Source organism: Myodes glareolus, chromosome X, assembly GCF_982192425.1.
Source record: "Myodes glareolus chromosome X, mMyoGla1.1, whole genome shotgun sequence".
Classification (NCBI taxonomy): Eukaryota; Metazoa; Chordata; class Mammalia; order Rodentia; family Cricetidae; genus Myodes; species Myodes glareolus.
Genome location: NC_142053.1, coordinates 15146775 through 15218863, shown reverse-complemented (window position 1 = coordinate 15218863; position 72089 = coordinate 15146775). Strand labels below are relative to the sequence as shown.

Genomic DNA, 72089 nt, shown 5'->3' with positions numbered 1-72089 from the left:
TATTGTGTCCCATAAGTTTGGGCATGATGTCTATTAATTTTAATTCAATTATAGAAAGTCTTTAGTTTCTTTCTTAATTTCTTTATTGACTCCTTTTTGGTTCAGTAGTGAGTGATTCAGTTTTCATGACTTTGAAAGATTTTGGTCATTGTCGATATTCAATTTTAATATAAGGTGGCCAGATAGGATACAGGGTATTATTTTAATTTTCTTATGTATGTTGAGAATTTCTCTGTGTTGAGTATGTGTTCAATTTTGGAGAAAGTTCCATGAGGTTCTGAGAAGAAGGTCCATTCTTTTGCATTTGGGGGAAATGTTCCATAGGTATCTTTTAGGTCCATTTGGTTTAAAATATCAGTTAGTTCTAGCATTTCTTTGTTTAGTTTTTCTTTGGATGGCCTGACTATTTTTGTCTAGAGTGGAGCATTCAAATATCCCACTATCAGTGTGTGAGGGGGGTCAATATGTGATTTAAGAGGTAGTAGTGTTTCTTTTACAAACTTGGGTGCCCATATATTTGGTCCCTAGGTGTTACATACTCCTAGTGGATTTTTCTTCTGACACACAAACTAGAATTATCGAAAAGAGGAAACCTCAATTGAGAAAGATAATTTGCCTCAATAAGATAGGACTGTATGGAATTTTCTTAATTAGTGATTTATGAGCTCCATCCACTGTGGGTGGTTCCATCCCTTAGCTGGTGGTCCTGGGTTCTATAGGAAAGCAGACTGAGTAAGGCACAGAAAGCAAGCCAGTAAGTAGCATCCCTTCTTGGCCTCTGCATCAGCTCCTGCCTCCAGGTTCCTGCCATATTTGAGCTCTTGTTCTGATTTCCTTTGATTAACTGAAATATGCAAGTATAAGCCAAATAATCCTTTCATCCCAAACTTGCTTTTTGGTTATGGTGGTTCATTGCAGCAATAAAAATGTTAAATAAGGTAAGTATGTAGTGTCCTGCCTTATCTCTTCTCATTGGTTTTGGTTTGAAGTATATTTTTGTCAGATATTAAAATTACTTCTTAAGTCTAATTGCTTGGATTGTCTTTTTCCATCATTTTACTTTGAAGTTTTACCTATCCTTGATGTAGGGGTGTGTTAATTGGATACAGCAGAAAGATGGGCCCTATTTTGGGGTCAATTTTTTTTGTCTACATCTTTTTATTGGGGGAATCCATTGATGTTGAGAGACATCGATGAGCAGCATTTGTTGATTACTGTTTTATTGTTGTTGTTGTTGTGGTGGTGGTGGTGGTGGTAGTGCATTGTATGTGTTTGTTTCCCCTATTTTGATTGTCTAATCTGGAATTATTTATTCCTTGTATTTTCTTGGGTGTTGTTAACCTTCTTAGAGTGGAGTTTTCCTTCTAGAGCAATGGTCTCAGCCTTCCTAACTCTGTGGTCCTTTACTACAGTTCATGTTGTGGTAATCCACAGTCATAAAATTAATGTTACTTCATAATTATAACGTTGCTACTATTATAAATAAAAATGTAAATATTTTGCAGATAGAGGTTTGCTAAAGGTGTCCTGACCCACAGGTTGAAAGGCACCATTCAGACTTCTATAGTGCTAGATTTGTAGATGTTGCTCGAATTTTGTTTTTGTCATAGAATCTCTTATTTATCCATCTATTGTACATGAAAGTTTTTCTGGATACAGTATTGTGGGCTGGCATCTGTAGTCTCTTAGAGTTTGTAGAAATTTTGTTCAGGCCCTTCCAGCTTTTAAAGTCTCTACTGGGAAGTCAGGGGTTATTCTAATAGGTCATCTGCCTTTACCTGTTACTTGGTCTTTTCCCCTTGCAGCCTTTAACATTCTTTGTTTTGTAGATTAGTATTTTAATTATTATGTACTGAGGGGAATTTCTTTTCTAACCCAATGTATTTTTTGGTATACTTTCTGTACCTTGATAGGTATCTCTTTCTTTAGGTTAGGAAAAATTTCCTCTATGATTTTGTTGAAAATATTTTCTGTGCCTTTGACCTGGGTTTCTTCTCTTTTATTGCTCTCTCTCTCTCTCTCTCTCTCTCTCTCATTTTTGTGAGACAGGGTTTCTCCGTGTAGCCCTGACTGTCCTGGAACTCACTCTGTAGACCAGACTAGATTTGAACTCACAGAGATCTACCTGTCTCTGTCTCCCAAGTGCTGGAATTAAAGGTGTGCGCCACCATTGCAGGCTCTTTACTGCTATTATTCATAGAGTTGATCTTTACAGAGTGTCCCAGATTTTTGGATGTTTTGTGTCAAGACCTTTTTAGATTTAACATTTTCCTTGTCCTTGCCGGGTGGTGGTGGTCTATGCTTTTAATCCCAGCACTTGGGAGGCAGAGACAGGTGGATCTCTATGAATTCAAAGCTAGCCATGTCTACATAGTGAGTTCCAGGACAGGCTTCAAAGCTACACAGATAAATCTAACCAAAAGCAACACATCTTTACACCATTAAACAAATGTTCCAGAGCATAAGCAAATGTAACACACTTTAAAATAACATTCTACAATAGATTACCAGGGACTGCATGGTGGAATTGTGCACTGGCATAAAATGATAAGTAGAGGTGTGACGCGCTTCCTGACCAGCAGGAATGGACGATCACAAAATCAAGAATCCTTCTCAATCACAATTTATTAGAGCTCCTTGATTGAAAGGGGGAATAGGGAACAGGGATGAGAGAGAGAGAGCGAAAAATCCAAAGACAGCCGCTTTTCTAGGGTGAGAGGCTCGAATGCTGATTGGTTGATGCCATTCTACTAGGACCCAAGGCCACGGGACAGGTCAGGAGACCGAGTCTCTTGAAATGCAAAACAAGGCTCCGAGCACACCGGCCTAAGGCGGCAACATCAAAGGATATGTATACCTCCAGGCTGTAGGACTATCTTGCCAAGGTGACATCCTGGCGGCTCCCTACAGCGAGGGAATGAAGGATGGAAGAAAAAAAATCTGTGTGATCCCCTGGGAATGGCTGCAGGGAGATGGGCTGTAGGTAAGGGCTCTGCTAAAGAGCTAGGAGTGAGATTCAAGGATTGGATTTGGAGGAGTAGAGGAAGAGATGAATATCTGCAGTTACCCTTTCTGTTTTCCTGTCCAGAGTGCTCGTCTGATTAATTTTATGTCAATTGGACAGAAGATCAAGTAGTCTGAGAGGAGGGAATCTCAACTGAAACAATGTTTCCATAAGATCAGGCTGCAAGCAGAGAAGCTTGTAGGGCATCTTCTTAATTAGTTATTAATGGGGGATGGCCCAGACCAATGTGGGTGGGAACACTCCTTCACTTGGTGGTTCTGTGTTCTGTAAGAAAAACAGTCTGAGCAAGTCAGGAGATATTGGAGAAGGGACCACTTGTTTGTTCCTGGCTGCCCAGTCCTGAAATAATTACATAGAAACTGTATTAATTAAATCACTGCTTGACCCATTAGCTCTAGTTTCTTATTTGCTAACTCTTATATTAATTTAACCCATTTCTGTCATGTCTGTTTTGTCAGCAATGAAGACGCAACATCAGACTCTTCTTAACTGCAGTTTTATTCAGAATCTTCTCACCCTATCACTATCTCTCGTTACCTCTTGCTCCTTCTCAACCTCTCGCCCCGGGGAAAAGCCAGTCTGCAGCTTAAATAACCTCTGGGTAGCCAACCCCAGCAAGCCACGTGGGAGATGCAAATAGGTCCAGAAACGCGGAAGCAAGCCAGATCTTAGCATTAGCCATATATGGAGTTGTTACACATCTGAGAGCATTCACCATTGGAAAGGTGGAAGGTGGGAATCAGCGCCACCTGTAAGGCATGGCATCACGCGGCTCTCTACACATTTCTATTAATCTGTGTATCATCACGTGACAGTGGCTTACTGGCTAAAGTTCCCAGAGTCTGTCTCTGGTGGCTCCATCTCTTCTCTCTGACTCCTCCCTTCTTTCTCCCAGCACACAGCCTAGCTTTCTCTGCCTAGTTTTGTTCTTCCCTGACATAGGCTCAAAGCAGTTCTTTATTTGTTAACCAATAAAAGCAACACATAGACAGAAGGATCTCCCACACCAGGGAAGATCAAGCCAGAAAGTAGCACTCCTCTGTGGCCTCTGCATTAACTCCTGTATACAGGTTCCCACCCAGTTTGAGTTCCTGCCTTGGCTTCTCTCATTGGACTGTGACTTGTGATATTTAAGCTAAATAAGCCCTTTCCTTCTTAAGTTGCTTTTGGTCTTGGTGTTTCATCACAGCAATATTAGCCATAACTAAGACAGGAATCTTTGGCTCTCAGAGGAAGGAGAAGGATACTTGTTTAATGCTTGAGAAGCTTGGTATAGGTCTTCAGATACCTCTTTTTAAAAGACAGAATCTCTAACATAGGCTGGCTGCTTACTATGTAGCTGAAGATGATCTTGAACTTTTAATCCTCATTCTTCCATCTCATAAGTACTGGGATTCTGAGCATATACTATCATGATAGGCTGTCTATGCAGTGCTGGTAATCAAACAAGGGGCTTTGTGCATGCTAAACACTCTCAACTAGCTCTTTTTGAGTACAGTCTACAGCTGCTTTTAGTATAGATGTTGTCAGACCTCTGAGACTATGTACAATAAAATAAAAGTTGGATCATATTACTCCTGTACAACAAAGGTATACAACAAAATGGAAGTTTAGAAAAAATATAGGTGCTAGAGAGATGGTTCAGTTGTTAACAGCACTGACTACTCATCTAGAGAACCTGGGTTGGATTCTTAGCACCTATGTTGTGTCAGACAACAACCTGTTACCCCAATCTCAAGGGATATGACATCTATTTCTGGCCTCTCTGGGCCCCAAGCATGCATGTGGTACACAGATAAACAAGAAAACAAAACACCCACTTGCATAAAATAATAATAATTAATTTAAAAATAGAAAAAACCCAAAACAACAAAATCTGACATATATCTAGGACCTATAACACGAATAATAAAAACTCAGAGACAGATATTTGCATTCAAGATGAAAGATCAGAGAAGCGAAACAATCAACTACTAGAGAGCTCTTACCTCTATGAAATTTTCAGACTGAAAAGAGAGTGAGTTCCTGTCTCATCCCAGCTTATATTCCTCTCTAGTGCTGGGATTAAAGTCAAGCACCACCACTGCTGACTTCTATGGCTAACTAGTGTGGCTGCTGAGATTATCAGTGTGTGCAGCCACTGCCTGGCTAAGTAGTGTGACTAGCTTTGCACAATAATCTTCAGGCAAGATTTATTTACTAAAACACAAAATATCACTCTAAGGATCCATGGGATGTAATGGTCTCAGAAAATACTTTTCTTCTTCTTTTAGTTCAACAGCCAGTGCCTAGTTAATGAACAAGAAAGGTATTCTTTGGAGAACTGGCTATAAAATGTCAGTGTTTTGAGCTTGCAGAGAACCATCCATCTCCGATTTAAACTTTTATTATTTTGGTTTCTGATAACCATGCTGAAAACGAAAATAGCTTGAGCCAAAATGTAGTGCTCTAGACTGGTTTGCTGGTAACCCAGCACATGAATCCTATTATAGAGTTCTTCCCTTTTACCTCTAAGTTTCTTTAATATTCCCTTAACATTTCTTATATTATCGAGACCAGTAGTGAAAATGGTGTGGGAGAATTATCTGTATTCTGTCAATCATGTATTTTAATAAAATGCTGATTGGCCAGGCAGGAAGTATAGGCAGGAAAACCAGACAGAAAGTAGAGGTGATGCAATGAGAACAGGAGAATTCTGGGAAGCAGGAAGCTTCCTCTGCCACTCCTGCCCAGACCACCGGAGAGGAAAGATGTAAGCTGCCCCGCTGAGAAAGGTACTGAGCCATGTGGCTAATGTAGATAAGGATAATGGGGTAACATAAGTTATAAGAGCTAATAAGTAGCCTCACCTAATGGGCCAATCAGTTGTATAACTTATAAACATCTCTGTGTGATTGATTTTCTCTGGGACTTGCCAGTTGTGGGGTACCAGGAGGGACAGGTACCCCAACAAACCGGCCCTCATGTTACATATGGTGCCCAACGTGGATAACTGAATCCACAGAAAGCTTGAGAAAGGTTGGGAAAGAATAGAGTGCAGCATGTTTTCTTGGTAGCAGCAATTTCTCAGGTCTGCACCGCTTGCTAGAGGCAAGCAAATGCTTTCATCTAAGAGAGGCTTCCTGACTCAGCTTTAGCTACAAAACCCTGCAGCTCTTTTAAGAAGTCCTGCCATGAAACACTTAAACGGTGTTGATGAAAAGCTGAATGCATGCTTTTCGGTTGTCAGCCATAGCAGAAAAAAAGCTGTGCCATTTTAAAATGCCGGCTTTCTTGGCCATCCTGCCAGGGCAAACTCTGACTCTTTTGGTCAGGCAGCCCGACTGAGTGTGGTCTGTGAGCAGAATGCTGCAGCTTGCTTGCTGTCAGGGACCTTGAAACGCCATAGAGTTGTGGCAGTGAACACAGCTCTGGCTGGTATCTCAGCTATGAGGCTGAAAAGCTAAGGAATGGGCTGGATCCAGCCGACAAAGCCATGACTTCAATCCTCTCCTTAAAGGCTCATGTGGTCAGAAAAAAGGGAGAGATATAAAGTAAAGAGAGATTCAAAGATGAAGAAAACCTCTAAATGGTTTACTATGTGTTAAAAATATATGCAGGATAAAAGTTAAAATTCTTAAAGTGAAAAAGGAAGAAAGAAAGTACTTGGGTGTGGTGGCACATACCTTTAATCCCAATGCCTGGGAGGCAGAGACAGAAGGATCTCTGTGAGTTCAAGGACAGCCTGGTCTACAGTGTTATTCTAGGACAAAGATATACAGAGATCCTGTCTCAAAAAGAAAAAGTAAAAATAAAAGAAATAGAGGTTAAAATAAAGCTGCATAAAGATGGAAAATACACAGAGAATCTTGATACTGTATGCTATTATGCTCTCTTTGAATTGTTTGAATGCTGAGGAAGGAGCAACAGCTGCTAAAAGATATTTGTTTATAAATGCTGCTGAACTAACCCAAGATAGTTATTTTGAAAATACCTTGGCTTCAAAACTGAAGTCAAAAAGCATGTTACTCTGGAGAAGAGATTTTGCTTTTGTTTCCACAGAAAATGAGAGGCTGTGGATTCATTCTGAGTTAAGAAAAATCAGGTTCGAAAAAGGAAGACCACCTGAGAAATCTCCGATAGGAACAGATGGCCCAGATGGCAGAGTTCTACATCCAGAACAGATTTGAGATTGCTGCCTGAGATGATCAAGACTCACAGGATACTCCAGTCAGGACTTGATTATAACTCTAAATTTTCTTTAGGTCCCCATAAGATCATCAGTGCCCCCAACCAGCAGGAAGTAGCCTGAAATATTACGCCCACATTCCCAACAAATGGACTATGGGTATTTTCCTTTGTTTTGTTTTTTTTTTTAATAAAAGAGGGAAATGGTGCGGGAGAATTATCTGTATTCTGTCAATCATGTATTTTAATAAAATGCTGATTGGCCAGGCAGGAAGTATAGGCAGGAAAACCAGACAGAAAGTAGAGGTGATGCAATGAGAACAGGAGAATTCTGGGAAGCAGGAAGCTTCCTCTGCCACTCCTGCCCAGACCACCGGAGAGGAAAGATGTAAGCTGCCCTGCTGAGAAAGGCACTGAGCCATGCGGCTAATGTAGATAAGGATAATGGGGTAACATAAGTTATAAGAACTAATAAGTAGCCTCACCTAATGGGCCAATCAGTTTATAATCTTATGGAATCCCGTCTGTGATTTTCTTTGGGGTTTGCCAGTTGTGGGGTACTGGGTGGGACAGAAACCCCAACAATCCGGCCCTCATGTTACATGAAAACCTATTTTATTTTAATTTTTTTAATTTTAATTTTTTATTGAGCTCTACATTTTTTCTGCTCCCCTCCCTGCCTCTCCCCTCCCCTTCAACCCTCCCTCAAGGTCCCCATGCTCCCAATTTACTCAGGAGATCTTGTCTTTTTAAAAAAAGAAAACAAACTATCTTTTTTCATTTTACATACCCAATCCCAGTTTCCACTCCCTCTCCTCCTCTCATTCCCTCCACTTACCCCCTACCCCACCCCCATCCAATCCTCAGAGAAGGTAAGGCACATTGCTTTGAGGAAGGACCAAGGCCCTAACTACCATATCTAGGCTGAGCAAGGTATCCATCCAAAGAGAATGGGTTCCAAAAAGCCAGTACAAGCAGGAGGGATAAATCCTGGTGCCACTATCAGTGGCCCCGCAGTCTGCCCCAGTCATACAACTGTCACCCACTTTCAGAGGCACTAATTTGGTACTATACTTGTTCCTTCTCAGTCCAGCTGGTGTTGGTGAGCTCCCATTATCTCAGGTAGACTGTTTCAGTGTGTGAACCCCTCATGGTCTTGACCTCTTTGCTCATATTCTCACTACTCCCACTCTTCAGCTGGACCTTGGGAGCTTAGTCCAGTGCTCTACTGCGGTTCTCTGCCTTGGTTCTATGGTGACATTTAAGATACTCATTAATCTGACTACAGGGAAAGGCCAGTTCAACACCCTCTCCTCTATTCCTTAGGGTTTTATCTGGGGTCATCCTTGTGGAGTCCTAGGAATTTCTCTAGAGTCATGTTTCTTGCTAACCCCATAATGGCTCCCTCAATCAAAATATCTCTTTCCTTGCTCTCATCTCTGTTCTTCCTCCATCTCGACTATCCCATTCCCTCAAGTTCTCCTCCCCCTCCACTTTTCCCCTCCTCCTCTCCTCCCACCTTCCCTGCTCCCCCCATACCCGTGCTCCCATTTTTGTTCAGGAAATCTCTATTTCTCCTTCCTATGGGGATCTATATATGTTTTTCTTAGGGTTCACCTTGTTACTTAGCTTCTCTAGGGCCGTGGACTACAGTCTTGTAATCCTTTGCTTTACATCTAGTATCCACTTATGAGTGAGTACATACCATGTTCATTATTCTGGGTCTGGGTTACCTCACTCAGGATGTTTTTTTTTCCCTAGGTCCATCCATTTGCATGCAAATTTCAAGATGTCATTGGTTTTTACTGCTGAATAGTACTCCATTGCGTAAATGTGCCACATTTTCTTTATCCATTCTTCAGTTGAGGGGCATCTAGGTTGTTTTCAGGTTCTGGGTATTAAAAATAATTCTGCTATGACTATAGTTGAACAAATGCCCTTGTAGTATGATTGAGCATACTTTGGGTATATGCCCAAGAGTGGTATTGCTGGGTCCTGAGGTAGGTTGATTCCCAATTTTCTGAGAAACTGCCATACTGATTTCCAGAGTTATAGTACAAGTTTGCATTCCCACCAGCAATGAAGGGGTGCTCCTGTTATGGTTAATTGTCACTTTAAGAGACAAGCCACACCCACTCCCAGCGACCCCTGCCCTCCTCTCACCACATTGATTCTCACTGTTCCCCTTTTGGCGCATGCTCCCTTCTCTGTTTCTCTTCTTTTCTCTTTCTTCCCCCTCCTTCTCTAAGTAATAAATATCCAATTCTATTCTGTATGATGTGTCTGTCCATGTGCCTCCTACACGCTGCCTGCTCACACCCCTCGGCTTGCTAGGACCAGCCTGCCTGCCATATGTCTCCCCGCCTGGGACCAGCCACCGCTCGGGGAGCGGACCTGCAGCCGTCTCTGCCTGGGACTAGCTGCTCTGTGGGCCTGCTGCCTACTGCTGCAGGGGATCTTGCAACATTTTTTAACAGTTCCCCTTACTCCATATCAGCTCCAACATAAGCTCTCATTTTTGTTTTTGATTTTAGACAGAACTCCCACAGCTGATAAATACCTTCAGTTATGTGGCAGGATTCAAGATCAACTCAAAAAATTTAGTAGCCCTCCTATATACTACTCTATATATGATAAAGAAGCCAAGAAAGAAATCAGAGAAACATCACCCCTCACAATAGCCACAAATAACATAAAATATCTTGGGGTAACACTAACCAAAGAAGTAAAATACCTATTAGACAAGAACTTTAAATCTTTGAAGAAAGAAATTGTAGAAGATACTACAAAATGGAAAGATCGCCCATGCTCTTGGATAGGTAGGATCAACATAATAAAAATGGCAATCCTACCAAAAGCAATTTATAGATTCAATGCAATCCCTATCAAAATCCAACACAATTCTTCACAGACCTTGAAAGAACAAGGTACACAACTTCATATGGAAAAATAAAAAAACCCAGGATAGCCAAAATAATCAAGCACAATAAAGAAACTTCCGGAGGCATCATCATCCCTGACATCAAGCTCTATTATAGAGCTACAGTAGTGAAAACAGCTTGGCACTGGCATAAAAACAGACTGGTTGACCACTGGAATCGAATCAAAAAGTCAGATATTAATAAACACACCTATGAACACCTGCTTTTATTTTTTATATATTTTTATTTCAGTAGCAGCAGCAGCAGCAACAACAACAACAAAACCCATAGCTTTTTGTGTGTGTGTGTTGGCCAGCTATTCCTGGCCATGGAGCTCACCCTGGAGTGTGACTGATACACAGTGACACTCCACTGGAGAAGACAGATTTGCCTTTTGCTATTGAGTATCAATTGCAAACAGCTTCTTTCTTAGGGGTGAGACTCTGTGTCTACTTCCCCCTCACAGTGCTGGGATTGCATCTGGCCCTGTGATGTGATGTTAACATTGATTTTCGACAAGCCGGCATCAGTAGGAAACAAGCCTCTGGGCATACCTGTAGGGGTTTATCCAGATTACTAGTCTCTGGGCATACCTGTAGGGGTTTATTTTAAGATTACTAGTCTCTGGGCATACCTGTAGGGGTTTATCTACATCACTAGTCTCTGGACATACCTGTAGGGGTTTATCTAGATTACTAATCTCTGGCCTGACCTGTGACTGATTGTCTTAAGTTAATTGATGTGAGAAGACAAAACCTAAATGTGGGAAGCACCATTTCCTGGCCTGGACTGAGGTTCTGACTGAAAGATTGCTGAATACAGACATTTTCTTTTCTTTGTGGCTGTGGATACAACTTGAAAAGGTACCTCGAGCTCCTCTTTCCGGGAATTTCTCACAATGATGAGCTTTATCTGAAACCGGTGAGCCAAAACAATCACGTTCTCAAGTTACTCTTGTCAGTTCCTGAAAGCTCTTTTATTTAGATCACTGGGGAACATATAAAAATGACTTTATTTCACTCATGGCTTTAGAGGCTAAATGTCCAAGAGCAGAGACAGCTTTCATAAAGGCCTCGTGGCAGCAATACTACAGTGCGAGTGTGGGCACAAGGGGCAGATCAGGAATCCAGAGAGAGATTCAGGGGCCAGGCTCTTCAAAATTTTAAAATGATTATTTTTATTTTATGACTGGATTGTCTACATGTACATCTGTGTACCACATTCTTGCCTGGTACCTGTGGTAGCCAGAGGAAAGCATCAGATTCCCTGACACAGGCAGTTACTATGTGGGTGCTGGGAACCAAATCTATGTCCTCTGCAAGAGCAACTGAACCATGTCTCCAACCCAAAGGCTAACTCTTTTTAATAACAATCTCTTGCAAGAAATACCCAGGGTCCTTTATATCAATTATTTGTAAGAGGGCAACTCTTACAAATTCCTGAATTCTTTGGGACACCTGATTTTTGAAAAAGAAGATAAAACTATAAAATGGAAAAAAGAAAGCATCTTCAACAAATGGTGCTGTCATCACTGGATGTCAACATGTAGAAAAATACAAATAGATCATATCTATACCCATGCACAAAACTCAAGTCCAAATGGGTTAAAGACCTCAATGTAAATCCTACCACACTGAACCTGATAGAAGAGAAAGTGGGAAGTAGCTTTCAATGTATGAGCACAGGAGACCACTTCCTAAATATAATACCAGTAGCACAGACACTGAGAACAACAATGAATAAATTGGACCTCCTGAAACTGTAAAATTTCTGTATAGCAAGGGACATGGTGAATAAGACAAAATAGCTTCCTACAGAATGGGAAAGATCTTCACCAACCCCACACTGAACAGAGGGCTGATCACCAAATTATATAAAGAACTCAAGAAACTAGACATTAAAATCCCAAATAATCCAATTAAAAATGGGGTACAGATCTAAACAGAGAACTCTCTACACAGAATCTCAAATGGCTGAAAGACACTTAAAGAAATTAAAGAAATGTTCAACATCATTAGCAATCAGAGAAATGTAAATCAAAATGACTCTGATATACCATCTTACACCAGTCAGAAAACCTTATTTTTAAAAAGATTATTATTTGTGTGCACATATGTGTATCTCTCTGTCTCTCTGTCTCTATCTCTGTCTCTCTGTCTCTCTCTCTCTCTTTCTCTCTCTTTGTAGGCCAGAGGATAACTTTTATGAGTCAGTTCTCTCTTTCCACTGTGGTTTCCAGGGTTTGAACTCAGGTTATTAGGCTTGCATAGCAAGTTCTTTTGCCTGCTGGACCATCTCACAATCCTAGAAAGCTTTATATTTGACAATTCTACTTTATAATCTCTGCTCCTTCTAGTAAACCAAATTTTATAAGAGACTTATTCACATAAAGCCAATATATTCCTTTTTCAAACCAGTATCACGCTCAGAAGTTGATTTTCTTTATTGTAATCATCTATAAGACATACCCTTACTCTTAAACACAGCTTGCTCCAATACTGAGGGGACTAAAGAGGTGAGTGAACAGCCACATGGTGGGATGCCCCACTCTCTGTGACCTCCCCAGTGGAACAAAACCCCGGGCCCCTCCCCCAACTCCTTTGGCTTTTCTAGCCAGTCAGCAGGGAGTTTCCTGTGTCTAGGAAACTCCCCCCCCCACCCGCCAAACCCAAACTCATCCAGTTGCCATCCAAACTACTAGCCACATCCCTGCCCCCAAGCCTGCCTATCCTCCTGCAACCTCTGTGAAACTCTGAAACACAGCTTGTTCCAATACTGAGGGGACTTAAGAAGGACCAAGAGCTTGCTACAACACTGAGGGGATTAAGAGAGAGCACCAAGAGAGAAAACCAGGAGAGAAGACCAAGAAAGCAGGCACATAGAGACCTCGGAGACTTTCTGAAACAGACATGGACAGTATATAGCAGACCAAAAAAAACTCCCAAACACTCAGACAGCCACAGCAAGGATTGGACCGAGATGCAAATACACTGTCAGCCTCATTTGAAGGAAGAGATGGGTAGGTATCAATGCAATAATTCCTTCAACAACCTTAAAAGGAGCATGTGATCAAACCGGACTCTCTGAATGTGGCTGACAATGAGGGCTGACTGAGAAGGCAAGGACAATGGCACTAGGTTTTGATTCTACTGCATGGACTGGCTTTGTGGGAGCCTAGTCTGTTTGGATGCTCACCTTCCTAGACCTGGATGGAGGGGGAAGGACCTTGGACTTCCCACAGGACACAGCACCCTGACTGCTCTTAGGACTGGAGAGAGAAGGGAAGGGGGAGTGGGGGGAGGGGGAAGGAAATGGGAGGAGGGGAGGAGGTGGAAATTTTTAATAATAATAAAAAAGCAACATGGTAACACCAGAACTCAGTGATCACACAACAGCAAGACTTGATCATCCTAACCCAGAAGAAAGAGGGAGTGGGAACTTGGATTGGTATTTTTTTAAAAAAATCTAATAAATTAAAAAAAAAAAGAAAAATGCCAGAGAGAGTAAAGAAAGTCTACTGAAGATAAATATGGTCAGTTCTCAGGATTTCTAGACCTAAAATTTATATAATTACACATTATCGTATAACCTCATGCATTCTTTATGTATTTCTAGTTATCAATTTTTGGTCATTTCAATGCAATTTTTCATGACAGGTTTCTCTGTGTACTCCTGGCTGTCTTGGAACTCTGTAAACCAGACTGGCCTCACACTCACTGAGATCCACCTGCCTCTGCCTGCAGATTGCTGGGATTAAAGGCATGTGCCACTACTGTCTGGCTTCAATGCAATATTTTAAAAATAACCAGCCCAAATGTACACCTTTGTAATCCTAGCATACAAGAAGCTGAGGCAGGATTATCAAAAGTTCGAGATCAGCTGGGGCTACATGGGAAGTTCCAGTAACAGTGAGACTGTGTCTTAAAAAATAGCCCACTTTTGCCATGAAAAGATATGCATACGGGAAGTGATTAATGATTGTGGTTTTTTATTAAAGAAGTTTTAATGTCTGGGGAAAATGGCCATATTATTATGTTGTGTTTTAAAAGAAAATTATGTACAGCAGATTAATGACAGTTTATTTCCTCACCTTCAGCCGTCTTTTCAATGTGTTTGGACTTCGGTAAGTGGATAGTTCTATGCAAATAAAGCTCTGAAAGTTCTCAGGTATGTATAATTGCAAAGCTAATATTATTGTTTATTTCTTATTTGTTTATTTGAGAAAAGATCTCATTGTATAGCTCTGGCTGGCATGTAACTTGCTATATAGACCAAACTGACCTGATGCTCACAAGGAAATGCTCGCTTCTACTTCTCTAGTGCTGGGATTAATGACATGTGTCATCATGCCTGGTGAAGAGAATATTATTTAAAATTCTTATTTCCAAAATCAAAACAGTACAAGAGTAATTGTGAATTGTACATAGATAACACTAAGGAAGGTATTTATTAGGAAGACTGATATTTTTATAGAGCTTGTTTTCTTTGGATTTTCTTTTCTTTCTTGTATCTTAACTCTTAGGGGTACCCACATTATGGAAGGGGTTATTGAACTGCAGGAACTGATAAAACTGAAGACTTTTAGTAAGTCTTTGGTGCTTCTATAACCATATCACACTTGGTGGTTCACTTCTTTGTGCTCTTTGAAAATCTGCCATCAAGAACTGGAGAGTGGTTAAGAGAACTTGGTGCTCTTTCAGAAGACACTGGTTTGATGTCTAACACCTACATGGTGGGTCACAGCCACCAGTAATTCCAGTTTCAAGGGATCTGATGCCATCTTCTGGCTTCCAAAGGTACCTACATGCATATGATACACATACACTGAAGGCATACACATAAAGATATAATAAATAGTCAAATATTTTTAAAAATTTGGTTGTGAAGCATGAGCATCTGCATGGTCAGCTGGACCAGACTGCAGGAGGAGAAGCATGAGCAGCAGTGCAAGAAGCCGGGATGACAGCAGCAGGCTCCCAAAATTATCTAACCACCAGAGCCTCATCCTAAGTTCCATCAACACCAGGAAGAATGACCATCTGAACCTTGAACCCATAGGCACCTGGAGGAATGATCATTGAAGGCACTCCTCTGCCTATATCTGAGGGAGTGATCAATGAATCAGCCCACAACTACAACAATTGGAGGAAAGGAGATCTCCCTGAAACACAGGCTCCATCTGTTCCCATTGGAGGAAGAATTGGGTAGACAACAGGGTAAGAATACACTCAACAACACAAAGAGCAATACAGCACAACCAGAAGCTAGTAATTATGCAACAGCAAGACCTGAACATCCCACTGCAGATGAAGCAGAAGAAAATGACCTGAAAATAACTTAATGAAGATGATTGAGGCCCTTAAAGAGGAAATGAAAAATTCCCTTAAAGAAATGGAGGAAAGGACAAACAAAAACTTTGAAGAAATCAACAAATTCCTTAAAGAAAACCAAGGAAAAACAATAAAACAGGAGAAAGAAATGATTCAAGACTTGAAAACTGAAATAGAGGCTGCAAAGAAGACACAAACTGAGGAAACTCTGGAAATGGAAAATCTGGGTAAATGATCAGGAACTACAGATGCAAGCATAAATAACAGATACAAGAGATGGAAGAGAGAATCTCAGGCATTGAAGATATGGTAGAAGAAATAGATTCATTGGTCAAAGAAAATATTAACTCCAACAAATTCTTAACACAAAACATCCAGGAAGTATGGGACACCATGAAAAGACTAAACCTAAGAATAATAGGAAGGAGAAGAAGTTGAGCTCAAAGACACAAAACCAAAGTCAAACTGAAAGAAAAAAAAACATGATCCTCTCATTAGATGCTTAAAAAGCCTTTGACAAAATTTAGTACCCTTTCATAATAAGGTCTTGGAGAGAGCAAGGATACAAGGAACATACCTAAACATAATAAAGGTAATATATAGCAAGCCAACAGTCAGCATCAAACTAAATGGAAGAAATTCCCAGCGATCCCACTGAAATCAGGAACAATCAAGGTTGTCCACTATCTCCATATCTATCAATATAGTACTCAAAATTCTAGCTTATAGCAATAAGACAAAATAAAAAGGAGATCAAGGGGCTACAAATTGGAAAAAGAGTCAAACTTTCACTATTTGCTGATGACATGATAGTATACATAAGTGACCCCAAAAATTCCACCAGTGAACTCTTACAACCAATGATCACCTTTAGTAAAATAGCAGGATACAAGATTAACTAAAAAAAATTAGTATCCCTCCTCTATATAGATGATAAATGGTCTGAAAAAGAAATCAGAGAAACCTCACCCTTTACAATAGACACAAATAATATAAAATATCTTGTAATTCTAACCAAACTAGTGAAAGACCCATATGACATGAACTTTAAATCTTTGTAGAAAAAAATTGAAGACATCAGAAAATGGAAAGATCTTGGATAGGTAGGACTAACACAGCAAAAATGTCAGTTTTGCTAAAAAGCATTCTACAGATTCAATGCAATTTCCATCAAAATCCCAGAAAAATTCTGCACAGACCTTGAAAGAAAAATGTTTAATTTCATATGGAAAAAGAAAAAACCCAGGATAGCCAAACCAATCCTGTACAATAAAAGAACTTCTAGAGGCATCACCGTCTCTGACTTCAAACTATACTGTAGAGCTGCAGTAATGAAAACAACTTGGTATTGGCAAAAAGCAAACAGGAGGACCAATGGAATCGAATCAAAGGTCCAGATATCAACACACATAGCTATGAACACTTGATTTTTGACAAAGAAGATAAAATTATAAAATGGAAAAAAAGAAAGCATCTTCAACAAACGGTGCTGGCATAGTGGGATATCAACATGTAGAAGAATGCAAATAGATCCATATCTATCCCCATTCACAATATGCAAGTCCAAATGGATCAAAGACCTCAGCATAAAACCAACCACACTGAATCTCATAGAAGAGAAATTGGAAAGTAGCCTCAAACTCATTGGCACAGAAGACAACTTTCTAAATATAACACCAGTAGCACAGACACTGAGAGCAACAATTAATAAATGGGATCTCCTGAAAGTTAGAAGCTTCTGTAAGGCAAAGGATATGGTCAAGAAGACAAAATGGCAGCCTACAGAATGGGAAAAGATCTTCTCCAACCCCACATCTGACAGAGGGCTGATCTCCAATATACACAACGAACTCAAGAAACTAGACATCAAAGGAACAAACAACCCAATTAAAAAAAAATAGGATACAGTCCTAAACAGAGAATTCTAAACAGAAGAATCTCAAATGGCCAAAAGACATTTAAGGAAATGCTCAACATCCTTAGCGATCAGAGAAATGCAAATCAAAACAACTCTGAGATATCATCTTACACCTTTAAGAATAGCCAAGATCAAAAACACCGATGACAACTCATGCTGAAGAGGTTATGGAGTAAGGAGAACACTCCCCTATTGCTGGTGGGAGTGCAAACTTGTACAGTTGTTTTGGAAATCAGTATGGCGATTTTGATTGATTCTCAATCAGAAAATTAAGAATCAACCTACCTCAAGACCCAGCAATAGCATTCTTGGGCATGTACCCAAAGGATGCTCAATAATACTACAAGGAAATTTGCTCATAGCCGCATTATTTTTAATGACCAGAACCTGGAAACAGCCTAGATGCCCCTCAACTGAAGAATGGATAAAGAAAATGTGGTACATTTACACAATGAAGTAAGCATAATGACATCTTGAAATTTGTATGCAAATGAATGGAACTAGAAAAAAAAACATCCTGGGTGAGGTAACCCAGATCCAGAAAGACAAATTTGTACTCACTCATAAGTGTCTTCCCAGATCCAGAAAGACAAACATATATGTACTCACTCAAAAGTGGATTTTAGACATAAGGCAAAGAAAAACCAACCTACAGACCACAACCCCAGAGAAGCTAGACGACAAAGACGTCTAGACAAAGCTAGACGACTAAGAGAGACAGACATACATGGATTCATCTAGGAAGGAGAAAAAGACAAATCTCCTGAATAAATTGGGAGTGTGGGGGTCAGGGGAGGGTAGAAAGACAGGGGAGGAAGAGGAGTAGGGAAAATGTAAAGTTCAATTAAAAACAATAAATTAAATTTTTAAAAAATATTATTACATTGTACAATGCTACTGCAGGCTCACTTTCGGAAAAAAGTGATCTTGCTGCCTGAGCATACATTTCACTCTACAGATGCCTTTCCCACAGAAGGATGAATTTGAAGAGCTCTAAGAATCCTTTAGATCCATGCTTATGTATAAATAGAAGGTATATTAGAGAAACATTTTAAATCTTACCATTTATCACCTTTTTATACAAATATCACAATTTTAGCAAATGTTGTACATGTACACTCTGTAAACCAAACTGGCCTCAAACTCACAGAGATCTGTAGTTTGGAGGAGCAGTGGACTGTGTTCCGCTGCCCGGCTAGCTTATACCCCGAAATAGCAACAAGGAAATTGTATTAATTTAAATGCTACCTAGCCCATTATATCCAGCCCCTTATTGGCTAACTCTTACATATTTGTTTAACCTATCTCCATTAATGTATGTCACCACTTGACTGTGGCTTACCAACATGAATCTAACCGGCCACACCGCCTTCTTTCAGAATTCTGTTCTGTCTTCCCCGCCTAAGTCCTGACCTATCGAAAGGCCAAGGCAGTTTCTTTATTTGACCAATGAAAGCGACACATATAAAGAAGACCCTCCTACACCATTTCCCCTTTTTCTGTTTAAACAAAAAGGAGGCTTTAACTTTAACATAGTAAAATTACATATAACAAAACAGTTATTAAGCAAGAATTACAGTTATAATATTTATATTTATTTCCTTTATCATAACAATGGAAAACTATAACTATCTATCTATTCTTTAACTCCATCAAAGACTCCAGAAGGATATAATATTACCTAAGTAAACAAGAAGTACATTGTAAGCAACTTCCAAAACTCTAGAAATGACAGACATCTCACTGCCTGGACAGTCACCCAAAGTTATTTTGTACCATTGAGGCATCCATCTTTAGCCTACGGGCCCATAGTATCCATCAGACATTTTTATGAAGCAGGAAGTTTTAAAGACAGTTTAGTCACTTTTTTTGGTGTCCTGTAGAATGTCTCACAGACTCTTTTATGAATCAGGAACCCAAAGGATCATCTTAACTTTTGGCAAGTTTAGTAGTCCTCTCTCTGTGGGTTCTTTGTATCCAGTTTATGTAACAGTACAGGCAAGAGCAGTTTTTTGTCCAAATGTCTATCAAACTCCATAAGGAGCCTTTTCGATGTCCATCTTCCTCTTGAAGTAGCTGGTGCTGCCAGGAGCAGACGTGTCTCATTGTCATGAAAAACCCTAAGTTAGTAAGACATTAAATACCATATTCTGTTGTCTTTGAAAGATATGAAGAATGTCTATCTAACTGAAATATATCTCTATATATCTTGAAAATCTAACATGACTACAAACTTGACTATTACTGATGATTATCCCTTAACAACCTATATTTTCTAATTTTACATTACATTTTTAAATGAACTACATAATCACAATACCTTAATCAAGAACAGAAATACATATACATATAACAAAATTGACCTTAAAATCCATACCAATGCAAATTATTCATATCTATATCATATCCCCCTTTAAATGTAAAAGTACATTTATAAACAATATCTGGGAATATGGACATAGTTATTTCTCTCCAAACTTCTTCCTGCTGTATAGGGGCGCTGTTAATCAGGTCTTTTATGGTGTATCATCTCTGTTCCTTCCATTAAACCAAATTGATCAAAAAGCAAAATATCATCCATTTCAGTCCTATAGCCATGAGAGGAGTATGAGTTTTATAGATGAATATGAAGAGGTAATTCAAAAGAAAGAGAATAGGTCTGAAAGGGAAGAGACATCCTTGAAATGGTTTTACAGTGTTCCTTGGCAGTATACAATGTAAGGACATGATGGACCCAGGACCCTGATTCTTTCTGAATGTGCTTTAAATGAAAGAGTGGGAACAAAGGAAATAAAGTAACATAAATGTTAAGATAGAGAGGCAAGTTATCCAGGAAGTAGTCATTTGAGACCATTTTTATTAAATCAGAACATTTCCAAGAGGTTCAAAACACTTAAAATGACAAGGTTTAATTTTTCAAAGTTATTGACTTGGGCAAGGTTTTAGTAGTGCTCCTATCCCACCCTTTCCCCTGTTTCTCTTCCTCCTTCCTTCCCTTCCTTACTTCCATCCTTTTCTTGGCCGATTTGTACTTGACCTAGGGACTTAAGGTGCCAGAAATTCAACAACCACCAAAAGTCCACCAGAGACAGTGGCTTATGAGTTGATTGTCTCATTACAGTGAATATTAAAGATGCAAGACATTTGTAGATGTAGGTGAAGTAGATGTTTGTTCTCCTGACTCAAGCAGGGAGATGACCATGTTCTAATTGCCTGCTGCCCACCCAGTTAAGGAGTAGTTAGAGCCCTCCTGTGTTCATCTCTGGTTCCTGCTTCATTGGCTGCCAGCCTTTTCTGCTAGTCATTGGCCCACTACTCATCATTCATGCAGGAATCTTGATACTTACTACACTATGATTTGTTGTTTTCACACTTTTGTGGCAAGCTTATCATTTCAGCATCAAAATAACCCTTATCACAGAAACCACGTTGTAGCTGCGGCTGTTTTTGGTTTTTTAATATTTGAAGGGCAAGGTTGATCGGTAGTTAAAAATTAACCAGACTAGCTTAATATAAAAGATTTAGCTTTAATAAACAGAAGAAAGGAAAACTTACAAAACCAGGGTTCCAACGATCCAGAAACTCAGGTGGCAAAAGAGGAAGAGGCAAGCGTATCTGTATCTTTTATTTCTTTTGTGTGGCCCCAGGGTGACACACTTTAAGCAGAATGTGATTGGCTGAAGTTACCCATCATCTCCCCCTTTGTCTAAACAAAGATCGAACTAAACCCAATACAACTATATACAGTAGGAACAGATACCAAATATAAGATTACAAACAACAAACAATATTAAGCAAGAAACATAAAACAAAAGTTTTACTAAGGAGTCTAAATAATGTAGAGGGTAACTACAACTATCTAATCTTCAACTCCATCAAAGACCTGAGAAGGAAAGTAATTTTACTTAAGCAGTCAGGAAGTACAAACGAGAAACTTCCGAAATGTGCAACAGATGACAGAGACAACTGACTACCTGGGCAATCACCCAAAATCTCAATTGCAATGTTGAGGCAACCAACTTTGGCTAAGGCCTAACTGACATGCCATTTTCAAAGGCAAGGAACTTTTTAGAACTATCTTACCCTGTCTTGACAGGATAAGACAATTCTGTTTTTATCCATTTACAAATACTCTGTAACTCTGTCAGTGGTTGAGGTATGGACTTTTCTTTGCCCAAAGGCCAATTCTGCCAGGAAGAAGACAAGCGCCAAGTGGAGTGTCTTTGGTGTTCAACATTCTCTCGGGAGTAGAGCGGTGTTGCCAGGAGTGATCATGTCTCGTTAGCATGGAACTCTAGGTTAGATTAAAGGCCATTTTCCACAGCTCTTCGAAGAGGTTGAAGATTATACTATCTATACTAAATATAATCTCTATGTATCTAAAGAACCTGATTAGCCTAAATATAAATATGACAGACATATATGACTATTGATTTATGATTCTCGATATCTAATTTGAAGACTAAGAGAATAAACAACTGTGCAATAAATGAGGACAATGACCTTCAAAAGTAAACAATGTATATCATTACATAAATAATATAGAAGTATCTAAATCAGAGGTAGAAATGTACACTGCAATCTGGTAAATATATGTATATATATATATCAATACTATATATATATATATATATCAATACATAAACAGAGGTAGAAGCATACTCACATACAATATTCAATATATCAATATACAGGAATCAATGCCAATATAATTTTCTAAAAACAATAACTCACAAATACCATTATATTTATTATCCCATCACCAATTAATCCCTCTTTTTTTAATTAAACATCCCTGAACCTATAAAACACCTCCCCTATCCCCTCAACCCTATACCAATTATAACCAACCCCTAAATGATATCCCTAAACCTGAGGCAAACTCTGTTGGAAGAGGGGACGTCGTCCTGTAAGATTGCTTTCAGCTGTCATGGGGGCGACATTCTTCTTAGGGGGGTCCTGTGGAAGGAAATCATGGTAAAATTCCAAGATCAATATTTGGTCTGTGAAAATTGCAAATAGTCTTTGAGCGTTCTGAGGAGGTCCGGCCAGATTGTTGTCAAAAATGTGCACCATTTGAACGGCCGCCGCTTCCCACCACCCGCCCGGCTAGCTTTACCCAAAATAATTACACGGAAACTGTATTCATTTAAACACTGCCTAGCCCATTGTCTTCAGCCCCTTATTAGCTAACTCTCACATATTAATTAACCCATTTCTAATAATCTGTATATCACCATGAGGTCGTGGCTTACTGGGAAGATTCTAACCCACCTCCATCTCAGAGAGGAGAGCCATGGCGTCTGCCTCACTGCCTTCTTCCTCCCAGCATCCTATTCTGTTTACTCCGCCTACCTAATTTTCTGTCCTATCAAAGGACCAAGGCAGTTTCTTTATTAACCAATGAAAGCAACACATAGACAGATGACCCTCCTCCATCAAATATTTCATATCACAGAGCAATCTGGGAGTCTCTTTCCTGAAATATATGGACACTTTTCACTCATGATTTACTCTGTTATGATTACCTGCACCAGGTTCAATAGTATGTGAAAGGGCAATAGTGTCTAGCATGCATTTCTTGGGGACTGGGAATCAGGGGACCCAGCAGGACACTAACGCTGGTTCAGAAACCTCTTTCCTCCCATCAGTTTTGTGTTCTCATACCCAGCTGCAAGACCTCTTGTCTTCTTTAGTGCTCCCAATTTTACTGTTCTTTTTTAAAAAAAGATCTATTTATATGTATGTAAATTATATGTATATGTGTTTGCCTGCATTTATATGTACATCACATATGTGTAGAAACCGATAAAGGTCAGAAGAGGGAGTTATATCCCCCAGAATTTGAGTTAAATGTCATGATTAGTATCCATGTGGGTATTGGGAATTAACTGTTTTGGCCCCAGTCTTTCATTATTTTTATTTTTATTTTTTTATTTTATTTTTCCATTCAATTATTTACACTTCCTTCCCTCCTCCCAATCCCCTCCCGCTCCCCCACACCCCCTTCTCCCTCTCCCACCCTGCTTGAGAGAGGGCAGGGAACCCTGCCCTGTGAGAAGTCCAAGGCCCTTCCCACTACATCCAGGTCTAGGGAGCTGTGCATCCACATAGACTAGGGTCCCAAAAAGCCAGAACATGCTGTAAAAACAAGTCCCAGTTCACAAGCCCAGAGAAGCCAAATAATAAGGTGAATCCAAAGAAAAACATATATAGATCCTCCTGGAAGTTGGAAGCAAACAAGATTGCAGAGCAAAAGTTATGAGCACGGGGAGGGGGCAGGGGGGTGAGGTTGGGGGAAATGAGAGAGCGGGAGAGAGAAGGGAGAAGGGAAGGACTGGCAACGGCTTGGGGGAGTGGGAGGGTGGAGATGGAGGAAGGGCGGATATAGAAGCAGGGAAGAAGTTATCTACATTAAGGGAGTCATTTTAGGGTTGGCAAGAGACTTGGCTCTAGAGGGGATCCCAGGTTTCCATGGTATGTCCCCAGCTAGGTCCATGGATAGCAGAGGAGAGGGTGCCTGAACTGTCCTTGCCCCGCTATCACGCTGATGAATATCTCGAATATTACCATACAATCTTCGTCCGGCGACGGATGGAGATAGAGACAGAGACCCTCATCAGAGCAACGGACTGGGCTCCCAAGGCCCAGTTGAAAGGCAGAAGGAGGGAGAAGACGAGCATGGAAGTCAGGACCGTGAGGGGTTGGTCCACCAACTGAGGCAGTGTGCCTGTTGTAATGGGAGCTCATCAAATCCAGTTGGACCGGGACTGAATGAGCATGTGATCAAACCGGACTCTCTGATTGTGGCTGACAATGGGGGCTGACTAAGAACCCAGTCTTTCTTTGACCCCAACATTTGTTGTCTTTATATAATCAATGTGTATAAATTTCACCATGGGCCCCTTGCTATCTACAGTAAGTTAATTGTTGAGTTAATTACAACACTTAGTCTGATATCATAGAATTCCAGGAGTGTGTACTATATAGGATGGGAGCCTCCATTAAGGTGGTAATCTCTAGAGGAGGAGGTGTTCTTAGAACTGGTTGTTAGGAATTTTTCTAAATTATCCAGAAGCAAGCTGTATTGAGAATCTTATAGTCTGGAGTCCATAACAAAATACCATAAACTGAGTGGCTTGTAAGCCTGAAAATTTATTTCTCACAGTTCGCAAGTGTGGAAAGTCCAAACTTAAGGCAGCAGCAGATGTCTAGGGAGGGCCAGCTCTATAATTCGTGTATGGAAATCTTTGCTGTGTCTCTCAGGGCAGATGCAAGTGCTTTAGCTCCTTGTAAAGGTACAAATCTCATTCATGATGTGCTCTATTGTCATGACCCCACTACCACCTAAGGACTCCATACCCATCCTATATAGCATTAGGTTTCAACCATGTGAATTTGGGGCAAGTACAGCACTATAGAGGTTTATTTCCAACATGCATTGTGTCCTATAGAGAAAGACACAGTATTAAATCATGAAGTTTCCACATAAATATTGACAGTAGAGCTGGGGATGTGGCTCAGTGGCAGAGAGCTTGTCTAACATGTGCTTCTGGATTCCATAATCAGCACCACACATCCCACCCCCAACTAAAAGTTTCTGCAGGAACTGGGAGGACAGTTCTGTGGTGAAACATTTGCCTAGTATTCATAGTCCTGGGCTTGATCCCAACTCTGAAAACAGAAATTTACAAATAATTTCCAGGGGCAGAAGAGATGACTCAGTGGATTAAGAGCTCTTCCAGGGTACCCAGTCAATATTCTCAATATCTTCATGGCAGCTTCTGTCTGGAACTCCACTTCCAGGGAATCTCTCTTCTGGCCTCCTTGGGCACCAGGCTCACAAGTGATGCACAGGAATATATGGAGACAAAACACTCACACACATAAAATAATAATAAAAAATTAATTTAAAAATTAAAAAACATTTTCAAGTGGTATACAAAGCTCATGTGAACTACTTGACTAGCAGAAGTGATACCCTCAGTTTACTCCTCAGCACTGAAAAAACCCTCTATAAATAATATCAAATTGGGCCTTTCATTGAGCTCTATCTCAGGGGAATGAGAAGTTAAGGATATCCACCTTAAAATTTCTTTCTAGATTTGTATGTATATGTACATGTATGGTTCCCATTTAAGTGATCACATATAAAAAATACACCAAATGAATCTTGTGCCAATGAGATGCAGTGATAAATACAACAACCAATAATTTGTTGTGCCATGCATTTAATTGCCTTCAAAACATATGTCTATTATCGACAGTGATTACATGCCAGTATTCCGCATGTAGATTCAATTGTTTTAAGTCCTTAGTAAGTTGAGACGCTTTCAGCCATGCCGTCATTTTCATGGCTTTTGTCACAAATAATGACTATGTCTGTATCACTGTCTTCACTCTCATACGTTTTCATAGTCTCATCAGTCTCGTTGTCTTGATAACATTTGTACTTGTACCCTCTTTCAGTGTACTTGTACTGTGCTCCATAAAAGGACTTGGGGAATGACTTCATTGTGTTTGAAACATAATGATTTCCAGCACGTTCCCTCCTTGGCCCCGCAAGATCATTCAGAAGAAATTCAGGATTACAAATAAGACATTTTTCATGATAATATTGGCAAAATGTGAATGATGAATGCTTCCTGGGTAACACAGCCTTTCCTGTACTCACTGACTTTTTTAGATCACGGCGATCACGTGCCTGGTTTGGTCTCCTTCTAGATGGTTTGATGGACATAAGTTGATTATTGGAGACTGATAGGCAAGGCTTTGTGGTTAGAGAAGCTGACATTTGCACAATGGTTAGCCAGGGTGGTGTGATTTGCATCGCTGAGTAGGATGAATGGACTCGACTAGTTAATTTACAGGTATGGGCAAGCTTACGCGATTTTTTAAGGCTGTGTTTCTTGTATAGCTTATTTAGGCTAGATGACTTATGTAATCTTTGGGGATGTGATGACTTGGTTGACTTTTTTGGGTTCAATTCTCTATTTGACTTCTTTACACTGCATGGCATGGCTGACTTAGCTGTATTTGTGCATTTCATTGAATTTTGTGGGTTGGATGGTATGCATGGCTTTTCTAGATTTGAAGGCTCATCTGGTTTTATTGTATTGTTTGGCATAGATAGATTTTCTTGACATGAGGGCCCAGATATATGGTCTGAATTTAACAGCAGAGGTTGCGTTTCTAGAATATCCTCAGTTATTATATCAGGTTGACAAGCTGATACCTTAGATACCCAGGATGATATAGCTTCCATATTTTCTTTGTTGAGCCTAAAACACAGAAAACTTTGGGTGTCATATTTTAAAACAAAAGTACTATTGCTAACGTCAGAAAATATAATGTTAGCTTAGGGTATGGATTTTTCCAGAGTAAAAGTTAAACACAGTAACAATTAGAGTGTGCTGACAGCTGTAACACACGTTATACATATGAATTCATAAATAATTTTTCTTACAGAATATTTTTAATATTTCAAAGGCATTAGATAACTTTTAGTTCAAGTATGGGAGGACACAAAATTGTCAATAATAATAAAGATGTGGTACGTATGTATAGTAGGCCATAACTTAGGTATAAAATTGAAAATTTCAGGGGAAATGGGTGAATTTGTACATGAGTAACTCAGGATAAAAAGGACAAATTTCACCAGTTCTCTTTCATATGAGGATCCTAGTTTTAGTACATTATATCTAGTGGAGTACCTGTGCAGACTAGGAAACAAAAAAGCAAAGCAAGTGTGTGTGTGTGTGTGTGTGTGTGTGTGTGTGTGTGTGTGTGTATGTGTGTGCAGCCTGTGTGTATACCTTGTGGGGAGGGTAGTAGAACATAGATAAAAAAAAGAGGGATTCTGAGAGGAAATGTTTAGACAGAGAGGGAGGCAGAAAGAAGGGGAATTGGGGAGATGAAGGTGTGGGATGGAGGAGGATTAATTGGAATAAAAGGAGTATAAAAAACATTTGGAAAGCTAGATATACCCACAATAACAATAACAGCCTGACTGTTTGAGTAGTGGTGCTAACTAACTGCTCTCTGAATGGATTCTAGAGTCTCAGTCTGGGTGATGGAAAGGGGGCCAGTAAGCTTGACTAACAACTCAAGTATAGGAGGTGGTATGCCCACAGGAGGAACGGACTTCTGACAGTTAATTTAACTGATATAGCTGCAAACTGCTTTCTAACCACCCATGTGTATACCCACAGGCAAAAGCAGCTTTAGCCTTAATCAAGGAAGCCTCTCCTTACAATGAACAGTGAAGAATTTAGAAAATATGTCACAGATGTAGATTGAGCCCCAGGAAAGTCACTTATACCACCACTTCTTAGAATCAGGGAATGTTGTGGAATTGGTGGCCAGAAGTCTTTAAGAGCTGGAAGCTAAGGTGAAGGACTAAGGTGAAAGGCCATTCCCTCCACTTGATGATGCAGCTACTGTAATCGTTAACTCACATCAACTGTTGTTACCTGCACTAAGACCACATCAAACATCATAGTCTCCTTGTCCATTCACACTCAGGTGATCCTGCAACAATCTGTCTCCATCTACCTGGGTTCCCTTGATTGATCACCAATGCATTACAGCCAGTAAGAGTGGGGACCCTCAACCTTTATATACCCTTAATTTCATCCATAAATGTTTAAAGTAACTTGATGTTCATCTTGTAAATGAGTTTGGGGCTCAACTCTTAAGGACACAGTGTTAGGTAGGTAAACAAATATTCGTTTTGGAGGCTATTGAAAAGGGACCCCTCCCTTCCATCTTCTTCCTCTTCCAAAGTTTACTGTACTGAAGACTTCCCCATGCCCTCTCTGAGGAGGATACAGACCCTGTCAAGTGAGAGATACAAAAATAAAAACTATTCTGTTTTTCACTGGTATAATGGAAACAAAAGTCAGGAAATGTTATTCATAGTCATGACATTTTGTAAAACTCCTACATTTTGATTAAACAGGGACAATTTTGGAAGCTAACGCCGTCAAATTTCTAGAATAAAAGCAACTTGCTTCGTTAGATTACTACCTTCTTTTATCAACCTCCAGTAAGGGACTAGGCATGAAAGATGTTTATTAATCACCTAACATCCTTTGGCTGGCCTGGAACTTACTATGTAGATCAGGCTGACCTCAAACTTATAGATTTCCACCTACCTCTGACTCCCAAGTGGTGGGATAAAGCATGTGTGCCACCATACCTAGCTAAAGGAAAAATTTCAATCATCCTTTTCCCAATTTTCTGTCCCATGGTAACCCCAGATTGTAATCAGAGAGTGAGTTCTTACTCTTTTAATTAAAAAATAATAATTTAATTTTATGTATATGGGTATTTTGCTTGCATGTATGTCTTTACATCATGGTTGTGCTTGATGCCTGTAGGGGCTAGAAGGTGACAATGATCCTCTAGACCTGGAGTTACAGAAGGTTTTGAGCTGCTGTGTAGGTGCTGAGAATCAAATCCAGGACTTCTAATAGAACAGCCAGTGCTCTTAACTGCTGAGCTATCTCTCTTTAAAACAGAGAGTTCTTCGGAAGAACTTACTTTCCCCCATATAAAAGCCTGTATTATTGGGGCTGGAGACATGGGTTAGTGATTAAGAGTATTTGCAGTCCTTGCATAGAAACTGGGTTTAGTTAACAGGACCCACTGTGGCCTCCAAGCAGCTTTAACTCCATTTCCAAGGGATTTGATGCCATCTTTTGACTCCTGCGGGTACTGCATGCACATGATGCACATTGGTATATGCAGACTAATACTCATACATATAGAAGTAAATACCTGCCTTTCTTTCTCATAGATCTTTCACTTAAAACTCAAGTAAATAGTTGTGTATGGTAGCATATGCTTGTACCCCACATGTGAGAGAGAGGTTGCTGGGGAAGATTGCTAGGGCTTCCTGCCTGTAAGCCAATATTTAGGTTTAGTGACACACCCTGTATCAGTACAATAAGGCATAAAACGATAGAGCAAAACACATCTGACATCATCTTCTGGTTTCTGCATGTGTTCACACACCTGTGCACAAATACTTCACCCACACACCCACCCACATACACACACTTTTCATTCTTAAATGTGTAAAACTTACCTTCCTGGTGGTGGAACCTCCTCGATCATGCAGTTATAATGCAGTAAACAAAAGCAGGTAAAGGTAAAGGTTATGATCATTATTCCAACTATGAAGCCCAGCAGGCGTTTCCTAAAATCGTCCATCTTTGATTCTGTAGAGTCATTAGTTTTTCCAACTGCAAATAGATTGTATCATCAGCAAATGTGCTAGGTAACCCAGTTTCCCCCCACTTTGAGAGTGGTTTGCCACTGTACATGGAAGTCAACTTTCTTTCTCAATGATTTTTTGAAAAATATATTTAAGTCTATGAGTGTTTGCCTATGTGCTGGAGTGTTTGCTTGGATGTATTTATGTATACCATATGCATGTATGCCTGGAATCTGGAAGAGGTTAGAAGAGACTGTCAGATACTCTGAAACTGTTGTGACAAATGCTTGTGAACTACCATATGAGTGTACCAGGAACTGAACTCAGCCCTCTGTAAGAGAAACAAGTGCTCTTAACCACTGAGCTATCTCTCCAGTCCTTCAGTGATTCCTTTTTAAGTTTAAGAAACTTTCCTTCATAATTTTCTTGTGTGTGTGTTTGTGTGTGTGTATGTGAATACATGTGGGCATGTAAGTATGCAAATGTGATTTCCCCATGCATGTGCATGTGAATGTCACTGGAGGACTTTAGGTATTTTCCTCAATCACTATCTTTTTTTTTTACTATCTTATTTTTGAAATCTCTATCTATCTATCTATCTATCTATCTATCTATTTATATATCTGCATATGGATTTGTCTGTGTGTGGAGAAGTGAATGTTTCAATGTACATGTGGAGGTCAGAGGACACCTTGGGTGTCATTCCCTGTCTTCTACCTTCTACCTTGTTTGAGACAGGGTCTCTGTAGCATGAATTTTAATTGGTCTTAATAATAAAAACTTAGGAGTCAGCTATCAGGGGGTGAAAGCTGAAGGATCAGAGAAGCGGAGTGGCCAGCCACTAGAGTTCTTACCTCTACCAATGCTAAGACCAAAAGGTCTTCAGACTGCATCCTCAGACTGCATCCTCAGATTGACTGCTGCTCAGACTTCCGCATCCGACTGCTCCTCAAACTGCACTGACCTTCTGTCTCCTCCTGCCTTATCTTCCTCTCTCTGCCCATTCACATCACTCCTGTCTCCACCTCCCTAGTGCTGGGATTAAAGGTATGTGATCCCAAGTGTTGGGATCACCTTTGTGTGAGCTCTGTTTCTCTTTTAGAATGGATCAATTTTGTGTCACCCAGGGTGGCCTTGAACTAACAGAGATCCAGAGTCCTGAGATTAAAGGTATGTCCCACCACTGCCTGGCCTCTTGTGGCTTAGCTCTAAACTTGGATCTTCAGGCAAGCTTTATTTGTTAGATTACAAACAAAATATCACTACATACAAAAGGAGTGATATGGCTGGGTGTAGAAAGGAATATAAGGCAGAAGTAGATAGGAGCTCAGTGCAGTCTGAGGAGCAGTCCAAAGCAATCAGTCTGAGGAACAGTCCGAGGCAGCAGTCTGAGCAGCAATCATTCTGAGGTTGCAGTCTAGGCAGTCAGTCTAAGGATGCAATCTGAGGAGGCAGTCTGTGGACAGGATTGCCTTTTTGGTCTGAGCATTGGTAGAGGTAAGTACTCTCTAGTGGCCAGCTACCCTGCTTCTCTGATCCTTCACAGTTCACCCCCCCTATTACGAGGAAATGGTCTCATCTGGCAGTTTCAACAATATTACCTCTCATATGTCCTGTAGTTGGGGGGAACAGAAAAGTTAACCTTGACAAAAGTGTCAGAAAAAGGCCTATTTTTGGGGATTCCAACCCCTCAATATCAACACCTGTGTAACCTAACTCTCCCTAGTCCCAGGATGACAGGAAATTGGTACCTAAGTATCCTCTATCAACCTATTTCTAAAAATCTCAGGATTGAGATTTTCGGCCAAATAAAAGGAGGGAATGTAAAACTTTAAGGCAACTCTGAGGCCTCTCAGCCTTAGTGCTTCTCCCCCCCAACCCTGGGAACCAGGAATCTAACAATTACCCACACACGTACTGAAATGTTGGAAACTTTCTCTCTCCCTGAGTCTTTATGAATGTTCCCCAGATAGAACTCAGTTGTTAAAACTGGGGCAAGATAACCCTTAAGATGTTGGCTCAGTTCCTGATGTTTTGACTCAGTTTCTGAGAAAGGTCAAAGTAACCCTCAAATGTTTCATCTTACCTCACCTGATCTGGCAACCACCCTCCAGTCCTGGCTCAGACCAATCAATCCTAATAGCCCTTTGAATAAGTCAATCCCAATAGTTGAAGAACAAGCCCTGAGTTTCCCCGCTTGTTTCTGTGGCTTTGCTTTAAAAGTAGCCTGTACCAGCTCTTCAGGGTCTTTCTGGCTTCTCAAATGCTGAAAGACCCTGTTGTAACAGAATTAATTAAAATCCTCATGCTTTTGCATCAACTGAGGTGTGAGAGTGTTTTCTTGGGGTGACTCCTCCTCAGTAATTGGACTCCAGGGTCCAACAATAGCTGATTCCAAGTTTTATTATCAATATTGATTAGAATTTATGCTCCTGGTCTCTTCGGTTGTTTATTACTGCACTGAAAACCAGGTTAGCTGATTCGTGAGTTTGTGAAGATTCTCCTGTCTATCTCACATCCCACTGTAGGAACACTCGGATTATAGATAACTTGTCATTGTGTTCAGTTTTATGTGTATTCTGGGGCTCAGAATTTGTCATCACACTTGTACAGCAATTGCCTTACCCACTTAGCCTTCCAGTGTAATTTTCTTTCCATGAGCACATCCTGGCTTTGTAGCCGGAGACTGCTTTTTCGTTTTCTGACTGCTCAGACCCGAATAATCATACAGAAACTATACTATTTGGCCAATAGCTTAGTCGTATTCCTTGCTAGTTCTTGCATCTTGAATTAACCCATTTTTCTTTATCTATGTATTGGCACAAGGCTGTGGTTGACTGGTAAGGATCCAGTGCCTGTCTCCTTCAGCAGCTACATGGTGACTCCCTGACTCTGTCTATTCTCTCTACCTCTGTTCTGATGTCCCACCTGGCTTTACTCTGCTAAGCATTTGGCCCCAAAAGCTTTATTCATTATCCAATAAAAGCAACACATATACATCATGGCTATAAATGTCAAATGTGAGTAGTATCTGTGACTAATTTGTATCATTATCTGCATTACCTCTGAATAATGGGTGGTTTTTGCAGTAACTAAGATTTGAGTATATGCTGTGCATATGTGAGTACAGTTGAGTGTTACTATGTATGTGGCAAGAACTAGGACAGGATAACAACAGATCATGCTCATAGTCAATGGTATATTAGTAACAGCCACTTCGGAGGCCAAGAATGAAGGGTTATTCAGGTCAGGTACTTGAAAGGAGCCTGAACAACACAGAAAGAACCTAACTCCAACAACTAAACCCAAATCAAAAGAAACCCCTGCTTCTTAAGTCCTATGGTATATTTATTCCCATAAGGCTGTCTAGTTTGGTTGGCAGACTGGGTGTTAAAGGGAAGTCAGAGCAGACTGTAACTCTGTATTCTTTAGATTTTGAATTTCCACATAGAACTTAAAATCCCAACTATTGTACTGCAAATTCTTAAAGCCCTCATAACAGTAACACCATTATAAGAGCGTATTTCTTAATCCAGCATTCTTAATAACATAATACATTAATAATATGATAATACATTTTGAACATTAAGTTTAGGCACGTACCTGTGGTTCTGGCAGTAGATGATCCATTAATGTGGTTTATATCTAAACAACTTATTGTCCAAATGGACAAGAAAAAGAAATATATATGAACCTTCATGGCCAGGGTTTGGCCAAATGCTTTGTCTGAGGTTACCACTGTGTCTCCTCAGGCTGGTCTTGGGGTTTGTGACATCACCGACAGTTTTGCATCAGACACTGACAGCATAATCTCACTGTGGAAAAGCAGAAAACTCTATGCACAGATCTTTTCAAGTGACTTTTAAATGTTTATATCTTTATTTTACCTCCAGGAATGTGTGTCTGTGCACCTTATTTGTGTAGTACACATAAAGACAAGAAGAGGGTGTCAGATCCCCTGGAGCTGGAGTGACATCAGATGTAGTGATATTTCATTTGTATTTTAATAAATAAAGCTTACCTGGTCAGAGAGTGAAACAGCCACTCTGATCAGCCTTACAGACCAGGCACTGGTGACACACACCTTTAATCCCAGTAATCACACTAGTTAGCCCCATAGATGCTGGGCAGTGGTGGTACATGTCTTTAATCCCAGCTCTAGAGAGGAATATAAAGAGACAGCTCTCAGACACAGTCTCACTCTGAGATTCCTGGAGGCAGGATCGCCATATCAGACTGAGGTAGAGAGAAGAGGCAGTGACTGGTTGTTTTGCTTTTCTGACCTCCAGGTTGAACCCCAATATCTGTCTCTGGATTTTTATTAACCATGCTACAATCTGATCCCCGGGAACTTGAGCAACAGTTATTAGCTGCCAGGTTATTAACTGCAAATTGAATCCAGATCCCCTACAAAAGCAGCCAGTGCTTTTTATTTTTGGAGTCATCACTCCAGCCCCTCAGGTGACTCTTAATCATATTTTAATCAAATCTTCTGTCTAATTGAAAAAAAGATTAAAGGATTTTTTTTCAAGACAGTGTTTTCCCTGTAGCCCTGGCTGTCCTGGGACTTTGAGATCTGCCTGCCTCGCCCTCCTGAGTGCTGGGATTAAAGGTGTACACCACCATCATCTATCAGATAAAAGAATTGTTAATCACAGATAGTGTTCTGGTTTGAATAAGAATGGCTACTAGGCTCACATAGTTAGTTGACTACTTGGGCCCCAGCTGGGGGAACTGTTTGGGAAGGATTGGGAGTTAGGCCTTGTTGGAGGAGTTGTGTCATGGGGTGGGCTTTAAGATTTCACTCATTTCCAGTGAATTAGCTTGCTTACTGTCTGCCTTGGTTTGTGGATCAGATGTGAGCTCTTAGCTACTGCTTGTTTGTTTTACCATTCAGACTGCTGCCATGCCCCCTACTCTGATGGTCATGGACTCCAACCTTCTAGAACCACGAATCCCAAATTGCACGTTCCTCCCCTCACCCAGAAAGTGTTTCTCAGTAAACCAGACTGGCCTTGAACTCACAGAGATCCGCCTGCCTCTGCCTCCCAAGTGCTGGGATTAAAGGCGTGTGCCACCACCGCCAGGCGAATGCTTTCTTTTATTAGTTGCCTTGGTCATGGTGTTTTGTCAGAGCAAAAGAAAAGTAACTAAGACAGGTGTTGTGATGATTAGTGTTAGTTGTCAACAAGTTCTAGAATCATCTCGGAGATGGGCCTTTGAGCATTCCTGGGGGAAGTAAGTTTTGGCTTTATTAATTGATGAGGATACATTAATTGTACTCAAGAACATTCCTTGGGCAATGGATCCTGGACTATATGAATAGAGAAAGTGTCCGCAGAACTAGCATGCATACTTTTATCACTGTTTCCTGACTGTAGATGTGGTATGCCACCTGCTTCAGATCCCTGCTGCTTTGACTTCCCTGCTGTGATAGACTGTAACCTTGAACTGTGAGCCAAAGTAACTCTTTTTCCCTTCTATTGATTTTGTTAGAATATTTTATCAAAGTAACAGAAAAAAGAAATCAAGACAGTTGTGAAAGATAATTTTTTTTTTGTTTGAGACAGGGCCTCTCTTCATATTCCTGGCTGTCCTGGAACTCATTATATTGACCAGGCTGGCTTTGAACTCATAGGAGATCTGCCTGCCTCTCCTGAGTATTGGGATTAAAGGCTCTTGCCAGCATGGCCACCTTGTGAAGCAGATTTAATCAGATTATCCCATCAGGAGAACTGTTAGATGGAACCTAAAGAACGAGGAAAGGCTATTGAATTTCTATAGGACAGGACCATAGAGTTATTTGTTTGTAAACATATTGTACTTTTCAAAACCAAAGAATGATTCAGAAAGAGTTTCAGAGACCATCAGTGTTCTTTGTTTTCAAAAGGCAGACTCTGTTCGTTACTAGCCTCATTGCTGTAATAGAGTAGCTGACAGAAACAACTTGAACAATGAGAGATATATTTTGGTTTGTGACTCAAGGAATATTGTCTATCATAGTGTGGAAGGCATGACTGCTAAAGCAGTTGGTCTCATGGCAGTGGGATCTTGAAGGAGCTACTTGATATGTTAAGTCAAGTAGGAGACAGAGAGAACTTGATACATGAGCCAGCCAGGAAGCAGGATCAGCTATAACTTTCAAAGTCGGCTCCCCAGTGACCAATTTTTGGCAGCTAGACTACATTTCCTGTAAGTGCGACAACTTCTCCTTGATTTGAGGGGGGTGGTTTCCTTTTTGTTTTTTAAAGATAGGGTTTCTCTGTGTAATAGTCCTGGTTGTCCAGAAACTCTTTCTGTATACTAGACTGGCTTCAAACTCAAAAGAGATCTGCCAGCCTCTGCTTCCTGAGTGCTGGAATTAAAGGCGTACACCACCACCTACCAGCAGCTACACCTTGTCAAACACCACCAGAAGTTGGGAACCAAGCTTCAAAAATGTGAGACAGTAGGGGAACATTTCCCATCCAAAGAATAACCAAGGTGATCATCACCTTGTTTTCAACAAGTCAGAAAATACACAGCAAAAGATTTGAGGTGGGGCTTCCCAAATATATAGTGAGTTGGATTCTCCATGGAAGGATCTTGGGAGTGGATTATTCACCTGACACAGCTATAGAGGAAGGACTGCCACTTTGGTGGGTCCAGAAGTTGGGACCCTAGTAGTCCTACAGAATAGATTATGGAACTATAAATTGAAGATCTCTGAAGAAGCTACATCTATACTAATTCTTCAGACTTTTTGAGCTTGGTTGAGTAGAACTAAGAGAGATGGAATATTGCAGGGGAGGAGTTAACATTACCTTGGGTCATCTTGAAGCACTTCTAAGAGACATTTACTGTCTACTTCTGTATCTGATCTATATCCAGTTGACTTCTCTAAACCCCCTCGAAATATGTTGCTAAGCTTGACAAACCTCTAGGCCTCACCAATCCTAAAAACAAGAATGATCACTAGTCTTAGTTGTCAACTTGACTACATGTGGAATTAACTAAAACCCATGCAGTTGGGTATACCTATGAAGGGTTGTTTTTAATTAATTAAATCATGTGAAGTGGAAAGACCTACTTCTAATCCAGTTCTTTTGAGGTCATAAAATCTACTTTTAATGTGGGCTGCACCTTCTACCAGGAGCCTATATAATGGACATGAAAGAAGGAAGCTTGCTTTCTTTGCCTATTTGCTGTCATTGACAAGTCCACTCCTTCACTGGCATTAGAGCCCATTTTTTTCAGGATTCCAGCTTATACAGAAAACCAGCTGAGACATCCAGCCTTGTGAACTGAACGACTACTGGGTTCTTGGTCCTTCAGTTGGTAGACTGTCATTGTTAGACTCGCTGGACCATAGCCTGGTAATTCATTCTAAGAATTCATGATATCAGTTCTGTTCCTCGAGAGAAGCCTAATATACCAAAGATGTAAAAAAGACAATAGCTATATCCTATAGATTTCTCTGCCCATACTGCAATACACCTACCGGATGAACCCATATTGATCTATAACATTTTTTTCTTTTTGTTAATTAATTTTTGGCATAAAAAGTAATGGATTTCTTTATGTCATTTTCATATAACCTATTCATTTAATTCGTCCTTCTTTGCTGCCCCTACTGTCTCTCCTATTGCTGTTGCCCACTTCTTCCTGGTTCCCTGCTTCTCCTAAAGTATAGTGTCCCTTCTGATTTCATGTCATATATAAAGACCATTACTCTCTCTTGTTCTATCTTCTCCCCTCTGTTTAGATCTCTTCCCTCATCTGAAATACTTTTTTCTATTTTCATGCTCTACTGTCTTAGTTATGGTTCCTAGTGTTGTGATAAAAAACACAACCAAAAGAAACATGGGAAGGAAAGGATTTATTTGACCTTACTGTTCCACATCATAGTCTATTTTCCAAGAAAGTCAGGATAGAAACCCAAGACAAGAACCTGAACGCAAGGAATGAAGCACAAGCCATGAAGAATGCTGTGTAGTGCCTTTCTGACCATGGCTTGCACAGCCTGCTTTCTTACAACATCCAGGACCACCTGACCAGGGTGGTACCACCCACAGCAGGCAGAGCACTCCCTCACCAATCATTAATCAAGAAAATACTCCACAGACTCACCTCTGGGTCAGTCTTATAGGGGCATATTCTTAATTAAGATTCCCTGTTCCCAGATATGTCTAAGTTTTTATGAACTTGACAAAAATCAATCAGTATACTTACATACACACATATAACACACACATACACAATTAAAATATAAATTATGTATTTGAGAGAAAATATGCCATATTTTACTTTCTATCTATGTATTTCTTTGTGAGTATAAATGTTCATGTAGCCTGCATGGCAAAACATTCCACTCTGGATGACTAGAATACTGGTTCTTGGGCCATGGTTCTTCATCTTTGGCTCAGAATAAAGTATTTTATGTATAACAAGAAAAATTTTCAATTTCATTATAATTTATTAGTAGTAAATTTTTAATTTACATACATGTTTTATATACCTATATACTTGTTTTATATACGTATACACCTTTATTTGTGTAAAATTTTCTCATCTGGTAAGGAGTCATGAATAGACAAAAAGGACTAAAGAGTCAGGCTTGGTGTTGCATTACTATAATCACAGCATTTGGAAGGCAAGGCAGGAAGCTCATACATTTGAGATCAAGCTGAACTACACAGTAAGGCCCTGTCACAAACAACTCCTAACGTTCTCCAACAACAACACATCCATTTTAGTCTGGAGGAGAGAGATAAGAAAAAGGTTTTCTTAGTTAGGGATTCTTTTGCTATATTAAAATACCATGTCCAAAAGTAGCTTGTGAAAGAAAGGGTTTATTGAAGCTTAAAGTTCCACATCACAGTCTATCATGAAGGAAAGTTAGGGAAGAAATTCATGGCAAGAACATGAAGGCAGGATGAAGCACCTGAAGTACTTCATCTTCAGGTAGAGGTCTAATTTCACAGTAGTCTCTAAAGAATGATCTCATGTGCTTGAGTATATTTGAAAACAACAGCAACAGCAAAGCAATCTTTCTTTGGTAGAATATGTTGAATGTCTCAAGAACTGGCTGTTGTTCCAAGCTAGAATTTCTTCTGCCTTTGCATAGGGACTTATTGTTACTTATTGAATCTTAGTGCAACCAAGAATTTATGATTTTTACATTTCTCAATTTCTTTACTATGTTAAAATATTCTCTCACATTGCAAGGGAAAATTATAATTTAAATTTACATGTTTTATGTTGCAAGGTTTGTAACTATCCTGAATGCAATTAGCAGTCTTGAAGCAAAATAAATATTACAAAAAATGAAAACTAATTTATTTGAAATGATATTTCCTTTGCAATTATGATTAGCTTATCTTTCTTTAACGAATATAGGAACTCACTTTCTTTACTAATGGGTAAATGCCAGACACTTTCTGTGTCAGTGCCATCCAAAGTGGAAATCAAGTTAGCTAATGAATTTTTTTAAAATTATCACAAACTAATACCTAGTTAACTATTTGTTATTTTGTCAGAGAAAAACACATTCAGAGATTGTTTTCACTAGACATGTACAACATCTAATATTCTATTACATGAAAAAAACTGTAAAGAAATGTGCTAAACTTAGGAGACAAGAATTTAACACACAAGTAATTGTAGGTTTAGGTAGAAGTGTAAATAGAACTTTAAATACTAAATATGTTAAAGGGCCTTCCAAGAAAGAATCAGATCCACAAGGTTATTGCTGAGAAAAGGTTACTTACTATGAGTCTCAAATCAATAAATAAAGTCATGAAGGATGAACCTTGATTCTCTGTAGGCAGAATTTTCCTGTGCTAGCAGTGAATCTCGAATAACCACTCAGAGTCTTAATATTAATTATAAATGCTCAGCAAATAGCTCCAGTTTGTTACTAACTAGCTCATACAACTTAAGTTAATCCATTTCTATTAATCTATGTGCTGTCCCAAGACTCAAGGTTTTACCTCTCTAGCATGCCTTGCTTATTTTCTGTCTGGCTGGCAATTCCTCACTCTACCTTTCTTCCTCCTAGCATTCCTTCTGTGTCAGATTGTCTCGCTCAATCTCTTCCTGCCCAGCTATTGGTCACATAATTGCAATTATGTGAGAGCAACACATAATTGCAGTGTATGAAGACTGTTCCATAGCCAGTTTCTGAAAAATAAAATAAAACAAACCTGAAGGCAGGAACTGAAGCAGCCATGGAGGTGGTGCTGCTTACTTGCTTGCTCTCTATGTCTTGCTCGTTTAGCTTCTTTATAGAATCCAGGGATCATCTGCCCAGGGGTGGCACCACCCACAATGGGCTTGGCCCTCCCCCATAATCACTAATTAAGAAAACTCCCTATAGCCTGATTTTATAGAGGCGTTTTCTCAACTGAGGCTCCCTCCTTTCAGATGACTCTAGCTTGTGTCAAGTTAACAAAAATACAAACAAATAACTAGCCAGCACAGGGGATAAGAGTAATCAGAATGCATTTTAACCATGTATGAAATTGTCGAAAAATAAATGTAATTAACAAAAATATTAAACACAGGTTAAAGATGATTAAATTTGGCTCTTCACATATAACATTCTATGTATATACAGTCATAAGACTCTATTTAGCCAAGGTTAAACAATCTATAGGATTTTAATATAGATTTAGCTTTTCTAGAGAACTTGAGCTCACATGAACACCATTTATAGATTATTTTTGTATACCTGACACAAAGATAATGATATAGACCCACAAATCTCCAAAGTACAAGTTCTTATACTCAAGGAACTTATACCAAGTAGGGTATACCAGGATGATAATGTAAAGTGACTATATTCATGTGGAAAATTATCATTCTAATAGTGATGGGAAAAATGGTCTAGGAAGGAACTCACTTTGTGGGGAGATTATTTAGGAAGAAAAGAGAACATGGTTACCAAAATTGAGGTGTTGACAATGAAGAAAAATGGGCAAGTTTAAGAAATGTTGAAGCTGAGCAGTGGTGGTGCACACCTTTAATCCCAGAGCTCGGGAGACAGAGGAAGATGGATCTCTGTGAGTTCGAGGCCAGCCTGGTCTACAAGAGCTAGTTCCAGGACAGGTTCCAAAGCCACAGAGAAACCCTGTCTCAAAACACCAACAAAAAATGTTGAAGCCTCATGTTTTTCCTCTGAATTACTGATGGAGTGATGTAAAAGAGTAGTCAGAAGAGCTTGGGATTTGGATGTTGGTAATTAGATGATTATTTATCCCTCTCATGAAATAGAGGACACAGGAGAATGAGATTTTGGGAAAATTAGATTGGAAGAGGTGCTAAGATCAATCTGGAGTTTTATTTCAGAGTTCCATGAGGTATTCAAATACAGATGTCCATGAGCCAGTTAAGTCATCAGCATCTGAAAAGAACTTTCTAACACTCTTTATGCTATTGGAAGCCTGGGAATCCTATGACCTTTTCTCGGCATAATATTTTTAAATGGATCAAGGGGAATGAATCAGATTACAAAGAAAAGAAGTTACACTGAGATACAATTATCAAATAAAGATATTATTATGTAAGAACACATTTAATTATTAATCTGTTAAATGATCTGATGATGAATCTAATAATGCTTATAAGCTTAAATAATGCTAAGTATCAATAATATTCTGATGTATCAGTAACAACCATGATTTATGAAAATATTTGTGATTTCTATCAATGATAAAATCATACGTATTGGCTTGTTATCTATATTAATAATTAGAAGAAATATTAAATGTTCACTAGAGATTACTAAATATAAAAAGTTAACCTTTTCAGCCTGAGGAGAGAAGTCTCAATAAGTGGCTTGCAGTGTAAGCATGAAGACCTACCTTAGATCCCTAGCACCCTGCAAACAAATCCTGAGAATGGTGGATTTATAATCCCAGTGTTGGAGAGGTAGGGACAAGTAGATCTCAGAGGTCTACTGCCTAGTCAGCCTAGCCTAATTGGTGAGCTCCAGGCCAATGAGAGAGCCTGCTTCAATAAACCAGGTGGATAGCACTTGAAGAAAATCAAGTTTTCCCTCTGGCCTTCACATACATTCTTGTACTGTGTATCCACAAGCATGTACCTATACACATACAAAACCACTCACAAAATTATGGATTCTGTTTGTTTGTTTGCTTGGTGTGTTTTTTTTTTGAGACAGGGTTTCTCTGTGTAGCCATGGACATCCTGGAACTTGCCCTGTAGACCAGGCTGGCCTTGAACTAAGAGATCTACCTGCCCCTGCCTCTTGAGTGCTGGGATTAGAGGCATGCACCACTGCTGCCTAATCAAAATTTATGTTTTTTATCTACTTTTGTTTACATCCAAATTCTATTCTTGCTTCTGTGTCACAAACCCAATCTAGATGCTAATTCTAGCTAGTAGAAGTGGATATGAAGAACCCAGGGAGAGAAGGTAAAGGAGAATGCCCAAATCAAATTATGAGGGATTCCTTTGTTTAGAATTCCTTTGTTTAGAATTTGGGTAAAAGAGGCTGATCCAGCAAAGCAAATGAAGTGCCAGAGATACTCAGTGGAAGAGTGGAGGCAGAAACCAGGTCTCAGTGGGTTGCAGAGTAATTAAGAGTTGAGAAAGAGGTATTGGCTTGTGTATTAGTTATTGCCGCGATAAAATACCAAAAGCAACTTAGAGATGAATTTTCCCTTATGATTCCAGAGGGAGAGGCTATAGTGCATGAAAGTGGGCAGCTAGAGCAGGAATCCGAGAGACCACATCTTCAACTGCAAACATGAAGCAAAGAGAACAAACTGGAAGTAGGACATGGATATTAACTCTCAAAACCCACCTCTACTGATACACTTCCTCTCGAAAAACTCCACCTCTTAAGGGTTCCATAATATCCTCCAAAAAGCACCATCTCTAGGGACCAAATGCGTGAATCCCTTAGCCTTTGGGAGATATTTCACATTTAAACCACCACAGCTGGTATATATAATTGCTTTACAGTTTGACTGTAAACAATGGCAAGATCAAATTGCTAGTTTGGACAGGGGCTGTCTTAGTTGGTTTGAAATGCCATGCCAAAGGGAAAGCATAGTAGGGGCTTCCTAAATAACAGATGTTAAGTACTCAGTTATAGAGATTGGTTTTCTACTTTGCTTCTCTACTGCTGTAATAAAATACTGGTCAAAAGAAATTTGGGGGAGGAAAGGGTTTATTTGAACTTACAAGGTACACTCCAACAAAGCCAAGGCAGGAACTCAAGGTGGGAACCTAGAGGCAGGAACTGAAACAAAGACCATGCAGGAACGCTGCTTACTTGTTTGTTCCCCATAACTTATGGGCTTGCTTTTTCGTGTGACCTAAGACAGTAGGCTCAAGAAAGTTCATTATGATGTAAGCATATAATGTACTTAGGATATACAACCCTCCCACCCCCTAGCTATACCACTACTAGGTAGTTACTTGAAGAATCCCAAGATCACTGTATTGCAGAGATATCTTCACAACAGTCTTGATTGCAACACTTTTTCCACAATAGCTGTGTAATGGAAACAACATTGGGACCCAACAACAGAGAAATGGATAAAGAAAATGTCATATACGCACAGAGTGGAATCGTGCGATGGAAAAGTATGAACTATTTTTAAAGCAGGTGGGGCAAAGATCTGAGGACAGTGAGGAAGGCTGCTCAGATACTGCAGGGAATGGAGAGACGAAAGAAACTATCAGATGTGCTAACAGTTGGCAATTGTGCCTTTCTCTGCATAATGAGAAAAATTATTTTCTTTAATGATAAAGCTATTTCTATGGCAGGTGATAGGTTCATTAAGTTAATAAATTAATCACCATAATTAATCCTACTTGGGAAATAGACGGTAATGCGAACTGCTGTATAAGAGAGCATTCAATTTGCTGAGGAGTTTTCCCTGACACCCACATTCTGTCAGCATATGACTAATGGACCAGCATATACTATTCAAAGAGCTGACTCATCTCAGGGCTCCGAGCCTAGGCTCCTAAAACAGACACACCGGGAGATGCCTTGCTTAAGCACATGTCCTGGTCTCTTTGTTTAGCCTATTTTTGCCTGCCCTGGTTTCTGTTCCAGCATACAGACAAGGGAGGGTCTCTATGGAAGACATTTCTCTTAGAGAGGTGTATACGAATCACAGATAGGTAGCAATGGGAAAACAGACTGCATTCCAACAAATGGATTTGCTCTTGAAATTTTGTGTTGTTTCACCATGAATTGGCAATATTCAGTTCACAAGTGGGGCTTCTTCTGTGTTGTGGAGGTTTCAGTGGTAGAGAGAATTGTGTGTGTGGGAAATATTAAAGAAAATTACTTGTGTGCTAGTAGAACTGAGAATAACAGATTTGATTTCATTAAGAAAGTCTAGGGCCAGCAACGTTGGAGAAACAATACTGGAGCTGAATCATGGGAAACAAATAAGACTATGAGAAAATGAAAGAGAAGGATATCTTAGTGAAGGAGGCAAGCACACTTGCAAAAGCACTATGGAAAATTGGAAGACTCAAATAAAAATATACATGGTCAAAGAAAGAGTGTGAGCGTCTTCCCGCTTCACAGGCCTGGCTCTTCCCTTCTCCATGCTGTCAAGTAGGTCTAATCACACCCCACTTCACAGGTACCTGGAATCCTCTGAGACCTCCCTTCTCTACTCAGCAGGTTATTTATGCTTCTTTACTTTCCACACCATATACCATCTGGTTTTTTGTTTGTTTGTTTTCTACTATGATTTCATTTCCCTGAAATGCTGGGTGGATATTCCTCTGTCTCACCCTGTAGGCCTCTCAGCTTCTCTGAGATTTTGCTTCTGTATGCTGCCAGGCTACTAGGCTCCTCTGGGATCTTTCATACCTTAGGCTAGGCCCACTACTTCCAACCTTACACACTGCTTACTCCTCTGGGTTCTTGCTTCCCAGGGCTCCCAGGTAGGCCCTGACCCTTCCAACACATTAGGCCTCCCTATTGCACACCCATCATACCAAGACATCCCCAATCACCAATAGATGAGAACTTATTAAGTACATTATTGCTTTTCTATTGCTGTGATAAGACACCATAGGCCAAGGTAACATATAGAAGGAAAGGTTTAGTTGGAGTTTACATTTCCAGAGCTTGGAGTCTATCACTATAATGGTCAGGAGCAGGGCAGCACACAGGTAGAGCATTGGAGCAGAATTGGAGAGCTCACATTCTGATCCACAAACAGAAAACACTGGGGATGGCAGGAGGCATTTGAAACTTTAAAGACCACCCCTGTGACATACATCCTCTAACAGGCCATACCTTTTATTTTTTTCCAAACAGTTCCACTAACTGGTGACCAAGTATTTGAACATAAGAGAGCCACTCTCTTCAATCCTCCACGTGAAAGTAGGACAACCAAGTGTGGAGAATCACACCAGAAATCATCTTAGGAGAAGAACAGAAAGAGGTGTGCTGATTTTGGACAGTGTCTGTTCTCATGAACCATAGCAGACTTGTAAAGGCAAGGAATATAACTTGAAACTCCCATTACCAATTCCACAGAAGAAAGTAATATATCAACCATCTTACAATGGAATCTCTCATGAACATTGTATATAACTACACTTAAGAAAAGTGATTTAAATCCAGGTGTGGAGTCTCATTCCTTTAATCCCAATAAGAATTACTTAGCCAGGTGGTGCTGGCACACCCTTTTAATCCCAGTACTCAGAAGGCAGAGGCAGGAGGATCTCTGTGAACTTGAGGTCAGCCTGGTCTACATAGTGAGTTCCAGGATAGGCACCAAAGCTACTGAGAAACCTTGTCTCGAAAAGCCAAAAAAAGAATTACCCAGAAGATTTTTCTAGACAACAAATTCAAGAGAACAATTATACCTATATGATGTGGGATTCCCCACTGTATGCTGTGAATACCATTGGTTAATAAAGAAATTGTCTTAGGCCTATGCAAGGCAGAACTCAGGTATGCGTGGGAAAACTAAACTAAATGCTGGGAGAAAGAAGGAAGAGTCAGAGAGAAGCCATGTAGCCCAGCCAGAGATATATGCCAGAACTTTACCTGGTAAGCCAGAGCCACCTGGCAATACACCATTTAATAGAAATGAGTTAAATTAAGATGCATGAGTTAACCAGAAATATGCTTAAGCTATTGGCCAAACAGTACTGCAAATAATATAGTTTCTGTATGGTTTTTTCGGGTCTGAGCAGCCAGGAACAAAGAAGTGGTCTCCTACAACACCTATATTCAAATTCGGGAAGATAAATATAAAAACAAAGAGGTGAATAGAATGGGGATATAAATGCAAAATATTAGAATATAATTTAACAAAGAATTGATGAAGAAAATTCAAATTGAAAAAGATGCTGGAAATTAAAACCTTGATGAACCAGATTTTAAAAAGCAATGGAAATTATCTCCACAAAAAGGATCATGTAGAAAACACAGTGTGGGAAATAAAAGGCAAGGTAGATGAGCTCATCACTCAGTAAAAGTTGTACCTGTTTTTTTTTTTTTGGTGTGTGTGTGTGTGTGTGTGTGTGTGTGCCTTTTCCTGGACTCTTTTCTGTAGTGATATTTGTGTTTTAACAAATAAAGCTTGCCTGAAGATCAGAGTGCAGAGCTAAATCACTAGAGGCCAGGCAGTGGTGGCATACACCTTTAATCCCAGGATTTGGGAGACAGAGGCCCGTGGATCTCTGTGAGTGCAAGGCCACCCTGAGCTATGCGAGACTGAATCTCACTAAAAGAATAACAGAACTCACACAAAGGTGATGCTAGCACTTGGAATCTCATGGCTTTAGTCCCAACACTAGGGAGGTGGAGACAGGAGTTATTTGGCTGGGTGGAAAGAGGAACATAAGGCGGGATGAGACAGGAGCTCATTGCAGTCTGATGATTGCCCCTGCACTCTGAGGCAACAGTCTGAAGCAGTCAGTCTGAGGAGATCTCTGAGCAAGCAGTCTGAGCAGCAGTCAGTCTGAGGACACAGTTTGAAGAGGAGGTCTGAGGACAGGATTACACATTCGGTCTGAGCATTGGTAGAGGTGAGAAGTCTGATGATTGGTCACACTACTTCTCTGATCATTTAGCTTTCACTCCCTGATAGCGGACTCCAAGTTTTTATTGTTAAGTAGAATTAGAATCCCACTATACTTTTCCTTCTGCTTGTTTGTTTAGTCTTATTCCAACAAGCTAGTTTTTGTTTAATTTTTTATATTTTATTTTTTTTATCTCTTAGATGTCAGTTTGTTTTCTAATGCGAAACAGAAAAGAGGTGGATTCGGATGGGTGAGGAGGTGGGGAGAAACTGGGAGGAGTACAAGGACGGAAAACCATAACTAGGATATATTATGTGAGAAAAATATCTGTTTTCAATAAAGGGAAAAAAGATTGAAGGAGAAATAAAAACTTTCCATGATAAAAGCAGATTAAAGGGATTTACGACTTCTAGGCCAGCTTTGGCTGGACTGGAATTAAATATGTAGACCAGGCTGGCTTTGAACTCACAGGGATTTTCCTGTAAGTTATTGGCCAGAGAGGCCCTCGAGTCATCCCAATACAATACAGGCTATTGGTATTGCTTTTGATTGTCCATCATAACTAGATGGTAAGATCCCACTGCTGAAGACACCACATATTTTGGTTGAAGAACACAAAAAAGAAATCTCAGAGGGTTGAAGGGGAGGGGAGAGGCAGGGAGGGGAGCAGGGAAAAATGTAGAGCTCAATAAAAAATAAAAGATAAATCTTAAATTGACCAGGAAACTCCCTGGTGACTATCTTTTATTGTGTATGAATATACTTTGCAGGCAGACTGTTGGGTGGGGGGACAACATCAGTAATCGTATTCAGTGCTTGACCCTGCATGCTACAATACTGACTTTCTAGGCATGGTGTTCTTACTGGTGCAATAATAGTTTATTGAAATAATCTACAGCTCTCTTAATTTGTTTTCAGGTCTGTTCTATAGGAGGAATTCATGCCTGGTAGTATGAACATAGTTAAAATACTTGGATAATGAGGTCATAGGCTCTAGAGGAGGTCCTATTGATAATGGTTTTTTGAATGGTCATATTGTCGAACCGCCTTCTAAATATTTTTGTTTATACCATACATTAGGCTGCTCCCAACTTTAGTCACAGGAGATTCCTATTACAGTGGTGGTGTGTAGCAGAGATTAAAACAGTCCATCCTTCAGGAAAGCTCCTTAATCTAAGAGGGAATCAACTCAAAGTAGCCCAGGAAGTCCCTAAAACTGACCAAATTTACTAGGCCCTGTCCTTTCAAGAATGAACAATAAAGAGTGCTAAGAGTTACTTTTAGACAAGCCAAGCTACAAAGAAGACCCCAAGATCAGATCAGCTAACTTCCTGGAAGAGGTTTAGACCAACTGAGGCACCTGGAAAGGACACTCTCTAACTTGTTGAGATGCCTGCAGGCTGTGTGGTGTGCACCAGGTACCCGGCTTTGTGAGCTGTCACCCGTGCTAGGGTGGGCTTTAGTGATGCAGCTGTCTTTGAGTCATTTCTGCTCTTGTAAGCAGCTCCTCGTCCATATCCCTTTCAGTAACCAAGTAAAATTCAGTTTCACCAAATTGGGCTTCAGCGGTATCTGTACTTTGGGCTTTATGTGCTCCCCATCTGGAATGAGTACACATGCATGTTGCATCTCCACAGGAAATGTCTTGTCACACAGGTGTGTACTAGTGAATGCAGAGACATTTTCATTTAAAGTGATGAGAATAAGGGACTATGGGTGCCTAGTCATAGATAACACGAACTCCCTTCAAGACTTAGGGAACACTGCAGAAGAGGAGATGGAAAAATGTAAGGGCCACACGATGGGTGGAGTGCTGTGAAATGCTGACATCTGAACATTGAATGGCTGTTGAGCACATAAGTCAGAGCAGCAGTATTGTAATGAGGAGCGACAGGCTGTGTCCCGCCACCCAGCTAGCTTATACCCTGAAATAATTGCACAGAAACTGTATTCATTTAAACACTGCCTAGCCCATTAGTTCTAACCTCTTATTGGCTAACTCTTACATATTCGTTTAACCCATCTCCGTTAATGTGTATCGCCACTTGACTGTGGCTTACTGGCATGAGTCTAACCAGCGTCCGTCTCGAAGAGGAGAGCCATGGCATCTGCCACACTGCCTTCTTCCTCCCAGCATCCAGTCCCGTCTTCCCTGCCTATCTAAGTTCTGCCCTATCAAAAGGCCTAGGCAGTTTCTTTATTTGACCAATGAAAGCAACACATAGAAAGAAGACCTTCCTACACCACAGCAGTGGTTATCAATGGAAGAACTAGCTAGTTAAAAGTTCTAGCATGTTGCAAAGATACTCTGAAAGCCCATCCCTAGCTGAATGTGACTGCTAGAGAAGGAAGAGGCAAATTTCTTTGGGGGTCTGGCCACTGGAAGCTTGTCTATGCCCCAGTGAATGAGCCCACACCTATGTATATTGGTAGCACTAATTGGATTCAGTGGTTTAAAATAAATGAATAAATAAACAAGTAGTGAAGGGCACGAAGTTGAGAAAGGTATGGTTCGGAGGTCATGGGCAATTGGAGGGGGTATTAAGATATGGATATGATCAAGATACATTGTCTATGTGTGTGAAATTTTCAAAGGGTTACTAGAAATTTTTTAAAGAATTGAGAAATGATTAAAGAACGTGTCAAATGAATATAGAATCCAAGTCATTGAAATTATGGACTTAAAGTGATTAGAACAGAACAAAACTAAATATTCATTGGAAAATAGAAACCACTTTTTTGAGGCATTTAAAAATATTTGTTATTTACAAAATCAATTTGCAACATTCACAAAATAATATTACAAAGTACTGAGTTTCCATCAGATTTCTTTATACATCTTCTCCCAGTTAAGAAAACAATGCTAGGCTGGAGAGGGGGCTCAGTTTTTAAAAGCCTTCACTGCTCTGACAGAGGACCTGAATTCAGGTCCCAGGACCTACATAGTGGCTCACAAACAGCAGTTCAGGAGATCTGATGCTCTCTTCTCACCTCAGTGGACACCAGGTATGCACATGTACACATATATACATGCAGTCGAGATGCCTGTGATGCCTATTATTGGTATCAATTTGACAACATCTGGAATTAACTAAAAACCCAAGTCACTGAGCAGGCACACCTGTGAAGAATTTTTAGTTAACTGGATCTTTCTTTTTCTTTTTTTAAAAAATTGTTTTTTATTGAGCTATATATTTTTCTCCACTCCCCTCCCTTCCTCCCCCTTTCCCTTCTACCCTCTCTCACGATCCCCACACTCCCAATTTACTCAGGAGATTCTGTCTTTTTCTCCTTCCTATGTAGATTAGATCCATGTATGTCTCTCTTAGGGTCCTCTTTGTTGCCTAGGTTCTCTGGGATTGTGAATTGTAGGATAGTTTTTCTTTGCTTTGTGCCTAAAAGCCACTTATGAGTGAGTACATTTGATATTTGTCTTTCTAGATCTGGGTTATCTCACTCAATATTATATTTTCTTTATCTTGAAAGGTTCAATAATTCTGTTCCACAAATAACTTTTAAGTGAAAGCAGTAGTGTGATTTTTGAATATTTATTTTATTTTTTACACTTATTTTATTGTTTGTGTGTGTCAAGAAGGTGTGGAGGCCAGAGAACAGTTTTCAGAAGGTGGTTCTTATCTTCTATTATGTTGAGTCTCAGGATTAAATTCTCAGGGTTGGCAGTTAGTACCTTCTTGAACCATCTTGTTGACTTCCTAACCTACTTTTTCAAATTTTCTGGTGCCTGTAGAATGCAAGAATGTACCTGTCAACTGTTTATTAATTCATTCATTCATCCATTGAGACAGAGTCTCACTGTATAGCCCTCACATATCTGGAACTCACTATGTAGACCAGGTTGATCTTAAAAGCATAGAGATCTGCTGGATTCTGCTTTCTGGGTGCTGGGTTTAAAGGTGGGTAGCACCATGCCCAGCTCTTTTGTTTACTAGTAAAGACAATCTTTCACAAATAACTTCCAAATTAATTGGAACCCAAATATTCCACATTCACAAGTGATACAGAAACCATTTACTTTTTTTGCTTTAACATAGATTTATATAATTTTATTTCATCTGCAGGTTCACATAACTAGTTTTTAAAAGTCATTTATTTCAACCTCAGAAGTACTGGGATAAAGTTAAAATTTTGATTAAACTTATACATAAGGTTTTTTTTACATCATGAGATATATTTTTATCTGTGTTTTGGGATTCTTTTCTTTTCACTTTTTTTTGAGAGATGATATAATTCTGTAGCATAAACTGACATGTAACTCACTTTGTAGTCCAGGCTGGCCTCAAATTCCTGCTGATCCTCCTGTCTCAACCTCTTGAATGCGATGATTACTTGCATGAATCACCACATCTTCTAACAGATGCAGTCTATATCTCCATGCTTTGCTTTATATTTTCTGTTTTTATTTTACTGTTACCAGAATTAGGTTTAGGCCCAGTGAGATGCTTAATTATTTATTACATATAATTTAAGGAATGGCTTACAAACTGGTTTATCAAGAGAAATGATATTTTAATCAGTATTCTAAAATAACAATTGATGCAAAAATTTCAGGAATATAAAAGATTAAAAATAAATTGTGTGTGTGTGTGTGTGTGTGTGTGTGTGTGTGTGTGTGTGTGTGCACGAGGCCAGAAGAGAGCATAGGATCCCCTGAGGTTTGAGTTATAGGCAGTTGTGAGCCACCATAAATGTGTTGGGAATCAAACTCTGGTTCTCTGGAAGAGCAACAAGACTGTTAACTGCTGAGCCATCTGTCCAGCACTGTATCAGACATTTAAAGATAGACTCAAACCTGCACTTCCGCACATCTTCAGTCTGTAGGATATTTTCACTATAACAAGTAAAGGTGCAGGATTCGATGACTCAGCTGGGCATTTCTTAGTAGGCCCATAGCCCCCAGAAACCTAGGAATCTTTCAAGATCATCTGACCCAGAGTACTGCTCTTGGGTCACTGTGGAATTATTCTCAGCAAAGAGTGCCTGCTGCAGATTTCTCTCCCCTGGCTCTCCAGAGTTGAGCACTTGCTGATGTTCTAATTTCCTATGTTATATCTGATTGTCTTGTTTCCAGTGTCTTGCCAGCACCTTTAGCCTGAAAATAACTGTACCTCTATCCTGAAAATTTGAAGTTCTGCCTTAATCACTTGTCTGTCAATGCAGACTTACGGCTCTCCACTGCCCCCATCTGGTCGCCAATGAACATTGCCATGTTACATAGACTTTTGAAAGTCTATGTTTGTTTGTTTGAGACAAGGTTTTGCTATGTAATCTAGTCTTTCTGGAACATTCTATAGACTACCACTCCAGGCTGACTGTGTTTGTTCGAAAAAGGGTCTCATTATATAGTACAGGTTGATTTTGAACACACTGTGCAGCCCAGGGTGGTCTCTAACTTTCAGTTCTCTTCCCACAGATTCTTTTCAACTCACATACTCATTTCCAGTTTCTTGTGCCTCTTGTGTTCGTTTGATCTCTTGAAAATTTCTTTAAATATGTTTTACTCTCAAGATGCTAGAAATTTTCATTATTATTTTTCATTGCATTTTAAAATTCCTTAAGATATTTTTCAGGAAAAATACTAAAGCATAGTAATAATAAAATTTACTGACTCACTTCCACCCCGGCTCTATTCTCAGTCCAGAGATAATGACTCAGATATTTGATGTACATCTTTTGGCTCACTTTTTAAAGATGTTTATGTTAAGTTATGTGTATGAGTGTATGGGGGTATGTGCATGTGGGTGCAAGTGCCCAGTGCCCGTGGAGGTCAGAAGTATCAGATCCCCTGGAGCTGGAGACACAGGTGGTTTGTGAGCCACCCCGTAAAGCTGCTGGGGACCAAACTCAGGAGCTCTCTACAACAGAAGCATGTGCTCTGAACTACTGTGATGGGGCACAGTGTGATTGGTAATTAATGATTCGCCAGATTAGCTTAATACAAAATATACAGCTTTAATAAACAGAAGGAAGACTTACACCAGAATCCCAACGTTCCATCCAGATGCAGGAGCCAGGCCAGAGAGCTAGGGGAAGCGCACCTGCCAGGTTTATAGGTAAATTTTTGCCTTAGGGCGACATGCCCCACAGACAGAATGTGATTGGCTGAACTCCCCTATCACTACTGTGCCATATCTCTAGCCCCTCAAGACACTTTTGACATTCTAACTTGCATATTTATGCACATGACAAATACACACATATGCTACATATAAATGAGGTCTTTATGTAGTATTATTTTTCAGTATAGTTTTTTTACTCACAACTATTTACTCACTAGAACATTATCCAACCTTAAAGAGGAATGTTAATGAACCTTAAAGCCATTATGCTAACAGAAAAGTAATATGTGTGATTCCACTTCTATCATGCACTCACAGTGGTCAAATTCACAGAGACAGAAAGCAGAATCCTAGTAGCTGCTGGTAGTGAGGAGAATAGGAATTATTTTTGAGTGAGGACAACATTTTACTTTGAGATCAAGAAATTTTCTGAAGATGGATATTGTGATGGTTGTATGACAACATTTGTGAGCTAGGTGACTTTTGGGGAAGTTAATGTTTCTGTATTTTATGTTGTCATCTTTGAAAGTAGAAAAATAATAAAAGTTTCTAAATGAAAACATAAGACCAAGTTAAACAATTTATGTATGGTACTTACCATGGCACCTATCACACAAGAAATACCCAGAAATTTTAAATTTGGGACCAGGGATGTGTAACATGAGGGGGCCTGCTTGTTTGGGGGTTTCTGTCCTGCCAGGTCCCCCAGCTGTTTAGTTCCAGAGAAAATTACACAGAGGACTCCGTAAGTTACAAAGCTGATTGGCCCTTTAGGTTAGGCTTCTTACTGGCTAACTTTCACATCTTAATTAACCCAGTTTTCTAATCTATGTTAACCATGTGGTTCAGTACCTTTTTTCAGTGGGGCAGATCACAACCTGCTGCTTTGGTGATCTGGGCAGGAGTGGAAGGAATCAACTTCCTCCTCCCCAGAATTTTTCTGCTCTCCTGGCATCATTTCCACTTCCTGTCTGGTTTTCCCGCCTACACCTCCTGCCTGGCCAATCAGCGTTTATTTAAAACATGATTGACAGAATACAGATAATTCTCCCACACCAGGGATGTGGACCTGAGAAAGGGCATTTGTATAGTATGCACAAGACCATGTATGTCACAGAAATAGCTATTGTTGTTGGGTGTAGTGATATACTCCAGCTATCTTAGAATCATCACCTAGAGAGGAAAAAAGGATAATGGGATGCTATTTCTGATCTTTATATAAGGAAATCTAGCCACCACACATGACAATAAAAGCAGGAATCAGGGACTGAAAGGAATTTGCAGATTGGGTCCAGAAAATGACAAAAGAGCCCAAGAAATAAAGTCAGAGGTGGCCAATCAACTCTAGTATTAACCTTTATGAAACAAAAAGTTGAGATTTAGGAACCTATAGATGCACAGCTGTAGGGAGCAAGTGAAGTCCTGAGTGAATGTATGTTGTTGACATGGGTGTGGCCATGTCAAGGACCAACGTCTTAGCCCCACGAGAGTGGCGAAGCCTTCCCTGGATGAGGCTCAAACGGTTGTCAAAGTCTTCCTTAATGTCAATGTTGATAGTGTATGTAAAAAATATCCTCTGTAGCTTTCTACCCCTAGATGTCTATGCCTAAAGGCTGCTCCCCTACAGAAACTACTCCCACTAAGATTAGCTAAACCTATCTTCCTGTATCTTAGCTGTATATAATAACTCTATCCTTTTCTTTATATGTTTGTAATAACCCCACATCTTGTTTAGCTGCATGTAATAACCTTGCTTCCCTTTTTAACTCCGTGTAATAAATGCACTAAGTTCCCAAGGTATTGCAGCTTCTTCATCGAAGACCTTAGTCCATCTGCTCTCTGCATTTCTTTGTCTGTGTGCCTTCTTTTACCATCCCAGTTAGGTTGGTCCCTGGTGCCATTCAAAACATGTCACATAGCTTCATATAACTTTCAGTGAAATACAAATAGAATAGACACAAATTATGAAGATTACAGAGACTATAACAATACAATCAATGACTTGATAACTTAAAAGTATAGGTATTTATATAGGGAACCTTATGCCACCCCCTTTTATGGACATGTTATTTTTATCTGCTTAGAATAGGAAATCTACTATTTTGAAAAATGACTTTCTTTTAAATCAAAATCAAGTAGTTCTGGAAAGAACTAACAATTACAGTGTATTCCTTTTCTGTGCACAAGGGTGGGCAGGTGGCTCAAACTAGCTCATTAATAGTTATTTTTTGTACCTGACCATAATGAGACTCTCTCTCTCTCCCTCTCTCTCTCTTTCATGGGTGAAAACCTATAGGAAATGTCTATAGTGCTAGCAATTATGTTTTATTATGTGCCTGCTAATGTGTTCTTGCTGTTATTATGTAAAGAATGAAAATCAAGTTTAATCTAAATTTTTGTTCAATCTCAATTTATTCAGTGACTGACATTAATGAAATGGTAACAGGCTGATTTCTATAAGGTTTTCTTGACTCATAAAAAGGAGTTGTTGACAGGCCAGTATCCATTTCACAACTCTTTGCCTATTCTGCCATCATGTGGACAAGGAGCATAAACATCAATGAAATAATCACATCAGGTTTCATTTAAAGAGGGCTTTAAGAGCCTTGAGTAGCGGCACACCCCTTTAATGTAAAAGGAGCGGCGGACTGCATTCCCACCCGGCTCACGCCTGGCTAGTTTTACACCCGAAATAACAACACACAAATTGCATTCTTTTAAACACTGCTTGGCCCATTAGTTCCAGCCTCTTATTGGCTAACTCTCACATCTTGATTAACCCATTTCTATTAATGTGTGTAGCACCACGAGGTGGCGGCTTACTGGGAAAAATCTTAACCTGCGCCCATCTTGGAGAGGAGAGCTATAGCGTCTGCCTCACTGCCTTCTTCCTCCCAGCATTCTGTTCTGTCTACTCCACCCACCTAAGGGCTGGCCTATCAAAAAGGCCAAAGCAGTCTCTTTAGTAACCAATGAAAGTAACACATAAACAGATGACCCTCCTCCATCACTTTAATCCCAGCAAAGGCAGGAGGATCTCTGTGAGTTCAAAGCTAACCTTCTATACTTAGTGAGCTCCAGGACAGTCAGGCTCAGATAGAGAGATTCTGTGTTGTGGGGTGGGCTTTAAAAATAAGAGGAAATTTTTTCCTTACAGGGGTAGAGGAGAAAGGGAAGGACATAGAAAACATGAGTCTGAAATCAAGAATGACAGAGTAGGGGCTGGGATGTACCTCAATTGATAGAGTGTTGCCCTAGTATGCACAAAACCCTGGGTTCAGCAACTCAGCACCCTATAAAGTGGGCTTGGTAGTACAGACCTGTAATCCAATCATAGTAATCAGGAGGTAGAGCAAGAAGGATAAAAAAATTTAGGGTCGACTGCTGCACTAGTGGTCATGGACCCCACCAGCTCCACCTGTATCTAGAGGGATAGGTAAGTGTCTAATATCCCAGCTGGAGAGCCCCACTCTCTAGGTGCTAGCGCCCATCCTGCCCCCACTGACAGCACTCCCAGTGACCAGGCAGCAAGCATCTTCTCCTTCCAGCCATCCTCCACCACACCAGCAACCACCTGCACATGGAGGGACCACAATCATGGGAGACAAGAATCCCAACTGCACCTGATTTGTGATAAAGAAGCCAAAATTGTACAATGGATAAGAAAAGCATCTTCAACAAATGGTGTTGGCATAACTGAATATCAGCAAGTTGAAGAATGCAAATAGATCCATATCTATCCCCACGAACAAAACTCCAATCCCAGATCAAAGACCTCAACATAAACCTCATTTACACTGAAGCTGATAGAAGAGAAAGTGGGAAGTAGCCTTGAACGCATTGGCACAGGAGACCACTTTCTAAATATAACCCCAGCAGCACAGACACTGAAAGTAACAATCAATAAATGGGACCTCCTGAAACTGAGAAGCTTCTGTAAGGCAAAGGATATGGTCAAGAAGACAAAATGGCAGCCTACAGAATGGGAAAAGATCTTCACCAACCCCACATCTGACAGAGGGCTGATCTCCAAAATACACAAAGAACTCAATAAACTAGACACCAAATACTAAATAATCCAATTTAAAAACAAGGTACAGATCTAAACGGAGAATTCTCAACAGAAGAAAATCAAATGGCCGAAAGACTTTTAAGAAATTCCTCACCCTCCTTAGCCATCAGGAGAATGCAAATCAAAACAACTCTGAGATACCATCTTACACCTATCAGAATGACTAAGATCAAAAACACTGATGACATCTTATGCTGGAAAGGATGTGGAGTAGGGAGAAGAGTCCTCCATTGCTGGTGGGAGTGTAAATTTACACAGCCACTTTGGAAATCAGTATGGTGGTTTTTCAAAAAAATTGGGAATCAATCTACCTCAAGACCCAGCAATACCAGTTGTGGGCATATACTCAAAGGATGCACAATCATACCACAAGGCTATTTGCTCAATTATGTGCATAGCAGCATTATGTAACAGCCAGAACCTGAAAACAACTTAGATGTCCCTCAACCAATGACATTTTAAATTCATAGGCAAATGGATGGAACCAGGAAAAAAAATCCTGAGTGAGGTAACCCAGACCCAGAAAGACAACCACAATATGTATTCACTCATAAATGGATATTAGATGTAAAGCAAAGGATAACCAATCTATAATGCACAAACCCAGAGAAGCTAGGTTAAAAAGAGGAACCCTAAGAGGGACAGACATGGAAGGTCCAAGGGAGGAAAATAGTTAAGATCTGGGTAAAATGGGAGGGGGTAGAAGGAAGTTGATGGGGGATGGGAACACGTGGTGGGATCAAGAAGACTGAATTGGGGGAGGGACAGAGGGGGATAGCAATGAAAGAGATATCTTGATAGAGGGAACCATTATGGGGTTAGGGAGAAACCTGGTGTTAGAGAAATTCTCTGAAATCCACAAGGATGAGCCCAGCTAAGACTCCTAGCAATAGTGGAGAGGGTATCTCAAAGGGCCTTCCCCTGTAATCAGATTAGTGACTACCCTAATTGACATCACAGAACCTACATCAAGTAAGTGACGGAAGCAGATGCAGTGATCCACAGCCAAGCACTGGGCTGAGCTCCTGGAGTTCAGTTAAAGAGAGGAAGGACGGATCATATGAACAAAGGGGTCAATATCGTGATGGGGAAAACCACAGAGACAGCTGACCTGAGCTAGTGGAACCTCACAGACTATGAATGAACAGCTGGGGAACCTGCATGGGACTGAACTAGACCCTTTGAATCTGTGGCTTTATTTGTTGGTGGGTCCCCTGGCAGTGGAAGCAGTACCTTTTCCAGGTACATGAACTGGCTTTCTGAAGCCCATTCTCTATGATGGGATACCTTTCTCGGTCTTGTTTGAGGGAGAGGAGTTTTGTCCTGCCTCAAGTTGGTATGCCAGACCTTGTTGACTCCCCAAGGAAGGTCTTAACCCCTCTGAGGAGCGGATGGGGGATGGGAAGAGAGGATGATACAAGGTGAGGTTAGGGGGAACTTGGGTTGACATGTAAAATAAAAAGTACATTTTTAATAAAAATCATAGAATCAAAAATTATAAAGTTAATTTCAACAAATCAAATCCAAAAACATATAATAAGACTAATGATCATGAATACATTTTCTCTAAGAATATGTTGTTGGTTTAACATTTAAAAACATTGTAATTCGTCATTGTAGTTCATGCAGTGATACACTGTTGTAACATGAGGGGCTGGCTTGATGGTGTATCTGTCCCGCCCAGTACCCCACAACCGGCAAGCCCCAAAGAAAATTATGCAGACTCCATAAGATTATAAAACTGATTGACCCATTAGCTCAGGCTTCTTGTTAACTCTTGTAGTTTATATTAACCCATTATTTTGATCTATGTTAGCCATATGGCTTGGTACCTTTTTCAGCTGTCAGCTCACATGTTGCTTCTTTGGTGGTCTGGGCAGGAGTGGTGGAGGGAGCTTCCTCCTTCCTAGCCTTCTCCTGTCCTTATTGCCCCGCCTCTACTTCCTGTCTGGTTGCCCCACCTATACTTCCTGCCTGGCCAATCAGTGTTTTATTAAAATACATGACTGACAGAATACAGACAATTCTCCCACACCACACTGGAAAAAAATAATACATCAAAAGACATTTAAAAAGGCATTTTAAAAATGCAGTGTCTGGGGCTAGAGAGATGGCTCAGTGATTAGGAGCACTTAGTGCTCTTTCAGAGGACCTGAGCATGGTTTCCAGCACCTGTGTTAGGCAGCTCACAACTGCTTCTAACTCTAGCTCCAAGGGATCCAATGTCCTCTTCTGCCTTGCATACATACATAAATAAAATAAATCTTTGAAAGAATTCAAGGCCAAGGCCAGCCTAAATTATTAAACACCTTGTCTTAAAACAAACAAATAATAGCAGCAAAGATCAACAGATTTTCATTCACTTTTCCCCACCAGTTCAGGCTGCAGGATTTATTCATCCAAATGCAACACATACGGGAGAAACTAGCAGTTATTTAGCACTGGTACATGCCAGGCTGGAGAAGTCTCCCAGTCCTTGCCAAATTCATACTGTTTGTAAATGGCAGAGTTAGGAGATGTGAAACTAAACTATGAGTATAAACGAGAAATATAAAATAAAAATTTCATTAGTAAATTACGTATGAAAGCATATGTAATTTCTCCCTCCCCAGAGAATGGATATATTACAAGGAGTAACAAATATCTCGGTTTTATAAGAAAAACTAGTATCCTTCCCCAAAGACGTTGTCCCAGCTTATATTCCTACAGAGGATATGAACTTCTACTGGCTCCCAAGCTTGTGGTCTTTTAAAGTTGCTAAACTTTTACATTTTACTCAAACTAGTGGCTGGAAAATGGTACTACAGCCACTGCGGTTTTTCAGGAGTTTGTCAAAAGTATATTTTCACATTTAGTGGCTTTGTCATTTCCTGTGATGGGGCTGAGGGAGAGAATTCCAGGTGGGATAAACAGAGTGGTAAGTTTCAGAGTGGATTGTTATGCAATGATAGAGAACCAAAATGCAAAAATCATAAAGAAATAACAGCTAAACGTAAGTGGCATACAATCCTACTTTTAGTACTTGGGAGGTTAAAGCAGAAGGATCATGAATTCAGGGTTAACTGGGCTACATAACAAGACACTGTAATAAAGCAAAATAAATGAAATAAAATATATTCAAGGTATGTTGCTCAGATTTTCAATCCCATCACTCAGTGGCAGTCTGGGATACATGATGAAACTATATCTCTAAGAGAGAGAGAGAGAGAGAAGAAGGAGAAGGAGAAGGAGAAGGAGAAGAAGGAGAAAAAAGAGAAAAGGTTAGAAGGACATACTCACTTTTGGGGGCTCTTTTCTACCGTGTAAGACTTCCTGCTATGGAGTGGCCTTGAACTACAATGAGAAGGAGAAAGGCTCAGCCTTCTCAGCACCCCACTTAGGCCTCTAGATGACTCAACTCCATTTCTATCTTAGACTCTAATGACAGCTTCCTAAGCTATCCAAGGTAAGGTGAGCTTTGAAGCTTTAAGAGACAAAGGTAGCCAGAGAACGTGTGGTAAAGTAGCTGCTCTTCAGGCTATTAATATTAGGCTACAGTTTGTTATCCAGAGCAGGTAAACACCTCTTTTTACCTCAGTCCTTCATTATTCATAATCTCTGGACACAAAATTGCCTCCTGCTACCCTGTTTAGATTCAGCAATGTGGGGTATAGAATTCCATGAAAATACTTTCATTTTCCTATGGCACAGATAGTCATTGAAGTCTTGAGTTTGTAATCACATGGCTCTTATGTCAAATTCCTCTTGTTTGTTAGCAGTATAAATTTTTGGTAGGCAGTTTAAGCATTTGGAGCTTTAATCTGTCAAATCAGGCAAATGGTACTTATCTCCTTCCAACACTTGTTATGGGGATAAACATATTCAGTACTTCAAAGCTACAGATCCTGTTGTTGAACAGAGACTTCTGAGTAAAACAGCCATTATCTTTGTAAAATCAGCTGTGCATGCTTTGAAGAGCCCAACATGATAGGGTCAAGGGACTACTGACATTTCCTCATAGGAGGGCATAGGGATTGTCATTGAACCTTTGCCTGACTTTCCAGCCTTTCCTCCTATTCATTTGTGTGCAATTCTGACCTAATTGTGGCCTAAGGGTTCTTAGAAGGTACTGGGGAAAGTTAACAGAAGAAGGCTCCTTCTGTGTAGCTGCAGGGAAACTACCAGCATGATGGAGGAAAACTTTGCAGTGTGGCTGCTTTGGGGCCACTCACACTAATATAAACAACTGTTTATCCATGCTCTATAAGAATGCGCAGCAAACTCTTTGGTCCCTAGCTTGAACTTTGGAGGAATCATACCTTGGATTATTGGTGTGACCTTCTAAGGAGCTGGTAGACATTTTTTATGTCTTCTCAAGGAAATATTTCTTTGCAACAGTGACACAGTTGCTTTGTTATTATTATTATTATTATTATTATTATTATTATTATTATTATTTTAATCAGATAACCAGGAATTAACTCTACTAGCCCACTGAAATGTGCAAGTTAGTCAAAATGCTCTCTTCCACCAAATCCCAGTTTTACACGTACATAAATACTGGGTGACCATTGTCTAGTCTACAATAAGCAGGTTATGGTCTGAAAACTTACTCCTCACTTGGGTTACTATTCTAAATCTATTCTTCTTCAGTCCTTGGTCATGGTATCTCAGATACTATATGCCGCTTGGGAAGTTGCTTTGTGAGCAGTTCCAAGGCATTGCTTTGAAATCCTTTCACATAATCTTGGCTGATGCATTGATCATTAGTTTACCCACTCCCACCCCAGATATTTGACAACATCTCTCCAATTGACAAGGAACTCTCCAATTGCAACTTCGTTCTGAAACCAAGTCAGCTCCCCAAATAAACTCTAACAGCCTATCCTAAGTACAAGGAATTTATACACAGCACAAAGGTTCACAATAGTGAGTGAGAGAGTGGTTCATTGAGGAGTGAATGCTTAGCTTGAGGGAGGGATCCATCCCCGATGTGCCTATGTGTAAACACACACACATGCTTTCTTCTGGACTTTGGAGTCTAAGTAAGATGAAGTGAAATCATATAACTTACTATTTTATGTTAAATAATGTGAAAAGTAATAGACAAAATATTGGAAATAGCAATTCCAAGACATCAGGAATTCAGGGGCAGTGATCCTTGGAGATAAAAAAATAAGCAAGTGAATGCTACACTGTGTACCATTACTATCGAGGGAGAGTTCTTATGTCACAGTATGTGAAGGAGTAACCCAGAGAAAGACAGGCAGAGTTTCTGTGGGTTTATAATCCATGTAGAAGAATGATTTATGGTGGTAAGGGAAAGGACAGGAGAGACGAGACAAAAGGTTGTTATTACATAGATCTTGTACTATATGTGCAATGGCACAACAACTGGAGGCATAGTCTTATAATATGAAGATGTATCCAGTAAACTCAGCTAATTGCTAAAATACAGATATGGTGAGCAAGTTAGAAAAGGAAATAAAATTGCATCATAAGTAGATATTCCAAAATAAGGCGGAAAATTGATGAAAACTGAAATTTCTTAGCTGCATTGCTACAAACAAAAATTGAGTGGCTGTTTCCCACAACTGCTCAGAGGAGAAGTAATTATTAGTAATATAGATTCATAGGGGAAAAGCAAATTCACTTCACATTGTATGTGGTGTTTTGAATAAGAATGGCCCCCGCAGGCTCATATATTTGGATTCTTAGTGATGAGGGAGTGACATTACTTGAGAAGGATTAGGAGTAGGTGTGGTCATGTTGGAGTAGGTGTGGCCTTGTTGGAGAAAGTGTGTCACTGGGGGTATGTTTTGAGTTTTTGAGAGTCCGCACCAGACCCAGTGTCTTTCTCTCTCTTCCTGCTGCCTGTGGAACCAAATGTAGAACTCTCAGCTGCTTCTTCAGTACTGTGTCTGGATGCATGCCACTATGCTTCCTGCCATGCTGGTAATGGACTAAACTTCTGAACTGTAATCCAGCCTCAGTGAAGTGTTTTCCTTGTTAAGAGTTGCCATGGTCATGGTGTCTCTTCACAGCTATAGAACAATAAGATAGGGTAGATGCCTTTAGGCATCAGGGCTTAATTCCTTTGGAGAACTCAAGTGGAAACAGTTGCTTATACACAGAAATATGATATCATCCACCCACCTCACAGGGATGCTTCAGGGCTTATCAAGATAATGTCTGTTAAACCCTTAGAAGAAGCACTCAATGCAGCAACCTAAGAAAATGCCAAGTTTCTGATTTATTATTAGATTTAAAGTTTATGAAATGTTTATTTTTCAAAATAAAAAAAATGTCACTTTAAACATCCAAAGTGAAAAAATTCAGAAATAAGCCACATAGAGTCAAATTGACATTTAGGACACATTCATCCTTTGTTTTTTAGTACATACAGCCTTGAAAACAAGTGATATGTAGAAGTTTAAACCTCTGTTTTTTCCAAGGTAAGATCCTGCCATGTAGCCTAGGCTGGTCTGCTTTGTACTGTGTATCCCAAGCTGGCCTTAAACTCACAAAACTTCTGCTTCAGCCTCCTGAGTGCTGGGATTCCAGGCACACATCACCATGCCCAGCTTGAAGCTTAAAACTTGAAAAATAAATTCCTCTCTGACATTGGTGAACACATAAGCTTTTGATGTTGAAAGGGAGTTGTAGGTACATGCTGAGACCCAAAAACTAGAAATGATTTGATGGGTACAGGGCAGAATCAAGGATTGAAGACAGCTGTATAATTAGATATCTTAGTTTTCCCTGCACCTGTGATGTCCATCTTGAAAATATGCTAGTTTTAGGTTGAATAAACTCTCCTTTCCTTTAAACTATCTTTTTCTACTTAAGAAAAATTGGATAGAATTCTTGGGGACACAGGAACATGGCTAACACATTTTTAAGTCAAATCATGATGTTACTAATTCATTCAAAAAAACAACTTCTGAGAACCTGGCTAGATATGTTATCAGGCTAAACTCTTAATTTCTTTTACTTTTTATTTATTTACTTTTTAGAAAATTGGATTTACAAATCAGACATAGTTACCATAGGCCCAATTGCTTTTTAACATGTTTTTAATTTAATGCTCCACAAAGTCAGTTATTATTACACATGCAATTCAGTAAACAAAGTTGATTGTTGGGCAACATAAAACCTGCAAGGTAATTGCTGCCTGATGTCCTAAGCATATTCTAATGGAATCTGAGATACCCTTTCAATTCTATACAAGTTTGACTGGAAGAGCTGTTTTGAAACAATTTGAAGTGATCTGTAAACAGTTTCAGATAGCTTGTAGATTATGACCGACATCTCGAAGCACATCTCTAAATGCTGCCCATATTCAACAGGTGCAAAAAATCAGGCTCAAAAATTGATGCAATAGCAAAGAAAGTAGGGCAGAGTGGAATGGTGTGATTTAAGGATTTCCTGGAAGACGTTCTTGTCCAACATCCTCTTTTTCCATCAGATCACATGTGTGAAATCCTTTCATTATAAATCGGAGCCACACAACTGAACAACTGTTATAGCCAAGATTCGTTTAGGAAACTGAGTGGAAGGGACCAGGAAGGGAACAATTGCTGTGAAAGGCAGGTGGTTTTACTAGGTGGTCAGTTTGTGTCCTTCCCATCATGTTAGAGACAAAGGGATGGAGGCTTTTGTCTCAAGCTCATTTTCTTTAACTGCAGTTACTTCTAAAGTTATCATTGTTTTTTCAGTAGAAGTATGCTTTGTTTATCCTGTGGTTCTCATGAAGTATGTAAAACTTTTGTACTTTGTGACTCAAAATTGGCCAAATATACCATTCTGTCAGTTTAACTTTTATTTGTTTGCTTGAAATAGGAACTATTTAATTATTTCAAAGCAAATGAATTTTAATAAAACTATTCTGTTCCTATTCCAGTGATTATGTTGAAAGGCTTAATTTGTCCTCCTTAATCCTTGAATTATCTGAACAAATGGTATGAGGGAGGAAGCAGACCAATGTCACTGTCTAGAGGATTATGATTTGACCTGTGGTCTGTTATAGAGCATTTTATAAAACGTCCTTTTCTATCAGTATTCATCTGGCCTTAATAGTTTCTGAGAATGTTAAGGCATGAATTTAAATGACTCATTAGAAATATATTGAGTTACAGTATAGATATGTTACAAATGCACGCTAGTATGGATCTAAAGTAGACATGAAGATAGGCAGAAGGAACCACTTTAAAGAAAAGAACAAACCTGGCTGGGCAGTGGTGGCGCACACCTTTAATCCCAGCACTCGGGAGGCAGAGGCAGGCAGATCTCTGTAAATTCGAGACCAGCCTGGTCTACAGAGAGAGTTCCAGGACAGGCTCCAAAGCTACAGAGAAACCCTGTCTCGAAAAAACAAAAAGAAAAGAAAAGAACAAACCTAAGAGTACTGCTGCCAGGCACACATAGAACACAGGCTCAGCATATTTTGCCACACTAGCCATTATTGTATTTCTGTATTGTATTGTACAACTGGTAAGACTGTTGATAACTTTTTCTGCCAGCAGCCTGTGTGCTACCATTCAGTATTATGAAAGCTAGTCAAGAAAGAGGACTTGTTCTGTGATCTGCGTGTCATGTCTGATTTTGTATGAATATAAAATGTTTGTGGTTTGAATTTACATTTACCTAATGGCTAGTGATGTTGAACATTGTTTCATATGTTTATTGGTCATTTATGTATTTCATTGGAGAATATTCATATCCTTTGTCTACGCGCAAAACCGGCAGAATTCAAAGCTCCTTCTCCACTTTATACCTCACCACTCACAGCCACGCCCTGATATTATAATAGCCCTGTCCACTTAGGTCACTACTTGTATCCTTCTGACTCTTCCCATAACCCTGCTGGTTCCAGAGTTCCCACACCCAGCCCTGCTCACCATTTCCATCTCACCACAACAGCATCGGGCAGTCCTGCCTTCTTCCTCCAAGCCAGAAGGTCTGGCTTCTCCGAGAAGGCGGCTTCGAAGTTCCGCCCACATTGCAAACGTCACAATTCAGTTGCACTCTAGAACTTCTGTGTCCGCACCCAACTGGTTGGGATCCATAGCCTTGGTCCGAACTCTTCCTCACTGCTCACGCCCACCCTGGTATTCCAGTGGCCTGACCACTGGAATGAGTCCTCAGCCCTGTCCCGCTGCCCAATAGACTTTGTATGCCCCCATTTACATCCCCAACTCTTATTACGTATGCACAGCCCAACTAGGCGCTTCCTCAGTCCAGTCCCATCAATGCTTAATTTCAAGACTTGCAGATCTGCCCAGGACTTTTTCCAGACATGCCCACACCAAGCGTCCAGCCTTAAAGCAGCACTATACTCCAGTAGCATGCACTTACAACATTAAGATTCAAAGCTACAACCCCATTTTCCATGTCACCACACAGGGCCTCACTTTCTGTTGCCCTCTAAGCTCCCCTTCCTCCCTCCATTTTCACCCCAACACTCATTCCGGACCTCTGGTTCCTTTTCTCACTTGTCTCCCTTTCTTGTCACCTCCTTACAGACCTTGCTTCTGCTCTTATCTGTTAGAGCTTCTGAAGGCCTAGTGAGTTCAACAGTGTCTCTTAGCTTCTGTCCTGCTTAGTGAATAATTACAAAAGTGAGAGGCTTGGTGTCCATGGTTGGTTCTGTCTGTGGGCTTGATTGGCTGCTTTTTTTAGGCTACACATCTTTAATGCAGGTGCATGTGTGTACAATTATGACTACATGTCTGCAAAGTCCCTTGAAAAAGTGGTGTTAGAGGTTTGGGGAAGGCATCGGAGTTAATGCTTCCAAATGCCTTCAGCAGCATCACCATGAGCAGGTAAAGCAGCCCCAGCAAACTCTGTTCTCCACGACATTCCATAAACCCTGACCTAGGTATGGATGCCATTCATCCTGGGCCTGGAGGCCTGGCCAGGGTATGGGGAGGTAGAGGACTGTGCTGCCTGATGACCACAGGCTCCAACCACCAAGTGACCCTAATTCTTATGGCCTTGGAATGATAACAGAAGTGTCCCTGGAAATTTTAGGAATGGACTCCTTCTTGCCCATAGGCTGTGAACACATTGAGATCCCATACTGGGAGGGGTACAAGCTTCTATGTGTGTGTGTGTTATATTTATACTAATATTCTATATACTATATATTACTAAATACTCTATATACTATATATAGTATATATACTATATACTATATATTACGATATACTATATAATATATATTTATGCTAATACTTCTATTATAAAAGTAGCTTGTGGGTATGTAGTAAGAAGATCGTGCTTAAGATCTACGCATATATATACACACACTCATATAACTTGGCATAAGTGATACATAATTAATTTTGTATAGCATACATAATATATACAAATGAGTCATCTTTCTAGTCCTCATTAATTCCTAACTTTTAAACTACACAGTATTGTTTATATGTTCTTTTTAAGAACATTTTTGTGGTGAACTTGTTCATGTGTGTGCATACAGGTTTGCAAATGTGTATTGGAGACCAGAGGTTGCTGTTGAGTGTCTTCTTTTATTATATTCCACATTATTTTATGGAGACAGAGTCCTGTACTGAATGTGATGCTCATTAATTTTTCAAGACCAGTATAATCCAGGAATTGTACTGTTTCCACCTCCCCAGTGCTAGGATTACAGACATATGCCACTATGCTGGGCTTTTTACTTGGTGCTAGGGATCAGAACTAAAGTCCTCATGATTCTGTAGCAAACATTTTACTGACTGAGCATCTCCTTTGCCCCCTTTGTTTCTTTTGATTAGCCTGCAAAATAATGTGCTTCATTATTGCATTTTTGTTCATTTTGTTGATTCTTTATCTTTTTGTTTCTGTTTCTGTCTTTATCTCTCTCTCTTTCTGTTGTGGAAGTGAAACCAGAACTTTATGCATGTTAGATAAGAGTTCTTCACCGAGTTACTTCCTCAGCTATACCCTTTAACACATGACTAGAAAAAAAAGAAAGTTGAAACAAATAAACAAAAAATATTAGTTAAAACAGCTAACTACATGTAGTTATTTTTAGTCATTTTCCGTGTGTCTGAAAAGAAATTAACATCTATATCTAACACCCATAGAATGTGTTTTCTGAACTAGAAAACATTCTACAAATGTTAGGCTATTATCATTATTTATATTAATACTGCCATTATAAAGGCAGCATGTGGGCATGTATTGAGAAGATAAAACTTAAGTTGGGAAATAGCCAAGATGCAATTCTATTGGTTGGTTCTAACATTCTAAATTTCAGTTAGATTTTTTTTTAAAATTTACACACAAATAAGGAAGGGGATTGGTTAAAATTGTCCCAGTCTGTAAAAATGGGAAAGAAGAAATCAGAAAGAAAATATGAGAACACCATGCATGATTAAATTTTACAGGAGCACAGGAGAGTAGGTGGGATGGAAGGGGATAGATCAAAGAAGGGTTCACAGCAGAGACAGTTCATCCAGTATTTGAGGATGGGAAGTTGTTTTGATGTTTGGCCTTCAAGTTTCTCCGTTACTAAATTTACCACATTCTGTAGGTGTTAAATATACAAGTTACTTACGTTTCTTCTTACTGCTGGACTATGAGACAAGGAGGATTCTCTATTTTACCTACCACATTCCATGTTGACAATAGCTCATGCTTAAACTTTGTTATTATATTTTTCTTTGTACGGTTCTGGGGGATCAAAGCTAGGGCTTTGTCCATGCTATTTAGATACTATAACTGAGTGAATCACCAACCTTCCTTTCTTTTTTTTTCCATTATTTTTTATTTATTTTACATACCAACCACAGTTCCCCCAACCTTCCACTCCTGCTCCCTCCCTCTGCCTCCCCTTTAACATCCACCCACTCACCCTCCTTCTCCACTTAGATGGGGTAAGGCCTCCCATGGGAATCAACAAAGCATGGCTCATCAAGCTGAGGCAGGATTAAGCCCCACCCTCACCCTACGTCAAGGCTGAGCAAGGCATCCCACCATAGGGAATAGGTCCCAAAGAGCCAGTTCATGCATCAGGAACAGGTCCTGGTCCCACTACTAGGGGCCCCACAAAAGACCAAGATACTCAGTTGTCATTCAGATGCACAGGGCCTAGGATGGTCCTATGCTAACTCCCTAGCTATTAGTCCAGTGTTTGTGAACTCCCACCAGCTCAGGTCACCTGTCTCTGTGGGTTTCCCCTTCACAGTCTTGACTCCCCCTTGCTCATACAATCTCTCCACCCCCTCTTCAATTGGACTCCTGGAGCCTGGCCTGGTGCTTGGCTATGGATCTCTGCCTCTGCTTACATCAGGTACTGAATGAAGGCTTTATGATGATAACTAGGGCAGTCACCAATCTGAATACAGGGCAAGGCCAGTTCAGGTACCCTCTCAACTATTGCTAGGAGTCTTAGTTGGGGTCATCCTTGTGGGTTCCTGGGAATTTCCCTCAGTGTTTTGGATCTTAGCCATTCTGACAGGTGTAATTTCAGAGTCATTTTACACTACATTTCTCTGATAGCTAAGGATGCTGAGTAATTTGTTAAATGTTCTTTGTCCATTTGATTTACTTCTGTTGAGAATTCTCTGTTTAGATGTGCATCCATTCTTTAATTGGATTATTTGGTATTTCAGTGTCTAATTTCTTGAGTTCTTTATATATATTGGAGATCAGCCCTCTGTCAGAAGTATGGTTGGTTAAGACCTTTTCCCATTCTGTAGGCTGCCATTTTGTATTATTGCTAATATCCTTTGTTTTACAGAAGTTTCTCAGTTTCAGTCCCATTTATTGATTGTTGCTCTCAGAGTCTATGCTACTGGTGTTATATTTAGGAAGTGGCCTTCTGTGCTACCAATGTGTTCAAGATTACTTCCCACTTTTTCTTCTGTAACATGAGGGCCTGCTTGTTGGGGTTTCTGTCATGCCCAGTTCCCACAGCTGGTAAGTCCCAAAGAAATTACACAGAGGTCTATATTAATGAAAACTGATTGGTTCATTAGCTCAGGCTTCTTTTTAACTCCTATAACTTATATTAACTCATTATTCTTATCTATGTTAGCCACATGGGCTCAGTACCTTTTTCAGTGGGACAGGTCACATTCTGCTTCTTCAGTGTCTGGACAGCACTGGGGAGGAATGGACTTCCTCCTTCCCAGAATTTTCCTGTTCTCCTGGACCTGCCTCTACTTCCTGTCTGGTTGTCCCACCTATACTTTCTGCCTGGCTACTGGCCAATCAGCATTTGTTTAAAACATAATTGACAGAATACAAAATTGTCCTGCACCACTCTTCTATCAGCTTCAGTGTAAATGGGGTTTATGTTGAGGTCTTTGATCACTTTGTCTTGAGTTTTGTGCATGGGATAGATATGGATCTATTTGCATTCTTTTACATGTTGATATCCAGTTATGTCAGCATCGTTTGTTGAAGAAGCTTTCTTTTTTTTCATTGTATACTCTTGGCTTCTTTGTCAAAAATCAGGTGTTCAGGGGTGTGTGGATTTATGTCAGGGTCTTCAATTCAATTACATTGATACACATGCCCGTTTTTATGCCAATACCAAACTGTTTTTATTACCATAGCTCTATAGTAGAACTTGAAGTCAGGGATAGTGATATCTCCAGAAGTTTCTTTAATGTACAGGATTGTTTTAGCTGTGCTGTTTTTTTTGTTTTTTTTCATATGAAGTTGAGTATTTTTCTTTCGAATTATATTGGGATTTTGATGGGGATTGCACTGAATCTGTAGATTGCTTTCGGTAAGATTGCCATTTTAACAAGTACTGTATTGAATAGATATAGAGAGAGTGGACACCTTTGTCTTGTCCCTGATTTTAGTGAGATTGCTTTAGTTTCTCTCCATTTAATTTGATGTTGGCTGTTGGCTTGCTGTAAATTTCCTATATTATGTTTAGGTGTTTTCCTTGTATCCATGATCTCTCCAAGATCTTTATCATAAAGGAGTGTTGGATTTTGCCAAAGGTTTTTTCAACATCTAATAAGATGATCATGTTTTTTTCCTTTCAGTTTGTTTTTATGGTGGATTACATTGACAGATTTTCATATGTTGAACCATTCCTACATCTCTGGGATGAAACCTACTTGATCATGGTGAATGATTTCTTTATGTGTTTTTGGTTTTGGTTGCCAGTATTTTGTTGAGTATTTTGCATTTTTAAAATAACTGTTGAGATTCGCTTTATGACTGAGTGTTTGATTAGTTTTAGAGAAGTTTCCATAAGGTGTTGAGAAGGTGTATTCTTCTGTGTTTGGGTGAAATGTTCTATGGATGTTTATTAAGTTCATTTGAGTCATAACATGTTAGTTGCTTTGTTTCTCTGTTAAGTTTCTGTCTGTAAGGCCTGTTCATTGGTGAGAATGGGTGTAAAAGTCTCCACTTCTGTGGGTTTTGATGTGTGATTTAAGGTTTAGTAACGTTTCTTTTATAAATGTGGGTGCCCTTGTATTTGGGGCTTTGATTTTCAGAATTGAGGCTTTATCTTGATGGATTTCTCCTGTAATCAATATGAATTCTTGATATTCTTATCCATTTCTTTTGAATAATTTTAGTTTGAAATCTACTTTGTTAGCTATTAGGGTAGCTACACCAACTTGTTTCTTATATCCATTTGATTGGAAAATCTTTTCTCAACCCTTTATTCTGTGGTAATGTCTATCTTTGAAGTTGAGGTGTCTTTCTTGTATGCAGCAAAAGGGTACATCCCATTTTCATATCGATTATATTAGCCTGTGTCTTTTTATTGATGAATTGAGTCAATTGCTATTAAGAGATGTTATTGATCAGTGATTGTTAATTGCTGTTATTTTTTGTTTTGGCGGTTGTGATGGTAGTGTGTTTGTTTCCCTTCTTTGGATTTTGTTGGTGTGAGATTATCTTTCGCTTATGTTTTTTTGGTTGTATCTGAATTCCTCAGGTTATCGTTTTCCTTTTCGTACTTTCTATAGCTCTAAATTTGTAGATAGGTATTGTTTAAATCTGGTTTTTTAAATTAATTAATTTATTTGTTTATAAAAATTTCCACTTCCTCCCCTCCTCCCCATACCCTCCTATTTCCCCCACTCCCTCTCCTCCTCCCCCCCAACTCCCTCCCCTCTTTCCTCTCCAGTCCTAAGAGCAGTCAGGGTTTCCTGCCCTGTGGGAAGTTCAAGTTCCTCCCCTCTCCCTCCAGGTCTAGGAAGGTGAGCATCCAAACAGACTAGGATCCCAGAAAGCTAGTACATGCAGACAAAACAAGACCCAGTTTTGGTCTTCTCAGTCAGCCCCCGTGTCAGTCACATTTAGAGACTCCGGTTTGATCACATGCTCGTTCAGTCCCAGTCCAGCTGGCCTTGGTGAGCTCTCATTCGAT

General features: G+C 39.9%; 1 protein-coding gene across 1 annotated transcript; it reads right to left on the bottom strand.

The window, feature by feature from the left end:
- Positions 1-25556: 25556 nt before the first annotated feature.
- On the bottom strand, positions 25557-65703 carry CXHXorf66 (chromosome X CXorf66 homolog). Its single transcript, XM_085684419.2, has 4 exons — positions 65629-65703; positions 33185-33396; positions 29453-29609; positions 25557-26642 (listed from the first exon to the last, which is right to left on the bottom strand). The coding sequence occupies exons 2-4, from the start codon at positions 33279-33281 to the stop codon at positions 25676-25678; spliced, it is 1221 nt and encodes a 406-aa protein (XP_085540545.1). The 5' UTR covers positions 33282-33396; positions 65629-65703; the 3' UTR covers positions 25557-25675.
- Between the last annotated feature and the right edge of the window lie 6386 nt (positions 65704-72089).

Bases quoted from the DNA above. Each gene is read 5' to 3' on its own strand.
- CXHXorf66 (XM_085684419.2), bottom strand. From the start codon at position 33,281: ATGAAGGTTCATATATATTTCTTTTTCTTGTCCATTTGGACAATAAGT. The intron at 29,610-33,184 runs GTACGTGCCTAA...ATCTATTTGCAG, and splicing joins ATCTACTGCCAGAACCACAG to TTGGAAAAACTAATGACTCT. The intron at 26,643-29,452 runs GTAAGTTTTACA...TCTGTGTTTTAG, and splicing joins GAGGTTCCACCACCAGGAAG to GCTCAACAAAGAAAATATGG.